A 72,089-nucleotide genomic window follows, 5' to 3' on the forward strand; every position below is an offset into this window, starting at 1 on the left:
AGGATTGGTCATGGATAATATGCTTACGGTGATGGTTCCGCATGCAGTCGATACTCTGTTGAATCGAACGAAAACTCAGCACTTGACGAGTGCGAGGTTATCTGGGTACGAATTGACGCTTTTGGCAAGCCACATTCAGATAAAACGTTGTAATGTCCTAAATCCGGCAACTTTGTTACCGATTAGCTCAGAGTCAGATGAAGTAGCAGAACATGACTGTTACTTGCGGACAGAAGAGGAAACAAAAGGTCGAGTGGACCTTAAAAACACCCCATTGGAAGATCCGGACGGCACTTTGTATGTGGATGGGTCATGTTTTAAGTTGCCGAATGGCGATGTGACTACTGCTTATGCTGTTGTAACATTGAATACTGTTGTTGAGACTGCGAGATTGAATCAGAATTCTGCCCAAGCTGCAGAACTGATTGCTCTCACTAGAGCATGTGTGTTAGCAAAAGGGAAACGTGTGAATGTGTACACCGATAGCCAGTACGCTTTCGGTGTAGCGCATAGTTTTGGACGATTGTGGCGAGAGCGTGGTTTCTTGACGTCGCATGGCACGAAAATCCAGCATGGCCAGCTTGTGAACGATCTTTTGGATGCATTGACTTTGCCTAAACAAGTTGCGATTGTTAAGTGTAGTGCGCATCGTAAAGTGACGGATGATGTTGGTCGTGGTAATGCGTTTGCAGATGAGATTGCTAAGGAGACTGCCCGGAACCTTAGCACTCGAATGTATGTGACGAGTTCGGTTAGGTGGCCTACAGAATCAAGTACGTGTGAAGATACTGTTGAGAGTGTGAAAGCAATTCAGAACGAGGCCACTGAGACTGAAAAGACGAAGTGGAAAGAAAGTACGGGAAAGTTGGATGTGAATGGTTGCTGGATTGATTTGTCGGATCAGAAAAGATGGATGTTGCCTGATGCGTATGTACTGGCCGTTGTGACAATGGCACATGGGTTGGCACATATTAGCGCGAAAGGTATTTGTAAGTTGTTGTCGCCTGTGTGGAAGAATGATGGAATTACAAAATGTGCTGAACGTCTGGTGAAGAATTGTATGGTGTGTATAATGTACAATCCTGGCAAAGGAACCCCAACTCCCCCTGGCAGTTTTGCTCCTCCTTCGTATCCCTTTGAGGTGATCCAATTGGACTTCATCCATATGGAGCGATGCAATAACCTAAAATACGTTTTGGTTGTGGTTTGCGCATTCTCCCGATGGATCGAGGCCTATCCCCTCAAAGATAATACTGCTTTGTCTACTGCGAAAATCCTACTGAAGGAATACTTTCCTCGGTATGGAATGCCTAGAGTCGTGTGGTCAGATAACGGAAGTGAGTTTGTCGGAAGTGTGATGAAGAGCGTGTGTAAGGGCCTTGGAATTAATCAGAAATTCCATAGCGCCAATCATCCCCAGTCAGCTGGATTGGTTGAGGGTTACAATGGTACCCTTAAACTAAAGCTAGCGAAGGTTCAGGCTACGACTGGACTTTCGTGGCCTGATGCTTTGCCTATAGCATTACTGTCTACTAGGGCGACTGTACACTCCCGAATAGGGCTCAGTCCCTATGAGATAGTGTTCGGCCGTCCTGCGAATGTGTGGGGGGTTCCTAGGCCAGGAATATTCTCTGATCTTGAGTATCCGATGTTGATTGACTACTTACATGACTTGACTGCTAAACTGAGGTTAATTCACCAACAGGTTTACGACGCCTTGCCAACGCAGACGGAGGGTCCAGGCCACCAGCTCCAGCCCGGGGATTGGGTGGTTACCCGTAACTTTTCACGCAAGAATAATCTGGACCCCCGATTCACCGGACCTTACCAGATACTACTGGCCACGAGGACTGCCGTTCGTCTCGAGGGGCGGAAAAATTGGGTACATGCTACCCATTGTAAGCGAGTCCCTATTCCTCTGCCGGCAGACCCGTGGGTAAGGAAAGGCATTGCGTCAACAGAAACGGAAACATTGCCGGCGTTTGTACCTTTTAGCGACGCACAGCTTGTTGGAGAACCCTCAGCGCAGCAGAAAGCCACTGTTGAACATTTGTCAGCAAAAGACTCAAGACCAGATCAACGAACTGATCAGCAGGACGCTGTCTCTTCAACGGATCCTTTGTTCGACGAGCAGACACGTCCCGGGAAACATCGATATTCTTTGCGATCTCACACTAAGGACAAATAAAATTTCCTTGTTTTGTTGAAATTGATAACTGCAATATTATCGTTTCCCATGATCAACTCTGAACATTCGTATCATTGAAAATTTTCTGTACATATAGCAAGCTTCTTCCTTGTATCTTTTTCCTTCCACAGCTGAGAAATATTGTGCTAATATATATACATATTGTGTATTGAAGGCCGTAGGGCCGCGCGCGTACTTCTTTCTGGACAGTGGGTCTTGACGCTAGGTTAAAGGCCGTCGGTTCCTAGGAACTCCTGGGGATTGACTATTGCTGCACAGAACGAAGTGCGTCAAGAAACGTTGCGGACGGTCGTAGGGAATGGCATTCTCGAAGCTAAATGATTTGGAAGGAGCTCAAGTCTATAGATTCAAGCTGCAGCAACTCAGTCGTACCAAATGTTTTATATTTCAATTGTTTATGTTATTTCTGACTGCTTCTGCATTTTTGACAGGTGGGGTGTATTACACTATGTCTTACTTCTTACCTGCTACCCCTACTCCTACTCCTCACCCTAATCTTACCACTACTGCTTCTCCCCATTCCTTTCACATTTTACCGGAACACGAGCAGGCTAGACGTGTAGAATTCCGCAACAATTCCTTTATTCAGCTCCTCCATCAGCATCAGTTAGTGGTTAACACTACTAATTGTTGGGTGTGTGGGTTGATGCCACATACTACGGGTAAGGGAATTCCGTATCTGGTGTTACCGTATAGTTCCCAAGGGTCAGCTCGAGCATTCCAAACAATGTTTCGAAGCGCACTGGGTTTCCACCCCAATCGAGAACCACGTTCCCCCAACTCTGGTCCTACCTCGTATCAGAAGCTGTTGTCAATGGCAATAGAGGATATGGAGGATGAGATCCATGATCCTTTTCTTATCCCTGAAGAAGAGGTACGAGCTTATAAGGTCCTAAGTAGAGGGGAATACAGTTTGTTCACTAGTGAAAAGCAGCTTAAAAGCTCGCCTCCAATATGGGTCGTACCCCACACTGGTAATTTGTGTCTCATGGGTCGTGGCCAAGGTCCGCAAGCCCGATTTGGAGACAGTGCTTGCACTGAAACCTACGTTGTGCCAATGACCCCGTCCCCTGTGTTTCTGGCTGCCAAGGGTACTTACTTTATCTGTAATGATCGTGCATACACATGGTTGCCCGCAGACTTTATGGGCACATGTTTCATTGCAAATCTGTTGCCTCCGACGTTCACTGTAGATGCCGATTATCATAAGACTAGAGTTGTACGAGGCATAATTAGCGAAGAAGATACTGCCGGTCAAGAGGCAGGAGACTTTTTCAAGGGTTTCCTCCCGTTTTGGGGACCTATGGTTAATAGTAGGAACCTGAGACAGTTGACTCGAGTGGTAGAATCGACAGCTAATGTTACTGCCAGTGCCCTTGGTAATATCACCACAGAACTTCAGGCGGAGAGGCTTATGACGTTACAAAACCGTATGGTTTTAGATGTCGTCTTAGCAGATCGCGGTGGGGTATGTAAGGTGATCCATTCGAGCTGCTGCATTTTCATCCCAGATAATGCTCCTACTGTCTATCAAGCCATCTCGAAGTTGCATAAGATCTCTGAATCCATACACGTGGATGTAGGGGATTGGACGCTGCTTGGATGGTTTTGGGGCCTGATGTCGACTTGGGGTTGGAAGATTCTGATGATCATCGGAGTTGTGGTAGTGTTCCTGTTCACGTGTTGCCTTTGTGTGCAGTGTGGTCCTGCCTTATGTGGCCTCTATGCTACAACGTGTATGAGACAACCATCTGTTACCAAGGGGACTCGGTTGGACAGAGCTATGCTACAACAACATCTCGATGGTCTGATGAATATCGAATATGATTCCGACTAGTGCTTGCCTACATGAGGGCAAAAGGAGCGTCTGAGGTTCCGTGACAATTGTAAGTGGTGTTTTCGACTCGCATGAATATGGTCGAGTCTGGTATCTATGAACCGCAAATGACGAGTTTAGTAAGTGTGCGCAGTTTCGCTGTGCTAACTTAAACCGTTCGTTTGTTATGTGGGTTTTTCATCTGTACCCACGGGTTCCATCTTAGATACGGCATCCATTTTGTCTCTTGCCCTCAAGTAGCCAGCGAACGGACGCTGTCCGCTTCGCGACCCTGGGACTCCCAAGATATTTGCGGAAGACACATGTTCTTTGTAAGTGTCTTTATGACGAGGGGGTTGCTGCTGTAAGGCAGGTGGCGCCGCTCGAGGCTCATCTTGCCGCACAGACTTATTGTCTCAGCCGTGCATCTCATTAGGCACGTCCCTTTGATGCCTGTATCTCGTGCTTTCCGATACCTCCCCTTTTACACCCTTTCCGATCTCCCCACTGTCTCCGTCTTCCTCTGCACCTGTCTTTGTTCCTATTTCGATCTACTTTACTGCTGATTGGAATTCGTTAATGGTGGGAAGATGGGTTTTTACAGTTGGGAACCGCCAAATGTTTCCGCACTTATGTTCCGGACCTTATGTGTTTCTAAGTGACCAAAGCGACCCCACCGGGAGTTAAATGTGGGAACCGGGTTGTAAACTTTTGTGTTCAATGTTATCCTATGGGTAAAAACTGTATAAAAGGAGCGATCCACAGAACCAATTTGAAGCAGTCTCCCCGAACTACACTCGATGTACTTCCTGTGACTTCTGTGTTCCCTGCAGCTAATAAACCTTGAATCTTTGACGTCGAAGGAAGTGTCCCGTGTCTCTGTGACTTGTACGCCGGAGCAGGTTACCCACGAAGGTTTCAGGTGTTGTGCCCTGGCACCGCTGGGTCCAAAGGAACCCAGTCCTTCAGAACCTGTGATGGGAAGGGGGATATGGGCGATTTTGGGGTCCTTTATAGTATCAAGAATGTGTTGTCAGTTCAGTCCCACCAAAACACACTTTATTATTTTATTTTATAGGGGTATATCTAAAGCACGAAGCGGCATGGGGGGCAGTCGAGCCTCTCACATAGAACAGGAAGTTCTACCTAGGCAACCTTCAAAGACAGCATGCCAAGGCGTTTATAATTATGGCCCTCCTTTCCCCTTGCTGTGCACAGGACATTACAAAAATATTTAACTGCTCAATTCAATCGAGTAGTATCCCCACTATCTGGAAAGAAGCCTTGTTTGCCCGATCCTAAAGAAAGCAACCGAAGACCTCCAGGTGCTCACTAACTACAGACCTATATCACTGCTTACCCTTCACGGTAAGCTCCTAGAAACCACAGTAAATAGACAACTCAGTTTTTATCTGGAAACAAATGGGATTCTTCATCCATCTCAATCTGGGTTTCGCCCGGGGTTTAGCACAGAGACAGCAATCCTTGCTGTAACAGATTCTCTAAGACAGTCTATTGATGCAGGTGATTCTGTGGTTCTGATCCTCCTCGATCTCTCCGCAGCATTTGATACTGTCTCCCACAATATGCTTGCAGAGAGATTACATGCCTGCGGGATACGAGGAAAGGCCTTAAAATGGCTCAACGACTTTCTGACTGACCGCTGGCAAACCATCATGTTAGGGCTCTATCGGTCAAAAATAAATCGGTTGAACAAGGGGGTACCCCAGGGGTCTTTCTTAAGCCCCACGCTGTTCAAAATTTATATGGCCCCACTGGCTTCTATCATCGAACCTTTAGGGTTCAAAATTATTTAATACGCTGACGACATGCAGCTACTGTTCCCTATCGGTCCAAACCAGAAGAGGAGAAAGTGCGTTTCTCAGAGGGTATACTTGCCATCTCCCAATGGATGACCGAAACACGCTTACAGCTGAACCCTGAGAAAACAGAACTAATGCTAATGGGCAAAGCAGCGTCCTTCTGGAATGAGAAATGGTGGCCAGACCTTTTAGGAAAGTCCCCTGTTCCGTCATCTTCAGTAAAAAATCTGGGCCTAAAATTAGACCAAGCCCTCACCATGAAGGACCACATCTCAGCCACAGTTAGCTCCTGTTACTACAGCTTACGTCTTCTGCGTAGAATTATACCTTTTCTACCAGATTGCCATCGTAGAACCGTGGTACAGGCACTAGTTATCAGCCGCCTCGATAACGCTAACGCCTTATTGGCGGAAGTGGGTGTAACCTCACTGGCTAGACTTCAAGTCATTCAGAACAGGGCCAACAGGATGACTTTAAACTGCCCCCCTGGCTCTCCATCACTCCCCCTACTGAAGAAACTCCATTGGCTGCCAATAAAGAAACGCTCGTTCTTTAAAATCTGCTGTCTGATGTTCAAAGCCTTGGAACGCAGGGGTCCTAAATACCTTCAAAAGCTGCTTGTCCATCAGACCTTGGATCGAAATCTGAGATCTAATTCCCTAGCACTACTGAAAACCCCCCGTATTCGTCTGGCCCGCACTGGTGGCAGAGCTTTTTCTTATTTTGCTCCTAAATATTGGAATCAGCTCCCCTTAACCCTACGAAAATGTACCTCCTATCTGATTTTCAGAAAACTCCTGAAAACGTTCCTGTTTTAACTGCTCCCGACTCCATGACTTCATAATCACTTTCCTGCCTCACTATACCTGTTAGGTTGAAGCGCCGAGATGCCCCCTTGTGATTCATGCGCTATATAAGAACTCTTAACAATAACAATAACAATAACATTCCATTCTACCTCAACCAGAAGTAACTCTGTATAAAAACGTCGAAAGCCGAGACACGTTACAAAACCTATGTACATGAAGTACAAGGCCTTGTTTAGCACACTGCCCGCAACGGAGGCCCTGTCGATCTATCTTCATGAGCCAACAGCAATGGAGCAGAAAGGCCCTTTGGCCCCACAGCCTCAAGATCAGCCAAGGGGCCGATTCCCCAAATCATTTATGAGTACAGGGGGCCACAGTACTACAGACAGGAGGGCTCTTACGTTCTCATACATGCCTTTGTGAATAGGCGAATGCCCTATTAGTAAAAGCGAAAAGAGGGCCTAATCCTTTCAAATTGTACAAACAGCATATAAATATCTCATTTTTATTCTCATTTTAGACGTTTAAGGGGCAAATCTAAATGGCTGAGCGTCAGGAGCACTCGTACCTACTCTTACACACATGTGACTCGCCCTCCTACATGCAAGCCTACTGCATCGGCAGGAGGACATATTGACAGTGGTAAGATTGTAGACTTAGGAGCCATTTTTCAAATTGTGTGACCTTTGTAATTTCATTAGATCATCTCTTCTTGTTCCTGGAGTGGACAAAATCGGGAGCGCCAAGAGGCAATTCTCTGTGTGTTCAGTGGTCGAGATTGTCCCGGCAGCTTCGAAATTGAAAGTGCACACATCGCGCTGAATGTAAACAAAGCACGTCGTCCTGCCAGAAGTAGGACAAACTCAATAAAGAAAATAGTGTTTACAACACAAAAAATAACATGTACCATGTAAGAACTGAAGTAAAGGGGCAAGTAACTATGGGAGGTTACAAATGACCACACAGTGGTAATAAGGAGGGACTAACAAGCCTCTTTACAAATTAGAAGCCTGCATTCATGAAGGACAAACACCCCAGCCAATAAAAAATATGGGCGGGGGTGTGGGCTGGGCTTCTTGCAGTCCTGTACCAAAACAGATCATCGCCAGAGCATTGCTTGCTGGCTCAGGCGCGACCTAAAAATGCAGGTCAATGGTTAATGGATGGCATGCCACAATAAACAACCGCAGTTTCTGTTCCTTGCAATTGTTCCAGAAAATAAAATCCAGTATTTCTGACAAGCCCTTGTATTATGAGGGCTGTAAATATGTCGACACTTCTGCCTTCTCTCAAAATGAAGAGCTGATATTCAAGTAAAGGATTGTGCCGCGAACAGATCATGAAGACGCAAGATGCTATCCTGCTCTCCAGGTCTTGTGCACTGATACCGGACAATGAGGATGAGATTGACCAGTTGATGGAGGAGGTTGACCCTGGCACCTCTAATAAAATAAAAAGCGGAGATATTACAGGAAATTAGTGTGAGGCTGATACAGCTCTATTAAGATAGCTCTTCCCAGCTGTCTTAATTTCCTTAGGGCATATGTAAGGTGTACTTTTGCATGGTTTATATGTGTTAGTAGGCTATTTGCATTTGGAAAACAATTGAATACCGCTAGGCTCAATAATTTTAATTGTTGCTAAGACTTCTGGAAAAAATATAGAAATTGTATCAAAGCTGCTTTTCCGATGTTGTGGTGTTTTGATTGTCTGATATTAACGTATACAAATGGATCAAATGGATGTGATGTATGGAAATGTAACTTGCAATGATTAAGTGCCAGAATGTCTAAATCGACTGTTGCAGATGACCAAGAAGAGAAGTTAAAGGATGGCAGGAGCGGTTAACTGTAGCACGTGCAACCAGGCCCTAGGACGAGTTTCATGCACTGCAGCCCAAGGTATGTAAGGCCACTGTGGTGGTAGATGAATTAGGGCCCTGGGGACCCACTTAGTGAACCAACAAATAAGGGCTTGAATTGTAACAAGCCAGGGAATTGGCTCAATGATTGCACAGGATTACAAACTGGGCTTAGATGGAGCCCAGTACGAATGGGTGAGGTAGCCGCTCCCTATGCTGCTAATGTATTTGACGCTTTTCGCTGGCAATACTTCATCCCCAGATCTCAGCTGTCCTTACACCACTGAATCATGTGCACATTGAATATATCATTGAAAATTGAATTATTAGGCTTTTTTCATCTTTTACTTATTTCTTTGGTTGTATTATTTATGTTTTTTTAATCCATTCTCTGCGGGGTGTTTTCCCCCGCTGTGCGGGGCGGAGGAGGGCCGTGTGCGGCGCCGCTGTGCTTGTGACGAGCTCAGCTCGTCATGAGACACAGTGGAGCTGCACTCATGACGAGCAGAGCTCGTCACAGCCACACCCGTTTTCGAACGTTCAGCACAGCAGGGTAATTATCCCCGCGTGCGAACGTTCCAACGGACGTGACGAGCTCAGCTCGTCATGAGTGCAGCTCAACCTTGCCTCATGACGAGCTCAGCTCGTCATTAGCACTCAATGGGTTAAGAAGGTGTGTGGTACCTTAGAGAGTGATAAATCACCCATATGTGTGCAAAACCCCAGATAGTGATGCAATGTCCTCCTAATAGGCATGATTACGAAAAGGCACAGTTAGAAATGTGACAAGCATGATCTTCCCTCCTGCCCTCTGCCTCTCACAGTACACAAGAGAATAACCACACAAGACCATGAGATTACAGCCAAGACTGGTAGCCCAAGCCACTGCCCTGCCAATTCCTATAATAGGGGATGTCCGAGTTTCACAACACCATGATCGGTCAATGGGTGACTGTGCACTGTTACATCTCACACTAGTAATGCTTCTCGCAACCCAAGCCCGCTAAAACTGTGGAGTCCTTGGGTGCAGTTGGCAACATTAGGCAGGAAGTAAGTGAGAGAAAAGGGGAACTGTTGGAAGAAGTTAGGTGGGTGATGGAGCAACGAGAAGATCTTACCGCAAATAAATACAGTTGCACTTTAATTTGTGGCAGCACATATTGTACTAAAAAAATGTGTTTGTGCATGACAAACACTGAATAATGAGAACTATAATATTGACTAACTTCATTGCTTTCTTTACATAAGGCTTCTCCAATGCGTAGCTCGTGATCTTCTCCTGGGTCTACACAGCTACCTGTAAGTAGGTCTCATTTGTGCTACCCAGTTCACTGAATTAGCCTAATAGCCTTCTTCATAACATTAATATATGTATCTATAAGTGAAACTGTTTATTTGACATGAAAATGAGTGAATTTTCAGGTCTTATAATTTTGAAAACATATTTGAAGACGCAATTTGAGTGATAAATCGTGCAGTGTTGAGGAGACATATTACTGATATTATAACCTAGGTGCCAAAACTGTGGCTATTATGTGTTACCCATGAGGAGGCATTGTGTTAGATCTGACAGCCTTTGGTGTGCCTTCTCCCCTTCTCTTTGCTAAAATGTGTTGGCCTTAGGACTCTGTGCACTTTGCCCCTTCTAATCAGTGCTAAAGTGCTTGTGCTCACTCCTTAAAACATGATCCCTCCCAATTGGCACATTTAATATACATGTACATCCCTAATAACGTGGTACTACATGTACCCAGGGACTGATAATTAAATGCTATTAGTGGGCCTGCAGCATTCATTGCACCACCACTTAAAGAGCCCTTAAACAAACCTTCTTGCCATTCTTAAACCTCCCTTTTTAATATATACAAAAGTTACCCCTAAAGTAGGCCCTAAATGCACAGTGTGAATTGTATTTAAAAATGTGGACATTAACATTTACGTTTTACATGTCCTGGTAAAGAAAATCCCCTAAATTTGTTGTTCACTACTGTGCAATGTACCTCTCCCAATGGATAACATTGGGTTACCTTATACATTTAATAAGTGTTAACGTTTTATTGTGAGCAGGTCGGAATGTATTGTTTTTTCTCAAATGAGTTGTTATTTGAAATCCTCCTTAATAGTAAAGTAGGATTTCAAGTCACAATTCTGAAAATGCCACTTTTAGAAAGTTAGTACACAACAGGGGTCCACTGTGGACTCATTTCTAAAGAATAACACTCATACAGAACTGTGGTTTCATACAAGCTCCACAATAGTGCGTTATTCACAGAGATATATCAAAGATATATCATTTTGTTCTCTGACCTTCACGATTCATTAATTATTTTCAAAAACCAGCCATAAGCTATTTATATTTAATTCAGGTTATTTGCAAAATCAGTAATAACCAAAAATAGTCATGTGAAATAATGAGCTTAAAATTGTGTACAAGTGGGCATGTGAATAAGACGGGATGAGGTGCATCAAAACAATGACAATTGACTCCCTAATTGATTTGTATAAATGGGTCAAAGTAGAAGTGACCCTTTATGATGGTCAATAACAAACCATATCACAAAACATCCAAGAGGCAATTCTTTTTGTGGCATATGGCACATAAATGATCATATTTTCTCATTTCATTATTACAGCCTATTCTTCATGCACTAAACAATGGCACCATCTCGGAATTGCTTCTATAATGAAAAACTTCTTTGACGCTCAAATTGAAAAAGCTAATTATATTGATGCAGATGTGAATGAACCATGCACCAACTATCAGTTACAGTATAAATAATACACATATTTATTTCTTTGCTGGTGAAATATTTTTCTTCGTTGAAAAACGATTACATTACAAAATGTGGATGCTAATGTTTTGAAATGTTTAGGTCGTATATCCCAAATGAGAGATGTAGACAGTCTCCCTGGGCCAGTGAAAACACATCTCTGTATTGTAAGTAAAGCAGAAAGTGAATAGCCCTTTCATACCATTACATTTTCTTCCTTTGCTATGCACCATTGCTTACATATGAAGTCCAGGTCAATTGATCACTTAGCAGAAGAATAGTTAGGTATCTGCACAACTGCTTTTTTGTCTGTCTTCTTGCCACATATTAAAAGGAATAGTATAGGCAGTGGATGTCAGTAGTCAATCATGGATGTGTTTCTCCCGCCAAAGAATTATGTTTTACTCACCTTTGGATTCCAATGAGCCTTTTCCTGTGAGAGTATGGGCGTGGCTGGTAGCACCAAGACACCTAGATTATGTCGTGTTAGTATTGCCTAGTTTCTTGCTACTTTTGCCTTGGAAGAAGACCCTTGAATAGTTTTTGCAGGAAACCCTCAAGGTCTAAACCATGCTGGCAATACACCATGAATTAGGTGTGCGATGAAGCAGTTGGCAAAATTCAGCCACCTTTGATCTGGCTGACAGTTTCAACTGCAGTGCAAAAGGTGCGGCAGGTGGAAAGAGCTTTTTGCTTCTGCTGCATGTGCTGCGGCCCAGGAAGAGGGCAGCAGCACAAGCCACAATGGTAAAAAGCACTTTGTGTAAAATCATGCACCATGTGCCAGGCGCCATGTGGGGCCTGGCACATGGTGCATTGCTGTGTGGGGGGCACTAAATCTGCCCCCCAAGCCACTTAGCAGTGGCCCACGGGGGAGAGAGGCCCTGCTTGGGGCCCTCAAAGTCTCTTTCCTTCTGTGGGAAAACCATGAAAAGGCAGTCGAAAAAGGACATCCTAATCCCTACGGCGGTGCATACGCAGGCACTGCCCCCATTGTAAGGATAGGATTCCAACGGCTGCCCCCTGAAGGGATCTTAGATCCTGTCGGAGGCGGCAGTCTCTCCTCCCGACCTCTGCGCTCCAACGCCGGTATTGTAATTAATCTGCGCTCGGGCCAATGGCCTGGATGTCAAATAGACCGCCACAATGGCCTCTCAGTGTCGGTCCGCCCAACATCGTAATGAGGCTCCTAGTTTGTGAAACAGTAAGGAAAGTGTTGGATTATGGAGCGGTAAAATTTACACTTCAGTCAGTGCAATAATAAGGAAAGTACTGGATTGTGGTGGAGTACGATTGACTATTCCCATACCAGCCAGTGCAACAGTAGGGAAAGTGTTGGATTGCAGAAGGGTTAAAATGTACTAATCCCACTTCAGCCAGTGCAAGATTAGGGAATTGTTGGATTGCTGGGGCGGGGGGGGGCTAGAATTTACTATTCCCACTCCAGTCAGTGCAACAGTAGGAAAAGTGCTGGATCGGGGAGGGGTAAAATGTGCTTCTCCCACTCCAAATAACAAACAGTGTATTAAGGGTCTAAGGGATGTTTATAGACCTGCCCGGGTTACAATCACCAAATAGTAATATTCACCGCAAAGAAAGCCAGGGGTCTAAAATGGAGCTGTATGCATATGAAAAAAGAGAGAGGCTGTATGCTTATGAAAAAAGAGAGAGCTACAAGAATTCAGATAGCCCAAGGGAAATGCACAGAGTCACAGAGGAGTAACGAAACGCCACCCTTACCTGTCCGTCATTGCCTCGGACTGGAATCTGAGTCAGGTGGAGGCAACGAACGGAGCAGAGAGGGCTTGTTTGTAGGTGGCTCACAGCCTCTCTCTTTTTTGATATGCATACAGCTTCTAACGTAACAATGACATGGCATAGCAAGAGTTTTTAATACAATAATTTAGTTCCTTAAAACTCGGCAACCTTTGGTGTTTCCAAGTGTGGGTTGAGCCGGTTTTAGCACTGTGAGCAAGATTAATGGGTAGATCTGGAAGTAGGGATAAGTTTTGTGATCAATGTATGATACAAGACAGATAATAAGCGCATAGATTATTCTGTTTGTATTAGGCTCATGATTCCATACCTCCACAGAGTGGCCTCATATAATCCTGAGCCTGGTCCAGGAGTGATGAGGTCTAGTCCCCGGTCAATCTGGGTGAGTGAACACTTTTGATTCTTTTTGACTATAGACTTATGTAGCTTGAGTAGGACAGCCTTAACAGAACATTGTGTCCAATATGTGTTGTTTGTTATGTTTACTTTTAGATGAAATACACACCACTTTGACACGGAGGAACAGTAACACGTTCCGGTTAAATATATCCTTTGAAAGCAATTTGTATTGTTTGTACAACAGCACTTGCAGTAGCATTATTATTTAGAACAGAGGCCCTGAAGAAAGCCGGAGGTCATTATCCTTGAAGGCTGAAACATGTTGGCCTACTTGCGGTTATTTGTTTTAAACAGCGTATTTTTGCACTTTTCTCGTTTTTAATTAGGAAAAGGGCAAGCTTAAATAAAATTCTTTTCTTTTTGACCCTGTATCCTATTTTAATCTCACCACTTATGATTTTCTTGCACTGCACTTGGTCCCACTTCCATCTTGATCACATGGTCTACGAGTGACTGAGGGTTGATACCCAACTCTACCAATGGGAAGGGCATTTCGTCTCAATGATCTAGAGACATACCCTCCCAGTTGGATAACCAAATGATATAATTGATCATCACAAGAGTTTGATGGGAATCCAAGAGATATTTTTGGGTTCCACCCACTTTCACTGTTGGTCCTGTGTTCTGTGATCCATGTTCTACTCTGATTAGGATACTATCATACTACTCTGTCTTTTGGTTTTCGAGGCACTTAGGTAGGCACGTATACCATTGGTTGAGGTTTCTTGGCATCCTCCATTTTAGACCCATGGGTTTCTTTGTGGTGAATATTAATATTTGGGGATTGTAACCCGGGCAGGTCTGTAAACATCCCTTACTACACTGTTTGTTATTTGGTTATTAGAGCAGCTATCGGCTGCGGGTCTTTCTGTGTGATTGCATGATAAGAGGCAGTCTAATACTACTTACGTGTTAGAAGTAGTTTAAACCCGTTTTTCATTGCGCACTAGTTCAGATCGGTTCCTCACCTTAGGGACCCCTTTCTGGGAGCTACATTTTTTCGAGATTGCTGAACGAAGCGGTCTGGCATATGACGATTCAGTTTTCCAATCAATCCTTGACAATATGCCGAGCATCCTTGAGACACTCCCAGTTCCAGCTGTGGGAGTAATAGATGACTGGACTAAAGTCCTCACTCTTAAGAAATCGCATTCCAGAACACAGGTGCATGGCATCGCGATGGCAGAATATATGAGAGCAAGCTGTGCACCACCTGGGCTCATTGTTACTAATGCCCCTCGTCTTTTTCTTAACGACAGATCCTTCCTCAAGGATTGGTCGCTGATTGCCTGGCGGTGTACCCGCGATTGGTTAATTTTGATAATTAGCACCGCCAAAAGGGTGGCAGATGCTATTCTTATTGAAATTCAAACATTGGAGGCACAGATTAAAGCTACCTTTACCCCAATTATTTAAAAAAACCAATAAGATGAATCTGATAAGAATAATAAAGATTTCAAAGACTCAATATTACAGATCAAGATAGACAAATTCAAGAAAGATCTGGCTAAGTTTAAACTTGATAATGGATATCCATATACTAGCGACTCCTATAAAGCACCCGACTTTAGTAAAAGCGGAAGGAGATATGGGTCCAACTACTCTGGATCCAGCTCTGACACTGGCAGTGATTCAGACAGCACAAATCCTCTATCCTTCATGGGTAGAGGTCGGGGAAGGGCTGCTAGATACCAAAATTACAGAGGACAACAAATGTCCCAGGTACAACCATGGTGGCCACCAGCCCCGTGGAACCATCCGGGCAATTTCCAGCACCCTTTTCAACCACCTATGGGACCCTTTTCTGGCTATCAAAATTACAACAATCAGCCTTTTTTAGGCTTTGGCCCCCGGAGGTCACGGGGGGCAAAAAGAAGAACCTCCCAAGCGCAGGTCCACTGGGAAGATTCGACAGGACCACACGCAGGCACTCACAGCCACATGAGAAGGAATGCCCAGCAATCGGTGACCTATCCGAACAGAGCCTTGTAATCAATTTGAGTAAGAAAACGCTAACAGCTATTGAAGAAATTGTTTTGAATTAAGGCTTGGGCTATGTTATCACCGATAATGGGGATCCATTTCAGCTACAAATAGAACTAGCTCTGTTCTTTCGTAAATTAAGGCTGCACTACTTTTTCAAAGATAAAGACATGTCAACGGATGATCAAGAGACTAAGAACAAAGGCCTCCGTAATAAATCCAATTTTGTACCACCAGCCCATGCTGTACCTCCACAGGTAGCTACCTTTGAAAAGGCAGTAAGGGATGAAATTGAGAAAATCTGGGTCCCACAAAAACATGGCTTCAGTAATCTATCTAAAGAAGAAAGAATATCACTGAAAACCCTAGCACAGGAATCTTCAATAACTATAAAACCTGCAGACAAGGGGGGGGGGTCTATAGTGATACAAGACACTGAGACATATAGAAAGGAATGTCTACGCCAATTGGGGGATAGGTCTTCTTACTTACCATTATCTGAGGACCCTTCACCTAGACTAATGAATGAGATCAGAAGTCTGGTGGAAGAAGCCCTGGCTGAGGGGTGGATTACGCCACTTGAAGCACAGTTTTTACAGGCACAACATCCCATTATGCCTTACTTTTACACTTTGCCTAAAGTGCATAAGGCCCAGAGACCACCACCTTGCAAACCCATAATATTGGGTCAAGGCTCGATTTTGGAGCCCTTCTCTGCATTTGTAGACCACTTTTTGAGACCGATAGTGCAAACTATGCCAACTTACTTGAAAGATACGAAAGATGTTCTACGGGTGATTCCAGAGATAGTATTCAATCAGGAGACAGATCACTTGGTCTCTTTTGACGTCGAATCTCTATACACCTCCATTCCCCAGGATGAGACTTTAGATACCATCAGGTCCATCCTGGGTCAGACTGACCTAGATTCAATAACCCCTGTATCATTCATCATGGCCTTAGCCAAGATCGCCATGAAAGACAACTACTTGAAATATGAGGATACCATCTACCTCCAGACCTCGGGGACCAGTATGGGCAGTATTTTTGCGTCAATAATATGATGGAAGCACTATATTGACGATGTCCTAGTTGTGTGGCGAGGTGATAAGGAATCTATCCTTTTATTCCACCAGTGGCTAAATATTCAAAACAGATACTTACGTTTCACTGTGGAGGTCAGCAAAGAAAGGCTCGCCTTCTTGGACCTGTCGATTTATGTCACTCCGACTTGTCTAGAGAGTGAGTTATTTCGCAAACCTATGGCGAGGAACTCACTTCTACTGTATGAAAGTCAGCATTCCAAGTCACTTCGGGACAATTTGCCTTACAGGCAGTTCCTCCGTGTCCGGCGGAACTGCTCGACATCTGATACCTTTAATAAACATGCTGCCAACCTTTCTAATCAACTGCAAGGTAGACATTATCCTAAGAAGCTTGTTAAACGTTCTCTTAAATGTGCTCAAAACAACCATCGCGAGGCCCTTCTGGCACCTCCTATAGAGAAGCAACCACTCAATCGCCTCACGTTTGTCAGTACTTTTAATGCAAAGTCTAATTGCATTCAACGCATTGTGAGATGACATTGGCGCATTCTGAGCTGCAGCAATGACAAAATTGAACCTCCTCTTTTTGCATTCAAGCGTTCAAGCAGTTTGCGAGATCGTTTAATACACACTCGCCCAAAGGAGAATCCTAAAAGAAAAATTGGGACCTTATGGGAATCACCACCTGTTACTGGACACCACCCATGTGGTGGATGTTCTGTCTGCCCACAGACTTCCAATGTTTCCCATGTAGACATAGGCACAGATCGCCCTTGGGAATTGAAACAGTTCACAAACTGTAATACTGCACATGTGGTTTACCAGCTCACTTGTCCCTGTAATGAGAGATACAGTGGGATGACGACTAGAAAGGTCCGTATACGGATGTTGGAGCATAAGAGCTCTTTCAGATGTAAAAAGAACGTCTCCAAATTGACTAAACACTTCTTGGACCACAACCATAATGAATCTGATTTTAAATGGACGGTCTTGGAAAAGCCATATATCCCTTCCCATGTCGGTGATGTATCCAAATTTCTATTTACTAAAGAACAAAAGTGGATATATAATTATCCACAGACAGTCGTGGGCTTAATGACGAAATACCATGGACCAATCTGGGGCATCGCTGATACTGGTTCGTAGATGTGTCCCCGTAACTCCACAAATATAATATATGACAACAATTCAATATATTATAGAAACACAGTGAATGAGTTTATACAGTTCCAGTTAGCCTCTGGTCCTTCCCCTTTCCCTGGTCTGAGCGAGGGCAGTTGAGTTCATTGTTTGGTTCACCAACCCAATAGAATTGTGTTTGCATGTGTTGACAACATTTCAGTTGCCTGACGGTGCCTGTGCATAAGAATTTAGGTCCTGAAGTATAGACTTGGGCATCTTGGCATCATACACTCACTCCTCTTTCAATCGACATAAGTATTCCTGGCTATGTTGATCAATGTGAGAATTATTTCTCTGTGAGTTATTGACGTCAATCTGCAGTCCTTGTACTTGCATTTTATATTCATGTGATGACATGCAGTGACACTGGTTTAGTGCCCTCCTGCGACCTTGTTACTTTTCATTTCATAAAGTTTAGCTAAGGTTGCTCGTTTGTCTGACTGGGGAGTTTGCATAAAGTTAGTTGACAGACCCGCTGAAGACTTAGTTGTAGAAGCCTTTTATGCATTGAAATAAGCGATGATATAATATATAGGATCCTAACCATCGAGGACTTTTCCTTCTGTATTTTTAATACTATTAAAGTGTTGAGGGAATGAGTATTACGGACATCTGCTCCTTTGCCGAGCACACGGGGAACTACTCGTCCTCGGGACATGATGTCATCCTGTAGTGTTGGGTAATCACGCGAGATCATTTGAATGAGTTTGTCGTGTGTTGTTAGATTGCTACGTTCTATAACTTGAACCAATGATCTAAGCTTTCCAAGGCGTTCTGACAGCCTTTAAGATATTACTTTTTCAGACTTTTTCAGTTTTGTACAGTTTCTCTTGCCCTGTACACGGGGAATGACTTTGTTCCCGGTACATGATGTCATTCAGTAGTCCTGAGCTAATCTCGTGAGATTACGAGAATAATATTCTTCGTCTGTTAGTAGACTGCTTCGTCTCTTTACTGAGCTGATGATTTAAAAACGAAGTTTCCCAAGGTACTTTGGTATTCTTTAACTGAACAAGATCCTTTTATATATTTATATTGTTTCCCATAGATTAACAGTTCTAGCCCAACGATTGGCTTAGACATGAGTGAGCCACCTACAAACAAGCCGTCCCTGCTCCGTTCGTTGCCTCCCCCTGACTCAGATTCCAGTCCGAGGCAACGACGGACAGGTAAGGGTGGCGTTTCGTTACTCCTCTGTGACTCTGTGCATTTCCCTTGGGCTATCTGAATTCTTGTAGCTCTCTCTTTTTTCATAAGCATACAGCCTCTCTCTTTTTTCATATGCATACAGCTTCTAACGTAACAATGACATGGCATAGCAAGAGTTTTTAATACAATAATTTAGTTCCTTAAAACTCGGCAACCTTTGGGGTTCCCAAGTGTGGGTTGAGCCGGTTTTAGCACTGTGAGCAAGATTAATGGGTAGATCTGGAAGTAGGGATAAGTTTTGTGAGCAATGTATGATACAAGAAGGATAATAAATTGCAAAAACAACAAGTGATGGACCGAATGTGGATCAATGTCACACATTCCCCCAGTCAAAAGATCTGGGCCCAAATCCATCGTTTTTTTTGCACTCCACACCACCCTGGGTTAGACAATGGCGATATGCAAATCAGCTCTGACCCTGTTGCCCCATGGGAACAGTCCAGTCCGAACTACAAAAGCCATGTCCTTCCCAGAACGGAATCAAGCATCCGAGGACCGGACCGGTTTCGAGGTAACACCTCTCATCAGCCCGGCTAGCTTGACTCCAAGTGGTGTGGAGTGCCTGGGACCCACGTCTGGGCATCCCCAGCGCACTTAGGGCGGCAATTGCAAAAACAACAAGTGATGGACCGAATGTGGATCAATGTCACACATTCCCCAAGTCAAAAGATCTGGGCCCAAATCCATCGTTTTTTTGCACTCCACACCACCCTGGGTTAGACAATGGCGATATGCAAATCAGCTCTGACCCTGTTGCCCCATGGGAACAGTCCAGTCCGAACTACAAAAGCCATGTCCTTCCCAGAACGGAATCAAGCATCCGAGGACCGGACCGGTTTCGAGGTAACACCTCTCATCAGCCCGGCTAGCTTGACTCCAAGTGGTGTGGAGTGCCTGGGACCCACGTCTGGGCATCCCCAGCGCACTTAGGGCGGCAATTGCAAAAACAACAAGTGATGGACCGAATGTGGATCAATGTCACACATTCCCCCAGTCAAAAGATCTGGGCCCAAATCCATCGTTTTTTTGCACTCCACACCACCCTGGGTTAGACAATGGCGATATGCAAATCAGCTCTGACCCTGTTGCCCCATGGGAAGGACATGGCTTTTGTAGTTCGGACTGGACTGTTCCCATGGGGCAACAGGGTCAGAGCTGATTTGCATATCGCCATTGTCTAACCCAGGGTGGTGTGGAGTGCAAAAAAACGATGGATTTGGGCCCAGATCTTTTGACTGGGGGAATGTGTGACATTGATCCACATTCGGTCCATCACTTGTTGTTTTTGCAATTGCCGCCCTAAGTGCGCTGGGGATGCCCAGACGTGGGTCCCAGGCACTCCACACCATTTGGAGTCAAGCTAGCCGGGCTGATGAGAGGTGTTACCTCGAAACCGGTCCGGTCCTCGGATGCTTGATTCCGTTCTGGGAAGGACATGGCTTTTGTAGTTCGGACTGGACTGTTCCCATGGGGCAACAGGGTCAGAGCTGATTTGCATATCGCCATTGTCTAACCCAGGGTGGTGTGGAGTGCAAAAAAACGATGGATTTGGGCCCAGATCTTTTGACTGGGAGAATGTGTGACATTGATCCACATTCGGTCCATCACTTGTTGTTTTTGCAATTGCCGCCCTAAGTGCGCTGGGGATGCCCAGACGTGGGTCCCAGACACTCCACACCATTTGGAGTCAAGCTAGCCGGGCTGATGAGAGGTGTTACCTCGAAACCGGTCCGGTCCTCGGATGCTTGATTCCGTTCTGGGAAGGACATGGCTTTTGTAGTTCGGACTGGACTGTTCCCATGGGGCAACAGGGTCAGAGCTGATTTGCATATCGCCATTGTCTAACCCAGGGTGGTGTGGAGTGCAAAAAAACGATGGATTTGGGCCCAGATCTTTTGACTGGGGGAATGTGTGACATTGATCCACATTCGGTCCATCACTTGTTGTTTTTGCAATTGCCGCCCTAAGTGCGCTGGGGATGCCCAGACGTGGGTCCCAGGCACTCCACACCATTTGGAGTCAAGCTAGCCGGGCTGATGAGAGGTGTTACCTCGAAACCGGTCCGGTCCTCGGATGCTTGATTCCGTTCTGGGAAGGACATGGCTTTTGTAGTTCGGACTGGACTGTTCCCATGGGGCAACAGGGTCAGAGCTGATTTGCATATCGCCATTGTCTAACCCAGGGTGGTGTGGAGTGCAAAAAAACGATGGATTTGGGCCCAGATCTTTTGACTGGGGGAATGTGTGACATTGATCCACATTCGGTCCATCACTTGTTGTTTTTGCAATTGCCGCCCTAAGTGCGCTGGGGATGCCCAGACGTGGGTCCCAGGCACTCCACACCATTTGGAGTCAAGCTAGCCGGGCTGATGAGAGGTGTTACCTCGAAACCGGTCCGGTCCTCGGATGCTTGATTCCTTTCTGGGAAGGACATGGCTTTTGTAGTTCGGACTAGACTGTTCCCATGGGGCAACAGGGTCAGAGCTGATTTGCATATCGCCATTGTCTAACCCAGGGTGGTGTGGAGTGCAAAAAAACGATGGATTTGGGCCCAGATCTTTTGACTGGGGGAATGTGTGACATTGATCCACATTCGGTCTATCACTTGTTGTTTTTGCAATTGCCGCCCTAAGTGCGCTGGGGATGCCCAGACGTGGGTCCCAGGCACTCCACACCATTTGGAGTCAAGCTAGCCGGGCTGATGAGAGGTGTTACCTCGAAACCGGTCCGGTCCTCGGATGCTTGATTCCGTTCTGGGAAGGACATGGCTTTTGTAGTTCGGACTGGACTGTTCCCATGGGGCAACAGGGTCAGAGCTGATTTGCATATCGCCATTGTCTAACCCAGGGTGGTGTGGAGTGCAAAAAAACGATGGATTTGGGCCCAGATCTTTTGACTGGGGGAATGTGTGACATTGATCCACATTCCGTCCATCACTTGTTGTTTTTGCAATTGCCGCCCTAAGTGCGCTGGGGATGCCCAGACGTGGGTCCCAGGCACTCCACACCATTTGGAGTCAAGCTAGCCGGGCTGATGAGAGGTGTTACCTCGAAACCGGTCCGGTCCTCGGATGCTTGATTCCGTTCTGGGAAGGACATGGCTTTTGTAGTTCGGACTGGACTGTTCCCATGGGGCAACAGGGTCAGAGCTGATTTGCATATCGCCATTGTCTAACCCAGGGTGGTGTGGAGTGCAAAAAAACGATGGATTTGGGCCCAGATCTTTTGACTGGGGGAATGTGTGACATTGATCCACATTCGGTCCATCACTTGTTGTTTTTGCAATTGCCGCCCTAAGTGCGCTGGGGATGCCCAGACGTGGGTCCCAGGCACTCCACACCATTTGGAGTCAAGCTAGCCGGGCTGATGAGAGGTGTTACCTCGAAACCGGTCCGGTCCTCGGATGCTTGATTCCGTTCTGGGAAGGACATGGCTTTTGTAGTTCGGACTGGACTGTTCCCATGGGGCAACAGGGTCAGAGCTGATTTGCATATCGCCATTGTCTAACCCAGGGTGGTGTGGAGTGCAAAAAAACGATGGATTTGGGCCCAGATCTTTTGACTGGGGGAATGTGTGACATTGATACACATTCGGTCCATCACTTGTTGTTTTTGCAATTGCCGCCCTAAGTGCGCTGGGGATGCACTCCACACCATTTGGAGTCAAGCTAGCCGGGCTGATGAGAGGTGTTACCTCGAAACCGGTCCGGTCCTCGGATGCTTGATTCCGTTCTGGGAAGGACATAGCTTTTGTAGTTCGGACTAGACTGTTCCCATGGGGCAACAGGGTCAGAGCTGATTTGCATATCGCCATTGTCTAACCCAGGGTGGTGTGGAGTGCAAAAAAACGATGGATTTGGGCCCAGATCTTTTGACTGGGGGAATGTGTGACATTGATCCACATTCGGTCCATCATTTGTTGTTTTTGCAATTGCCGCCCTAAGTGCGCTGGGGATGCCCAGACGTGGGTCCCAGGCACTCCACACCATTTGGAGTCAAGCTAGCCGGGCTGATGAGAGGTGTTACCTCGAAACCGGTCCGGTCCTCGGATGCTTGATTCCGTTCTGGGAAGGACATGGCTTTTGTAGTTCGGACTGGACTGTTCCCATGGGGCAACAGGGTCAGAGCTGATTTGCATATCGCCATTGTCTAACCCAGGGTGGTGTGGAGTGCAAAAAAACGATGGATTTGGGCCCAGATCTTTTGACTGGGGGAATGTGTGACATTGATCCACATTCGGTCCATCACTTGTTGTTTTTGCAATTGCCGCCCTAAGTGCGCTGGGGATGCCCAGACGTGGGTCCCAGGCACTCCACACCATTTGGAGTCAAGCTAGCCGGGCTGATGAGAGGTGTTACCTCGAAACCGGTCCGGTCCTCGGATGCTTGATTCCGTTCTGGGAAGGACATGGCTTTTGTAGTTCGGACTGGACTGTTCCCATGGGGCAACAGGGTCAGAGCTGATTTGCATATCGCCATTGTCTAACCCAGGGTGGTGTGGAGTGCAAAAAAACGATGGATTTGGGCCCAGATCTTTTGACTGGGGGAATGTGTGACATTGATCCACATTCGGTCCATCACTTGTTGTTTTTGCAATTGCCGCCCTAAGTGCGCTGGGGATGCCCAGACGTGGGTCCCAGGCACTCCACACCATTTGGAGTCAAGCTAGCCGGGCTGATGAGAGGTGTTACCTCGAAACCGGTCCGGTCCTCGGATGCTTGATTCCGTTCTGGGAAGGACATGGCTTTTGTAGTTCGGACTGGACTGTTCCCATGGGGCAACAGGGTCAGAGCTGATTTGCATATCGCCATTGTCTAACCCAGGGTGGTGTGGAGTGCAAAAAAACGATGGATTTGGGCCCAGATCTTTTGACTGGGGGAATGTGTGACATTGATCCACATTCGGTCCATCACTTGTTGTTTTTGCAATTGCCGCCCTAAGTGCGCTGGGGATGCCCAGCCGTGGGTCCCAGGCACTCCACACCATTTGGAGTCAAGCTAGCCGGGCTGATGAGAGGTGTTACCTCGACCCGGTCCGGTCCTCGGATGCTTGATTCCGTTCTGGGAAGGACATGGCTTTTGTAGTTCGGACTGGACTGTTCCCATGGGGCAGCAGGGTCAGAGCTGATTTGCATATCGCCATTGTCTAACCCAGGGTGGTGTGGAGTGCAAAAAAACGATGGATTTGGGCCCAGATCTTTTGACTGGGGGAATGTGTGACATTGATCCACATTCGGTCCATCACTTGTTGTTTTTGCAATTGCCGCCCTAAGTGCGCTGGGGATGCCCAGACGTGGGTCCCAGGCACTCCACACCATTTGGAGTCAAGCTAGCCGGGCTGATGAGAGGTGTTACCTCGAAACCGGTCCGGTCCTCGGATGCTTGATTCCGTTCTGGGAAGGACATGGCTTTTGTAGTTCGGACTGGACTGTTCCCATGGGGCAACAGGGTCAGAGCTGATTTGCATATCGCCATTGTCTAACCCAGGGTGGTGTGGAGTGCAAAAAATCGATGGATTTGGGCCCAGATCTTTTGACTGGGGGAATGTGTGACATTGATCCACATTCGGTCCATCACTTGTTGTTTTTGCAATTGCTGCCCTAAGTGCGCTGGGGATGCCCAGACGTGGGTCCCAGGCACTCCACACCATTTGGAGTCAAGCTAGCCGGGCTGATGAGAGGTGTTACCTCGAAACCGGTCCGGTCCTCGGATGCTTGATTCCGTTCTGGGAAGGACATGGCTTTTGTAGTTCGGACTGGACTGTTCCCATGGGGCAACAGGGTCAGAGCTGATTTGCATATCGCCATTGTCTAACCCAGGGTGGTGTGGAGTGCAAAAAAAACGATGGATTTGGGCCCAGATCTTTTGACTGGGGGAATGTGTGACATTGATCCACATTCGGTCCATCACTTGTTGTTTTTGCAATTGCCGCCCTAGGTGCGCTGGGGATGCCCAGACGTGGGTCCCAGGCACTCCACACCATTTGGAGTCAAGCTAGCCGGGCTGATGAGAGGTGTTACCTCGAAACCGGTCCGGTCCTCGGATGCTTGATTCCGTTCTGGGAAGGACATGGCTTCTGTAGTTCGGACTGGACTGTTCCCATGGGGCAACAGGGTTAGAGCTGATTTGCATATCGCCATTGTCTAACCCAGGGTGGTGTGGTGTGCAAAAAAACGATGGATTTGGGCCCAGATCTTTTGACTGGGGGAATGTGTGACATTGATCCACATTCGGTCCATCACTTGTCGTTTTTGCAATTGCCGCCCTAAGTGCGCTGGGGATGCCCAGACGTGGGTCCCAGGCACTCCACACCATTTGGAGTCAAGCTAGCCGGGCTGATGAGAGGTGTTACCTCGAAACCGGTCCGGTCTTCGGATGCTTGATTCCGTTCTGGGAAGGACATGGCTTTTGTAGTTCGGACTGGACTGTACCCATGGGGCAACAGGGTCAGAGCTGATTTGCATATCGCCATTGTCTAACCCAGGGTGGTGTGGAGTGCAAAAAAACGATGGATTTGGGCCCAGATCTTTTGACTGGGGGAATGTGTGACATTGATCCACATTCGGTCCATCACTTGTTGTTTTTGCAACTGCCGCCCTAAGTGCCCTGGGGATGCCCAGACGTGGGTCCCAGGCACTCCACACCATTTGGAGTCAAGCTAGCCGGGCTGATGAGAGGTGTTACCTCGAAACCGGTCCGGTCCTCGGATGCTTGATTCCGTTCTGGGAAGGACATGGCTTTTGTAGTTCGGACTGGACTGTTCCCATGGGGCAACAGGGTCAGAGCTGATTTGCATATCGCCAATGTCTAACCCAGGGTGGTGTGGAGTGCAAAAAAACGATGGATTTGGGCCCAGATCTTTTGACTGGGGGAATGTGTGAAATTGATCCACATTCGGTCCATCACTTGTTGTTTTTGCAATTGCCGCCCTAAGTGCACTGGGGATGCCCAGACGTGGGTCCCAGGCACTCCACACCATTTGGAGTCAAGCTAGCCGGGCTGATGAGAGGTGTTACCTCGAAACCGGTCCGGTCCTCGGATGCTTGATTCCGTTCTGGGAAGGACATGGCTTTTGTAGTTCGGACTGGACTGTTCCCATGGGGCAACAGGGTCAGAGCTGATTTGCATATCGCCATTGTCTAACCCAGGGTGGTGTGGAGTGCAAAAAAACGATGGATTTGGGCCCAGATCTTTTGACTGGGGGAATGTGTGACATTGATCCACATTCGGTCCATCACTTGTTGTTTTTGAAATTGCCGCCCTAAGTGCGCTGGGGATGCCCAGACGTGGGTCCCAGGCACTCCACACCATTTGGAGTCAAGCTAGCCGTGCTGATGAGAGGTGTTACCTCGAAACCGGTCCGGTCCTCGGATGCTTGATTCCGTTCTGGGAAGGACATGGCTTTTGTAGTTCGGACTGGACTGTTCCCATGGGGCAGCAGGGTCAGAGCTGATTTGCATATCGCCATTGTCTAACCCAGGGTGGTGTGGAGTGCAAAAAAACGATGGATTTGGGCCCAGATCTTTTGACTGGGGGAATGTGTGACATTGATCCACATTCGGTCCATCACTTGTTGTTTTTGCAATTGCCGCCCTAAGTGCACTGGGGATGCCCAGACGTGGGTCCCAGGCACTCCACACCATTTGGAGTCAAGCTAGCCGGGCTGATGAGAGGTGTTACCTCGAAACCGGTCCGGTCCTCGGATGCTTGATTCCGTTCTGGGAAGGACATGGCTTTTGTAGTTCGGACTGGACTGTTCCCATGGGGCAACAGGGTGAATGTGTGACATTGATCCACATTCGGTCCATCACTTGTTGTTTTTACAAGAAGGATAATAAGCGCATAGAATATTATGTTTGTATTAGGCTCATGAGATGAGTGAACACTTTTGATTCTTTTTGACTATAGACTTATGTAGCTTGAGTAGGACAGTCTTAAAAGAACATTGTGTCCAATATGTGTTATTTGTTATGTTTACTTTTAGATGAAATACACACCACGTTGACACGGAGGAACAATAACACATTCCGGTTAAATATATCCTTTGAAAGCAATTTGTATTGTTTGTACAACAGCACTTGCAGTAGCATTAATATTTAGAACAGAGGCCCTGAAGAAAGCCAGAGGTCATTATCTTTGAGGGCTGAAACATGTTGGCCTACCTGCGGTTATTTTTTTTAAACCGCGTATTTTTGCAGTGTTCTCATTTTTAATTAGGAAAAGTGCAAGCTTAAATAAAATTATTTTCTTTTTGACCCTGTATCCTATTTTAATCTCACCACTTATGATTTTCTTGCACTGCACTTGGTCCCACTTCCATCTTGATCACATGGTCTACAGGTGACTGAGGGTTGATACCCAACTCTACCAATGGGAAGGGCATTTCGTCTCAATGATCTAGAGACATACCCTCCCAGTTGGATAACCAAATGATAAAAATGATCATCACAAGAGTTTGATGGCAATCCAAGAGATATTTTTGGGTTCCACCCACTTTCACTGTTGGTCCTGTGTTCTGTGATCCATGTTCTACTCTGATTAGGAGACTACTCTGTCTTTTGGTTTTCGAGGCACTTAGGTAGGCACGTTATACCATTGGTTGAGGTTTCTTGGCATCCTCCATTTGAGACCCCTGGGTTTTTTCTCCCACTCCAGTCATTGCAACATTACAAACAGACTAATTAACTTGAACAAAATAAAGAAATAAAAAAAACATATATTTGTAAATGTAAAAAAATCTAAATACTTAAAAAAAATTAAATACCTTAAATGTTTAATACATATCTTAAATTACTACAAATATTATTATAATTAAAGTACAAAACTATGATGCAGATTACGATGGCAGTCCATTGTATTGGGGATGGGACCGCCCGACAAGCTTTTGGCAATTCAGCGTCCTATATTATGATGTGACCGCCTTCAAGGCGGTCGCAAAGTGTATTTTTTGTATTACAGTTTGTGCTGCAGTCCAAAATACACACATTGTGCATATCCCTTCAAAGTGTGGCAGGCACAAACCGGCCTTCCACATGGTGCGGGGATATGGTGCCCCCCCAGGACCCGTGTCTGGGGGCCAGGGAATAAAGGGGGCCCGCTACGGCCCCCAAATGTCCCTCTCCATCAGCCTTTTCATCTTTTCATCTTTACTGCGATGGCGGTGAGACCGCCACTGCGACGGGCTGTTGGTGGTGATCCCACCACCATAGTAATTAGCCCCTGTATAATCAAAATATTAATAACTAATAAATATAGCGTTATTTACATTTCAAAAGCACAACACAATCAACATATACAATAATAAACAATATAATTATAAAACATGAATTAACTATTTTTAAATGTATTATTGCTTGAATAACTTTCTACCCTATATTTCTACAAGTACACAACACATATCTAAAATCATCTCTTCAAATGATATTATTTACACATTTTACATAATTAAATATTTAATAAAACCCTAATATATAAATTAAAAAATCTATATATGTACATCATTTTCATAATTGTAAATGAAACAATTCTTATTAATAGTTACATATAAAAAAATAATTACCTTCCTTCTACTCTTACAAATGCCACAACTCACACCTCATATATAAGGTAACTAATATCTTAAGCACATTATTTTACATAAGTAGTTATCATTTCAATAAATAATATAAATTAACATTATTAATTACATTCATAATTCATTTCCTACAAACCCTTTACCTGTACAAAAACAACATACACCCCAAAAAGTATTGTATTACACAATTTACATAATTATCTATTCCATTAATTATATTAATTTAAAAATAATTATTAATTAATTATAAATAATTTACTTCCCAACCTAGAACCCTACAAAACATACAAAATGCACCTGAAAAGTAATAAAAAATATTATTATACAATGAACATAATCAATTATCAATTGAATAAATAATATCAATTAAAAATATTTAATAATTAATTATCATTAATTTACTTCCCACCCTGTACTCCTACAAAACACACAGCCTGCACCGGAAAGTTAATTAAAAGAATACACACAAACTGCACCTGAAAAGTAATAAAAAATAGTATTATACAATTAACATAAATAATTATCACTTAAATACACAAATATTAATTAAAAATTAATTATTCATTCATTATAATTCTCACCCTAGACCCCTACAAAAACACATAACCTGCACCGGGAACGTAATTAAAAATACATTATTACACAATTAACATAAATGCTTATCATTTAAAAATAATTACTTCCCACCCTGTTCCCCTAAAAACCCCACAAACCTGAAAAACAAATTACTTTTCAAAACAGCTAACAATTAATAAACTATACTATACTATACTAAACACATTAACAATAAGTAAACAAGCATTTTATAACATATACAATTAAAATACATAAAAATTATTTTAAATAGATATTCTCAACAACATTTTTGTAAACTGTATTAATGATTATGATATTTGTGAAAATAGATTCTACGTACCTTACAATCAATGTTCTTGACAAAGATATTCTTGTGCACAATATTTTTGTGTGATCATATTTCAGAGTCGAGATTTCTGACTGAGGATATTTTAATTCCAATATTTGGTCTAAACACCTATTTTGCCTGGTTACAATTTGCTGATAATTTTACATGGATAACTGTGTGTTGCCAGGGCTGGGCTAATCATTCAGTCATTCTATCATTTTTCAAGTCGTTTATGAGTTAAGGGTTTTCTTTTTGAGCTGCATGGACTATTATGATTTGGTCCTGGAAGCAATCAGTCAGTGTATATGAAAAAGGGGCTGTATTTTGCACTGTTGATATCTATTTTGTATAAAATTTTCTGTTAGGGCAGAAACCCCCTCTTTAACCCAAACTCAATAAAGAGGTTCGGGCTCACTTGCAGCACTCATTCGTATGGGTTTGGTTTCCTGTCCAGGTCTGTATACAGTCCTACTGTAGATCATCTTGTGTCTCAATTGTTTGTATTTTTGATACGTCGCAAGGACGGTGCTGCACTTTAAAATTCCAGTGTTGTGCTCTATTATTAAATATGATAGACCTCTGTTGATCCCAATAGTTCCTGTCTTTCATACAAGAAATACAAGTTTCTCTAGCCAGAGATGCTAGAATAATTTACATAGCACACAAATTACACATGTTGAACCTTTTAGTGGTATTTGATTCACTTGCTGCCACATTGATATTTCTATTATTTGGAGTTTATCATATTATTTATTGATGTACCATTATACAATTAAAAGTCAAGCTGATATCAACATATTACAGAATGAAAATGCCTCATGTTGGCTACTGAATAGATATATCTTGACAAAAAGCGATAATTTTGTCACCTCAGTATATCAAGCAGACCCCATTCAGGGACACATAGAGCAAACACACTATGGGGCCGATTCCGATCCTGGATAAAAAACGTCCGTACGATTTTCATCCAGAGCCATCGCCGTACGATACGTACCCGTCCGTCCCAGCCGCGTAGTACGATCCGTATTCTGTCAATCCGTCCGAATCGTCGCGATCGTACGTATTGCAAGGCTGAAACAGTGAACCGTATGACTCGTACACATGCCGTACGACCCAACGAGCATGATCCGGACCGAGGTATGAGGACGCAATTCGTATGGTCCACGTCAGGTAAGGGCGATTCGTACGGAAAAGCACACAATCACTTACACACCGTACGGTGCCTACACCCCGTGATTGCAGGGGTATGGTGCGGACCCCTGCGATCATGGGATGTATGCACCGTACCCGGGGGGGGGGGCGTTCCGTACCTGTTTTGGGGCAAACTCTGCTTTTACGGTTGTTTTCCGCTCCCGTAGAAAAAGGGTCATACGGTGCGTACCCGACACAAATCGTACTTGCTGGGTCGGAAAAAGCAGCAGCGAACCATACAGATGTTGCGTACAGCGGGTTCCGAGGGAGATTCGTACGGGGATTTGATTCGTATGGTCTCTGTACGATTCGTACGGAGTCCAGCTCCTGATACGAATCATACTTCGTCGTATGTACGGGGGATGTTGCAGGGTAAGATTCGTATGGGAAAAACGCTCCGAACGGCTATTCGGGCGGTTTTCCCCGAATCGGAATCGACCCCTATATATACCTAGTCAGAAAAAAGTAAAAGAATTTCCATCCTGTCAAAAATCTGGGAAATTCAACCAATTTGTCATGTATTACCATTTCACAATGTAGACTTTTGTTCATCGCAGGGATATTCTTCTCTCCAGAGGGTAGATGGTGTAAATAGTTTTGAAGGCTGCATATCTTTTAGTTACGATCTTTCACCTCTAGAAAATGGTCTGTTACTCACATTTAAATAGCTACTTAACTTATTCAGGACCTAGGTTTTGTACAACATTGGGTACATTCCATTCTCTTCCCTTCTCTGCAAATGAAGTTCCTGGGATTTCTAGTGGATTCCAAGTCAGAAACAGTGCAATTTCCATAATCTAAGTTGACATTAAACAAGAAAGAATTAAAGCTGATGTAATATTTAAATTTTTTATGCTGTGAATCAAATAGAACCGATGACCCATCCCCACATCTAGGGCTCCTGGGACTGGTACAAGACACTGTGCCATAAAAGACGAAAGTTGCATGCCCTCCTATTACTGTATGCTAGGCGACAGATTGCTGTTAAGTGGGGTTGGAAAAACTGCCAAATTTACTGCCTGGTTATCCGATGTCACTTACGGTCATAAGCAGGTGGGTGTCTACTGGGAGCTGATGCCTTCTGCGTCTAGGCCCCGGGACATATGGGAGCCTTTTATACAATGGTCACAATCAAGGGTGGACTCTCCCACGGCTGATACTGAGATGATCCAGACAGGAGATCCGGAATAGTTGACTGGTTGTACTGTTATCTGATTTATATGTATTCAAGCCTACCATCATAAATCTATGGAATATTTCACCGTTTGAAATGCATACTGGATATGTCACTGCTTATTTATTTGCCTCACATGCCCTATTCTGCCATCTTCCTCCCATAAACTGTTAATATGTATGTAACCCTGCAAAGTGTCAACTCTTCGCTACTCATTTAGCTGTTGCATACACTGCCTACTGGTGCCCTGGACTGGGAACGAAATATTAATCCTATTAATCTACTGATCACATATACTGACCGATATCTATTTTCTTAGTTGTGATTTCTTTCTTTCTTCTATACCACTTTATTTCTTGCTTTTTAACTCATGTTTTTAGTTTTTGCATTTATCATATGGAATATGGAAGATACAACGATGTCACATAGGATTTAATTATACTGTATGTTATGCTTTTTTCCTTTGTAAAATCTCAATAAACAAAGCTATAAAAAAAGCTGATGTAATATTTACATTTTCTGATAAAAATACCCTCATTGCATTCGATATATTTCCGATATTAATTTGAGTGCACATTTCTCATTGCTCGCATGTTGCTTTTGTTGTTGTCTGCACATCTGTACAATATAACATTTGCTTTATTATAGTTCGATACTTAAGCAATAATTCATACAGGTTTTCACATTATTTAGAATGCTTTATAGATTTAAGTCTATACGATTGTCCTCCTTTTAATACGATCTCCAGATGCCTGGCCCAAATCTACAGGCACAAGGCATGGGTGTCTCTTGTTGTCCTGTTATAGAAGACACAACCCTGCTTCCCTTCTCTTTTGGAGTTATCCACAGAAATCCCAACCCTTCTTCGATGTGATATTGTTGAATACTTGGGATCATATTCAAAAAGTGGTATTGTCGGGAAGCCTATGAAGGATGGCCTAGAAATTTTCAGGGTTACTAGAGCTCTCCAAAGTCTTTTTAATGCTGCTGCTCACCTCATACAGCTAGTTTGGGCTCAGGGACATCCAAGGCCTATATGTCAGACTGTGTGTCTTGGCCTGCTGGTGCACTAAAATGGTGTAGATTCCGTCTTAGCAGATAAAACAGTAGTCGCGATTATCTAGGTTCCTTAGCTTGCCGACAAAAGATTTTTCACACCATCGGTGTCTATAGATCAGCTTTTTCAGCAGGTCATAAGTGAGTATATGGAAAACGGATAGATGTACATCCTTTCCAGATTGCTTAAAGCAATCCAAGACACTAACCCCCTGAAACCACATTACTCATTAATGTGTGATGTATATTTAGTTCTCCAACTTTTTAAAATATGACTTGATAATAATGCTCTTTCTTTAAAGATGCTGTCTTCAAAGATAACTCGGTTGTTCTGTATTCTCATTTAAATGGGTGTCTAATGTTAGACCATTGATGTCTCCACAATACATTATTGTCTTATGCGGGCCCATTTTACCATTTCATGATGGACAGATAATGCTTCATTTTCAGTTGAGTACCATTATGTTACTCTACACTCAAAGTTGTGTATTGAATTCTATAACAAGCAGTGTATGAAAAAACAGTGACCCTAATAACTCCTTTTCCTCAGTTGCTGACATCTTTCTGAAAACCTTCTGCGCTGGATTTCTCCCTTACTTTAAAACAAGTGTGTTCAATGGGTAATGTCACTAGCAGGGACAGATACAAATTTCCTTGGAGTATATTCGATGAGAGGAGCTAAGGCCTCCAAGGCATTCCAGGAAGAGCAAGATTAGAAGATATGTTTAGGTCTGCTGGTTGGTTCAGGGTTTCTACAATCAATACAATATATTGTAACCCAGTGGACAGTGCTTCATTTTCAGTGATTTAATCAATTTAATAAAAAGCCTATTGTCTTGTAACAGAATGCACATGTTGCTAACTATGTAGTGAAGAAAACGACAGATTTTATTAAAGACATGAAGGTGATTGGCATCCTTCATTTGTCTATTTCAGTACTGTTGCTTTTACTCTCCCACATGAAAGTTAAGTGACTCTACAATTGTTTTCTCCTTCCTTCAGTCCTGGTTTCCACTACACCAGTAAATTCTTAAGAAGACATTGGAAGAACCAGGAGACTCATCTGTAGATAGGACAGAGATCGCAGATAATGAAGTGGTCGTATTTCTTTGTGTTGGGGTTTGGATGTCATTTGCATTTTTTCATTTCATGCATGACTCATTTGCATCCAGAAAGAGGCCATAAATAATGAGGTGCATCCTCCTATGATCCATGCAGGGACTATATTGGGGCATATTATCAAGGGGGTTTATCTCCGCTTTTTTGGCTTTAAAAGCCAAGAAAGCGGAGATAAAATTATCTCCCTATTACCTAGCTGTCGCTAACACCAGTTAGCGACAGCTAGTAGGAGATAGCGACCATCTTGGGCCCCACTTTGCATGTCAGTGATATTTATCACTAATGACATGCAAAGTGGGCGTGCCAAGATGTTAGCGACTGAAAACCGTCGCTAACATCGCTATCTCCTATTACCAACTTTTGGAGATATTCGCACTAAGCGCGAATATCTCCAAAAGCTAACACCTGCCCTGAGCAGTTCTTAGCCATGTTATCCAATGGGAGGTGGATAACATGGCTAAGAGCATTAGCTCGGTAATGCATGAATATCGCGGACTTTTCAGCGATATTCATGCATTGCGGCGATTTTTATCGCATTTGCGATAAACCTTGGTAATTTCAAGGTTTATTTGCGGTAAAAATCGCCGCAGCTCAGAGGTAAATTTTTGTCTCTAACCAAGCAATAGCGATAATTATCGCTATTGCTTGGTAATATGCCCCTATATTCTTGTTTTCTTTCCTGCAAGGAAATGGCAAGGCTTATGGTTGAGGAAGTGTTAGTTACTTTGAACTTATGTTGCTACTGTTCAAATAAAACAGTACAAAAGGGATGCATAATATTTGCCTTTATCTCTTTAATAAAACAAGGGCTTTACTTCACTCCTTAGGGTTTTATTTAGTGTTTTCTGGACTGAGAAATAGGCTCAGCAGCTACATTAAACACAATAGCCATTCAGAAAACTTGCATTGTCTTCAATAGAGAAGCCCTGGCACCAGCTTCTCTGTAGGCATAGTGGTTTTCACCAGCCAGACAGAGACCTCTTAATATATAATATAACATGTGGTTATTTGCCGTTTTGATGAAGATTATGACTTCCCCCACCTTGATGACTTGGTGGCTTCCCACCATACTCTAAATATCTTCCATACTTATGGAAAATCTACGAACCTGAAGCATGACTCTGATAGCTCAATGAATCACAAAGCCAACTGTTCCACATGCAAGAGAAAAAGGTTAAAGCACATATAGCAACAGTTACAAAAGAAATCATGAAGTCTATAATATGCATGTAGTTCAGTTCATCAATGTCAATTTATTTTTTCTTCATCACAGGTGGTCAGACTTATGAGCTGGTTGTGGAAGAAAAATTGATGACATAAAATAATCTAACACATGTTTTGTACTGTGGAACTTTATAAAAGCTGCAATACAACCGATTGAAAAAAGGATAAATTATACTTTACTCATTCGTTTCTAAAGTCAAAATATATCTTAATTTTGCGCATGCCATCAAATCAGTGTTAACATATCAAGAGGGGCTGTGCTCCCTGTATTTGGATCCATAGTTCCAAAGTGATAAAAGGAAGCTGAAGCCATGAGTGAACTGGGCTCCAGATGAAAAGGAAGACAAGAATGTCAATTAACTTGATGAAGACATGTGGTAAACAAATATATACAATTGCCATCACCAAGTAATAGTGGTTGAATGAGAACAAATGGTAGACTGAAAACCAAGTAAAATAACAGTTCTTATTTGTTCATTTTATAACTTGTTATAGCCATTGTTTATATGTTGTCAATTTAATGGCTGTAGATACCAGAATGAGGACGGATAGAAATAAAAAAATGAGAAGTGATTTTAGTTATTGTGTCTCCGGGCCATTTTAATAGTATAATAGTTGGAAAAACATTTGAGACCATTTAATATACTTACAATGGTACAAAATTAAATATTTCGACTCCCAAGTGGAAGTGCATTCTAGAGTAGAGAAGATGAAAGTAGTATGACTGAAAGCACTACAGTCCAAAGGCTGTAGGTTCAGTAAATAGCTGATGATCAATACAGTGTCAGACCATGATAAGCCATACAAATATCTGGGGCCAGATGTAGGAGTCCTAATACCGGTCGGTAACAGCCGAATTCGTCCGTTACCGACCGGTATTAGGGTTTCCAGATGTAGGGGGCCTATATTTTACCGATTCTGTAAAGTTACCGAATCGGTAAATTTACAGAATCGGTAAAATACCGAATCGGTATATTTACCGTTTTGGAAAAACCACATGTAGGTGGCACTCCTAAGAGTGCCACAGGCCCTTAAAAATCTGTATTTTACCACCCAATCCTATTGGGTGGTAAAATACCGAATTCAGGTGTGCATGCACATCTGTGCATGCACACCTGTGCAATGTGACACACAGACATGCCCTTAGGGCATGTCTGTGTGCCACATTGCACACAAGTCCAGAATTGGGGTGCTAGAGGGTGTCAAAGTGACACCCCCTGCACCCTTGCAGGATTCGGTATTTACCGATTCTGTAAATACCGAATCTGTATTTCACATTGATTCCTATGGGCTTCAAGGCCCATAGGAATCAATGGGAAATACAGATTCGGTATTTACAGAATCGGTAAATACCGACTCTTACAGATTCGGTAATTTTTTACCTACATCTGCCTCCTTCCAATTTACCGACTTTTAAATACTGAATCGGTATGACTCAGTATTTAAAAGTCGGTAAATCGGATTTACCTACATCTGGCCCCTGGTGTCTAGGAAAAGGATACAGGACTCATCTCAGAAAACCCTTTGAAAACACAAGACACTTGTGATATTGCTTGAATAGTAAATCTAAAAGCTTGCAAAATGCCATGATGTTTAAGCAGTTTTATTTGGGAAGAGTAAAACAGCCCAAACGATAGGTTTTGAGAGTGAGTTAAGGGTCACTAATCCATGGAAACGAAAAAATAATAGCAAATTTAGTGAGTCCTAACTAATAGTAACAAGGACATAGGTAATTGTGTCCTTCTAGGGCTGTTAACTATGTATGGGGAAGGTAAGTGTGGATAACTATATGCATAGGGCAGCAAGTACAACTCTACCAGCATACGGGTTAATGCCCAAGGTGGTAGTGTATCTGAGGTTGAACAAAGTGATACATGCCCCAAAACACAAGGAAGTTGCATGACCACAAAAGTTCAGACTAAAACAAAATGCAAGGTCTATCTTTGTGGTAGGCTAGAAAACAAGGGATACATTAATAGTAACGATAAAAGGCACATCTTACACATGGTTCAGGAGCGCAGCATCATGTGTGGAAAGTGCTAGTGTTGTTGCAACAGGCCAGTTAAAAAGAAATGGAACTAAATAGGACACCCAGCGCCGGCCCCACAAAGTAGACTGGAGCATAAACATACTGTTGACATATTGGAAGTGGCACAAGGGCGTCAAAGCATGCATAGGTGGGCATAGCTCATGTACTTTCATGTATGTAGAATTCAACTATATTATGTGAAATTACGCGAGATGAGTAATTCAGCATTTAGCAATTTCTCTTAGCTCAAAAATGTCCCTTCATAACCAAAACGAGTGAAAGGATGCATTTTGAAATAGTGCTAAATGCAACAGAACATAAATAGCGAGTGCAAGCAGCTGCTCGCGCCCACTAAGTGTTCTCTTGAGGTAGGAGTTTTTTTACCCAAAATTTACTCTTAGTTACGCTAGCAGAGAAATCACATTATTATCTTTATTTCTGTGTCAATGAGTAGTAGGGAATTACTGAAATTATTCTGATTACTCCAGCGTAATTGAAATTCCCATCCAGGCTCAAGTTATAAGAACATCCATGAGTGGTGGGCATGAAAGAAAATAGAAAATGTTACAAAAAAATCAGATGAAATTTGGAATTAAAAAAATATGAAAAAGGGGGTCTAGAGACAAAAAGCGACAAATGAATAGCACTGAATAAGGGAGAAGAAAAGGAAGAACAATTAGAGTAAAGCAATGTGAATGATGTGAGTAATCTTAGTTATGAAATAATTAAGTACGTTTTTTGATACTGCCTGTAGCAAATATTGTTTGTAGCAAAATCAGCAAAATCACGTATACCCACAGCAACCTTATTTATGTCCTGTGTACCTAAACCATATTTGGGAGCTTTCTTGACCTCATCAAACTCATAGTGGGATGAAAATTCAATCATTGTGACAAGTAAAAGGGAAAGACCATAGTACTGCAGGAATACAATAAGTAGACTCGTAGAATCGATAACATGAGAAAGTGACTACTGTGCATCTCATTGGAATGAGAGCTTCGAGAGTACAAAATATAACCATATGTTTTACATAGTTTAGGGATTCTTGCACATAAATAGGCATCATTAAGGTAGTTGTTACAAGCAATATAGGAATGTGGAAAAAAAGAAAGCTGAACATAATGACAAACATAGAAAAACTGTTATCTCATTCAATGAGGAAGGTAAGCAGTTCTCGACCTTGGGTCTGTCCCATGTCAACTGACCTAAGTATAATGATCCAGCCGGCCTCCAGTTTACGCAAATGAAGGATTCTGGGGCTTATTTACTAGCCCATTGTGCCGCTAGTGTGTCACTTTTGTTTTATGCACCAACGGCTCTATGGGCTTGTCCATATTTACAAAGCTACTCAAAGTCACCTTGCGTGACTTTTCATGGCCTTGTAAATATGGGCCCCTTTCACACATGACAAGGGCGCTCCAAGGGCCACATCTACAAGAAAGTGGCCAAATCCCGCCCGCCATATTACAAGAATGGGCAGTGTGAGTGGCGGACGGAAAGTCTGTTCGCCACGGGTCCAACAGCAGCATTCGTTAGGATTACCTGTCGGACAGTAGCCCATCAGTAGAATGGTGGTGGTACCCCCCATGGTACCCCCATACATTTCCCTACACCAGGTGGCAGGCACCCCGTGGTGTCTGCCACGTAGTGCAGGGACATGCAAACAGTGCATTTCAAACTTTGCAGCGGGTGCTGCAGCCAGCAGTCCCACCGCAATGTTAGAGATACACTATGCGACTGCCACGGTGGTGGTTGCATTGTGATCTCATGTGTGGGACCGCAACAATGGCGGACGGACTGAAGTCCATCTGCCATCGCACTGAGCCCTTATGTTTCGACTGAAGTCTACTTATCCATTTCTCCACAGTCTCTGCTCTGATCCGCATAAACAAACCTAATCTAACATATGTACAGAACATGTGCAAGAGTGCGTATTATAGTGCGTATTATATCAACATTTGCCATTTTATTCCTTTGTCCGTTTAACAATTCATTAAAGGAAAACACGTGTTATAGTGTTCAGAATTAAAAAAATACTCAAAATATAAATATAATGCTTCGAAATAAATTGCGTTGGTGCTTCTAGTGAATAATCAATCTATGGATGCGCTGAAACTTTGGTACTAGAAAACTGCCAAATCAGAAGTAGCACTCCCAAAATTGCCATGTGGCCTTATATCTTTGAAGTCCCCCTACTCGCTTTGCATAGGCCTCTTAAAACTTCATTTAAAAAATATGTGTAAGCAGCCCCTTTTGACTAATTGTTGGCACCGAAAGCAGTTATTTGAAACTGCTGGATACATTTTGTGGAGAATTTCCGGAGTATAATATGCTAGCCATCTTGACAGAAAAGCCATTCTTTTATAGTTGGCTGCCCGTAAAGATTTATCACCTATCTCTGCCATTAGTTTCCACTCACTCACTGATAGCTGGCCTTGAGTTTTTTCAAGCACCCTTGAAAAAAAGACTGCTAGGTCTATATTTCTGGAAGCCTCCATTAAAGTTCTATACCAGTTACCAATTCCTTGTAATTTGCCTATGTTAAGTAAACTGTTAATTGATTGAAGCTATTGTGTCTGATTTTTGTAGTGAATCTGCAAGAGATGCATCATCTTGTTACAACTTAAAAAGTGTTGCTCACACTGAGAACACCATCCTTGCAATTAGATCTACCCATAAGATAGATTTTCCCTTTCCCATAAAGTCCCCAAATGTTTTGAAGCCTGAAGAGTTCCAAAATCTAATCTCATGAGCTGACAGGGAAAGCCCCAGGTAGTTACCCTCCTCCATTTCTAGTGATAGTCCATCGAAAGAAGACGTATATACTTTACCCAAGTCACACATCTGACTTTATATATCACCTAAAAACATATATCTAGTTTTTTTTAACGCTTTTCTTTTTTTTAAAAAAACACTGGCACACTTACATCTGATTCCTGAATCATCTTTGTGATGTAAAAATTATCTAATCCTCCTGTACTATTCATCTATCAAGAGAGAACATCCAGTAAAGTTGACTGATAGTAGACACATGAGTTAGGAGATGCCAAACCTCCTTATTCTTTCTCCAATTGAAGCACCTCCAACTTCACCCTAGCCATCTTTTTATTCCAGATAAAACTCCTGAACACTGAATCAAATTCCTGAGAAAACTTTTAGGAATTTTTATTGACCCGTTTGAAAATAAGAATATTAACAGAGGGAGGATAGAAACTTTGATAATGGAAACATAACCTATGAAACCTGGCACCATCTTTCTAATAGTCTCTTAATTTTACCTATCATCTTTTCATAATTTAAATAAAAGAAACTATAAAAATTGTTTGTGACCCAGATGCCCAGATATCTAATTGGCGGCACTATCTAAGCTTGCAGCTGTTTAGAAGAAGGAAGGTCTTCCACAGACATGTTAAAAAGTAACAATTCTGTTTTGCTTTAATTCATCTTGTATCCTCTGATCTTAGTAAAATCCTCCTTTATCACCTGTACAGTTGATTTATATTGTCTTCCTCTGGCTGGAGATATAATATTGTATCATCCGCGAACAATTTAAGCTTCGTAATGCCTTCTATGGGTGCCCTAATATTGTTATCATTACAAAGTTGAATTGTCAGCGGTTTGATGAAGAATGTGAACAGAATGGCTGAAAGGAGACACCCTTGACAAGTGCCTTTTTTAATCGCAACCGATCCTGCCATTTTGGAGTTTTCCGACAAATTTGCTTGAGCTCCCTTATATGAATTGGATAACATCAACAACCATTGGGCGGGAAAACCAAACCTCTGGAGACAATAAAATAAGGCATCCCAATTCACCAGATCGAATGCCTTTTCGGCATCGACCATAATGACTAGGGCTTTGCTATGATTCATTGAAAAATAATCTTTGGCCTGAATTAGAAATTGGGTGTTAGATGCTATTATTCGGCCTGCTATAAAGCCACTTTGATCTAAATATATTGGCTGTTGTGCAGCAGGCATTATGCGAATCGCTCAGATCTTCGTAAACAATTTATAGTTTGAAATAATATTCGTGCTGTAAGAATGAGAAGTTGTTGGATTTTTGTCCTTCTTAAGGAAAGAAGCTATAGTTGCTTCTTGGAATGTGGGAGGGATCTCATTCTTGCCCCCTCCTTTGATAAAATTATCGAAATCTGTTAAAAGTGCCCCAAGCTCACTGACTTTTCAAAAATAAAATTCTGTGGCAAAACCATAATTTCCACATGCTTTGGCATTGGCATTTGCTTTAACGCCTCCCATGCTCATGACGAGCTCAGCTCGTCATGAGCCATGGTGGCCGTGTGCTCATGACGAGCTCAGCTCATCATAACGGCCATAACGCTCGCACGCGGGGCTAATTTCCCCACTGTGCTGAACGTTCCACAGAAATGGGTGTGGCCGTGACGAGCAGAGATCGTCATAAGCACAGCGCCACAGCGAGCACGGGGGCGATGTGCGCCCCCACCCTCCCCCCAGCACAGCGGGATAATCAGCCCGGCAGGCAAGGGGTTAAAGCGTATTCAATCTTGGTGGATGTTATGGGCTCCAGGATTAGCTGGAAGAGTGATTCAGATAAATGAGGAAGAGGCATATTCTCATAATACAGTTGAATATGACTCAATGGCACAGGGTATTGAGTCTGATATCTGAATAATGCTGTAAAAAGAGTTTTGATATCTCTTTCTGATTGTGGACTAAATGTCCTGTTAAAGGACTCACTAAAGACTTAAATATTGCCTTTTTGTTCTTAACTTTTGTGGACCAGGCCAGGAACTTGCTAATGTGCTCATTTTCCTCATATTTTCTGTTGGTGGCTATTAGAATTATTTATTTATTTTAGAATAAAATAATCTGTAAGATTTTGGTTTGACGTTTCTACTTGAAAAACCTCAGGCTCGATCCCTCTACTTTGTTCCCTGGCAACAATGGCATTATCTAATTCTAATTGGAGACTAGCTATCTGCTGAGAATGGGAAATTTAATATTAAGATGAATTATTGAATCTAATTAAAAAATAGCTAGTTTAGTTGCTGCAATAACAGGAGAGATATTACTAAATTTGGTAGAAAGGCTTCTACCATGAATCCATAAACAAGTTTTTTAATTAAAAAAAGCAATGTGACAATAATCGAAAACAGGAAATCCTGTATCTTATGCTTCTTGATGCTCTGGAATGCCTTTCCTCGCATTGGCCCCAGCTCTATTTTGCTTCTTCTTTCGTGAGGGCCCGTAACGGTTCAGCCAGGATTGCGAGATCTGGAATGAACCTCTGGCAGTAGGTGGCCATGCCAAGGAACCTCTGCACTTCGGAGGGTGTGCTGGGGGCAGCTGTGCTTCGGATTGCTTGTGATTTGCAAGGTCCACTTTGATGCCTTCCTGATTGAATATATGTCCGAAGAACTCTAGTGAGAGCTGAAAGAATGAGCACTTGTCGTATCACCCTATGTTCACTGAGGCACCTAAGAGTGTCTTTTAGCTGCCTGTGGTGTTCCGCTGGTGTGTCAGAGTGGATCAGTATGTCGTGCCTGATGTTCAGGCACCGTGTAGGCCGGAGAGCATCTCTCGAATGGTGTTCTGGAAGACTTTGGCTGCCGATGATATTCCGAAGTTAAGGCACTTGTACCACCATAGCCCCATGTGCGTACTGAATGTCGCGATATACCTGCTTTCCTCTGCCAGGGGTAGTTGGTGGTACCCAGCTTTGAGATCCAACTTGGAGAACCATCTGGATCAGTTGATGTCCGCAATTATGTTGTCCATGGTTGGTGCTTGATGGCGCAGTTGGATGTTCTCATGTTGATGCACAGCCGTATGGTCTCTGGCTGTTTTGGCTTCTCGGTGATTGCCATGGGCGACACCCACGGTGTCGGGCCTGAGACTTTTTCAACCATGCCTTGGTTTTCTACTTTTGCAAGCTCCTTCTCGACCAGTAGCTGGAGGTAGAAGGGGATGCGTCAGTGTCTTAGCGCTACTGGAGCCACCCTGTTATCGAATTGTAGCTGGATGGGTGCACACTTGAGGCTGCCTAGCCCCTGGAATAGCTCAGGAAACTGGTCCAGGATGTCATCAACCTGGTGTGTCCGGATGCTCCTGGCAAAGGACACCAGCACTAGATCCTCGGTGAAGTGGCTGCCGATCAGGTTGTCTGCTTCACGGTCTATGACGTGGATCGTTGTTATAACTTCCTACTCTTCTGAATTAACTGGTAATGACATCCTCCCTCTTAAGGGTAGCGGAGATTGGCTCCCATGTATCAAGATTTTGGTCTGTGACAGTGTGAGAGGCGGCCTGGGCTGGAGACAGTGGTACTGCAGGATGCCTATCACATTGACCGACGCTCCTGTGTCGGTAATGGCTTTGACTTCGGATCTGGCTATCTTGAAGACTCATGTGGGTTGAGGCCTCCTGCGGCGCTTGAGTTCCCGCATGAAAGAGATGAGGAAGGTTTTTTACTTGTCTTCATTGGGGGATAAGTCTTCCAGCCTCTGGTACATATGACCAGCTCCTTTTGGTTCTTCGCGTTGTGATACGGTCATGATGGCACCTGACACACCACCTTGGATAGCGGGGTCTGCCCTCTGGTGTCCTTTCCCCGGGTTTTCTTCCTGCAGACTGTTGTGAAGTGGTTGGGAATCCCGCAGTTGGCACAGGTCCGGCCTTGCGCAGGGCACTCACCAGCTGTATGTTCGTCGCACCGACAGTAGCTACACTTCACCTTGATCGTTTGGGTCTTTTGTTTCCTGCATGCGTCGCTCCTCGCTCTCATGCCGAGTGCGTTGGTTCATTTGGTCTAGACGCTTGCAGGCCTCTCTTTTACTCTTGTTAGTGCTTGGTCCATCTCGCTGGCCCATGCAGTGGACAGGTCGAGACTTCTCTCCGGTTGGCGCAGGTTGAGGCCTCTGAGTACTTTATCCCGGCACCCATGTATGATCTGGCTTCTGCTCTCCTTCGGCTGGTCATCTGCCGTACAGGTGCTAGCCAACTTGTGCAGCCGGTCATAGAATGCGTCAATAGATTTGCGTTCACGTTGACGCGCCTGGCGCAGTTTGAACCTCTCAAAGGTTGGATTGAGCTGTGGGTTGAAGTGAGCATCCAGTACTTTTTAGCGTGGCATCAAAGTCTGTGGCAATGTCTGTTTTGGGTAGATGCGTAAATAGCTTTAAGATTTCATCTCTGGCATAGTGAAGGAATAATGACCTCTTGACGGCTCCGTCCATCTCCCTTGTTGCGACAAAGTAGTTGGTTAGCCTTTCAATCCAGATTTTCCACCATGGAAAGGCTGTCGCACGGTCTTCTAGCTCGATGAGCGGCAGCAGTATCACTGTGAGGGCATTCTGTACTGGGACCCTCTGCTAGGGCAGGGCTTGGAATTCGTCGGCCATGTGGAATCGTATGTGGCCACTTCTCTACTTTTCTTTGTTCTTTTTTGTTAACTTTATGTGTCCCCTATGCTGTTGGCGCTGATCAGCCGTGTTTTCTTCTCCTTCATTTGAGAATTTTCCTTTTCTTTTCCTTTCTGGTGCCCATTCACTGCTGCTCTGTTACTGTGCCTGACTGTACATTTAATGTTTGATTTTGCAGTCGCACTAAGTGGGGCAGGCGCCACTCATTGCTCTTACGCAGCAGATTCCGCGTACCTAATGCCGGGTATCAGGACGCTACTCTCCTCAACAATGTGCACGGCATCATGGTCGCAGGAGCAGACTCTGCCGGGAAGGGGTCGATGTGCTGAGACACCAGGGCAGAACAACGGGGTGCTGGTCGTGACCCCCTCGTCGCCAGTCTTGTGCACTCAGCGTGGTAAGGCCTATACTTTTATTGGGGCACACAGGAATGACACCACACATACTGTGCAAGCTCTGGAGATGAATCTCGTGCGGTTCCTCCCCTTTTATTTAACCCAGCGGGCCACACCTGGACTGTGGATGACTTGCCATACAGACATCCGGTTCCGGCACAGGATAACAGGAATGCTGACCTGTTACTGTTTTTTTCAGGTGTACTTCATTTTAGCAATTCAACCAGAATCAGAAAACGTGAAAGTGGGTGCACTGTCACCATCCAATTGTACAAATTTACCAAATATGGACGTTTTGCCAATCAAACAGCAGAAAGACTGCCATAGTTGTGGATTTGCTCAAATTGTTCGTGTATTTTGTGGTTGGAAATTTTCCACAAATTATGATTTAGTGACAATTAACAATTAACTTGTGTCATCCAAAATCTGTGAATGTCGGTTACCGATTGTATAATTTTTCTAACTCATATTTTTTGTCATATAACTTCTTTGTATTTACATTTTGGAATGTTATTTAAATTAAATATTTTTGAGGAAATATTTTCACCAATAAAACATAATCAATTGTGCTACTAGTAAAGAAAAGCTTTGACAATTCTGACAAGAAATTAAATTACGTTTCAGGAAGGCATTCAAAACATTTGTGGATAAGTACTTAGATGTCAAAAATGTTATTTTCATAAACTGTATCCAGTGGAAACCATTTATAACTGTCAACTATAATAAGGAGAACGGAACTAATGCAATTGTGCAGTCACATTGTTTTTTGCAAATTATCTATTTACAACATGTACCAGATATCATTTAATCTTACCAATAATATACAGATTTCAACCAAAAAATGGTTCTAGTTTAATTAGAATCAATTGTTAGTTTAAAAAAGTGCCTAATCAGGTGCAATGCAGTTCCCTGACAATTTGCAATGGTTCAAGGATAACCGGTCACGCTTTAGTTGTTGATTGCTGTATTCAGGTATTAAAACTGATAGCAATGAGGTGAAACATTTATCCAGACAGTATTAATGTTCCTAGTTAATGGACTGGGGAATGGATTTAGCTACAACATGAAACATATTCTAGTATATTGAAATGTAATTCACAAAGTGTAAAACAAGTGTCTGTTTATATGTATTCTGCTTCATTATTCATTCATTCATTCATTATTCATGTAGATCTATGTTATATCGCAAACACTGTTCCCAAATGAAGCAGTAATTTCAAGAATTCACTCGGGGGAAGGAATAATACCAAACCCTTTACTTCTATTTACAATGTCTGATGCTTTGAATCTTACAGTGCTGCCTGACACTTACATCATAAATATGTAACAGAAGGGCATATTAGCTAGAACTTTGTTAAATTGCAGGACATCTAACCTGGGCTTCTATTGGAATTCTGTAACGCATATTAGCAAGCCAATTATCGCCGTTTTAGCGGCGCTTTCCTGCCGCTAAAACTGCGATAATTTTAACGAGGTTCTTGCTAATATGCCCCACAATGTTTTGAGCGTCATCTTTCCAAAACGAAGACAGGCGAGCACTCAAGGGTGTATTCAATCCGTTTATTTCGAGGTGTAGCCATCAACACATCTCAGCTCTACATACGAGCCTTTATCAAGACAAAAATAATATTCTACCAGGCTGCTGAGTAGGGGAGAAGGTGTTTCGAAACTCCCATATTGTGGACAAACAGTAAAACCAAGACTGAAGACCACTCCTTAAACACAAGTGAGATACACTGAATAAAAGATGTAAACCTTTTACCACATATGTGTGGACATAAGTGTGGTGTTTTCTGAACTTCGTACAATTGTATGTTTTAAACTAACTCTTTTAATGTAGCAAACAAATGCACACACATTTTGTTCCCTTGATTCATGCAAGGTAAATGCATTATTTGTTGGTGAAGGACATTTTCAAGAAGATCTGGTGAATGCATACACTGTTCTTTCATACGAAGATCTGGATTTTACAAATCACTTGTAACCTTTTCTTGCCTTTTCTTGTCACATGATTTAGTCATGCCAGTTGCCTATTTGGTCCTCCATTAATGCATAATTCCACTTACTCTGACTATAATTTCCAACAGGGGTTCTCATTTATTCTATTTCCAGATGTTGTTTTTGTGTCCATAACGAAGAATCTTTCTTGAGTTCTTTCTATGTGTTTACTACTACATTTTTAATTTAACACTCATTCTTTCTCATTTGCTTTTGGTTTTTAAAATGCAACATCATGATGCTATGGGTTCTAAAGACACATATTTAATGCTTTACCTGATATGGTCCAGCATCCTAGATTTGTAGCATTATAAATACATAAATACAACAACAAAATCCTAATGTCTAGTCACAAAAAACTCTGCAGAGCAGACAATATGAAATAGAAGGAGCACAGTAAGGAGAACTGCTTTAAAGGAAAAATCAGCCAAACATCAGGCTCCTGTGCAGAATTCACAGTGCATTTCTAAAGTGTGGGTGTTTCTTCCTCATAAGCCTACTTTGGACCAATATTCTCTTTCTATAGCGGATTCCTTTAATATATCTGAGCTGTGCTGCAGCTGAAAAGGTCAGATATTGATGTGGTAACTGGCCCATTTCCAGTTGAATGCAGTCCAAAAGGTTAGAATTCACGGTCGGTTAAACTGAAAGCATCAGGTAGTAAAAAAAGAAAGATAAAAGTTTATAACAAAAAGGGTAGTCATACATTTATGTAGTCTGGAGCCATTACAGAATCTGAAATGCTCAAAACAATGTGCAAACATTTAAGTAAAAGAAATGTGGGATGGCATTTTTTCTTAAACGCTATACAGTGGGTCGGTTATAAATGTACCCTTTTAACCTGTCAGATGTTTGTTTCAGAATAAAGCTGCGGTTTGTGTACTTATAGTTCTAGCTCCATCCTGTGTGAACAAGTCACTGCCATTATCATGGTTAGTTTTCACAGATATAAGACATGCTAACACAGGGAGTAAGTAACACTGCACATAATGATAACAACAAATGCACACAGGGTATGGAGCAAAAGCGACTGCACCTATCCCCTAAATTGGGTACAGTGATTGGTTCGGGTGCCAGGGACCTGAGACGCAATACCCTTCCGTCTCCTATGGAACACTCCACAAAACAATAGCTTAACAAACAATGATCCGGCATTCAATATTAAGAATATTTGTAAAGAAACAGGTTTTCAGAAACAGAAGGAGCAGGTCGTAATATAACTTCTTTATTCAAGATTCTTCTTTTTAAAAGAACATAAGGTAGCCAATGCGTTTTGTCCTTACGGACTTCTTCAGGGCCAGTTTATTCTTGATGCGTTCTTTTCAATCACTAGGTAGGATAATTTTCTTAAAGTAAAAAACGTTGAATGTATCAATTGTTTCCAATAGCTTCCTTGGTAGAAAAGATGAAATAACAAATGTTGTGAACAATGATGATAGCTTCATAGGTCGCATCCGTTAAGTTTAGCTGTGCTGTATTTATATGTTTCAAAACCTGTAAATCCGCACCATTACGGTCCAAGGTTTTCAGCGTTACGGCGGCGTTTCGCATACTAGAATGCAGCGCTGACACAAAGAAGAAGTAAGGAGGAAAAATAAAGATATTTCTCCTGGTTATGCTGAGGTCGGGGAGGTGTACCATTTTGGCATAATCCCATGTTTACATACCTTTGTATGTCTGGGATTGTGTCAAAAACCATGGGTAAATGCGTGAGAACGCCCACTCGCCACCCATGGAATGCCTCCCTGTCCAAGGTAAGGAAAGAAAGCGAAATGCGCTGTCCTGTGTTACTTTGGACTTACTAAGCCATCCATTGCCTTGCAAGGTGGCTTTGGATGGCTTAGCAAATCCCAGTTAAGGGCTTGCATTGTCTTGCGCCGCCTTGCGTGGCGCAAGGACAACGCAAGGCCTTAGTAAATCTTGACTCTGCTTGACTATTGCAATGTGCCCTATTTGGGGTTCTCCAAAGGAAGACTGGGAATGCCTCAAAGAGTACAAAATGCAGCTGCCCAGTTGTTACTATGAATTCCGAAATGGCTTACCATTAGTCCGGGTACAACTGATTTACATTGGCTCCCCATTAAGCACCGAGACTCTTTCAAAGCACTCTGCTTTGTGCATAGGATACTGATTCAGAGGGGTCCTAGTTACCCCTTTCCTCTGATTAAGGCATATATCCCCTCTAGACAGCTCAGATCCGGAGAAGCCGCTCTGGCAGTGATCCCGAGAGTCCATAGAATGCGATTAGGGGGCAGCTCCTTCAGGTCACGGGCAGCCAAGCTGTGGACCTCAATGCCACTGAACCTGAGATTAGAACCCTCAGACGCGAGGCTCTGCAAAAACCTCAAGACCTGGCTCTTTAGGCAGAGCTAGTTTAACGACTGGGCCTTAACTGCTTCTGACTCTATCCGACCACGATATGGTGATACTGCCTAGTGTGGGGACACTCCTTGGAGTAACCAGGCGCTCTACAAATCCTTTAAATGAATAAATAAATAAATCTGCCACGAGTTCTTTACCAGTATATTACATATTATTAGTATGCCATCTCTTTATGCAACTGTCGGTGATATGTAAAAACAGCAAACATTAGTGATAGAATTTTCACTTTGTGCACAAATGCGAATTTCTATTTTTCTGTTGCGCAAAGAACTGTAAAACATCACAACTATTTATTGTGTGTTCTACGGTAGCTCCGTGCAAATCAACATCACCAGAGTAGCTTTTCTGGAATATGATTAGGTGCCCAGATTCCAGTCCATGACTGAGCAATTTAGATCCGCCGTCCAGACAGTGCAGAAACTTATTTTTCAACTGTAGCAACTGTCATTCCTACACTGATTGGTCAGTTCAGACGTAAATATACGCTGGTTGGCAGCTGAAAAATTTGGTGCAAATGTATAGGTCTCACAGTGCAAAACTGCACAGTCAGCGGTGTAACGCATATAATACCACCTCATTGTAAATTATCCAGGGCTTAATATGAGCCGGTGGATTCTGGTGCTCGGCACCTGCACTCATTTGTCAACACCGGCGCCAGTGACAGTCTGCCACAAGGTGGCGCTGTCTATCTAATTTGAAGCTGGCCACAACAACAGTCAATTATTAATTCAATATACATTCAAAATGACTATTACCTGCTGCCCAAGCCAATTCATTGCTCTGGGGACCTTGAATAGTTGAAATTGTCGCACTTGTAGGAGTGTGATGGTTAAAAGTTATGTTGTTAATATCATTTTCCAGCATGGCTGGGGCAATATGTGGTGCAAGCTGCAGTGGCCTCCTAATGAGAACCCTGGCACGTATTTAATCACAAATTAAGCACTGAAATTATCCCGTTGAAGTTAATGTATCAGAGCTCCTAAACATTAGCCTTTTTTTCTACTGGCACTGTAAGGAAATGATCAAGAAATATGTCTTAGAAAAATGTGTACATACACGAGATAATGTTTACTTGTCCGCACTCAGGTGCACCATGCGAACATCCACTTGCATTTTATTTCCAATCTTTTCTCTCAGTGTACATAGAAACAGCAGCTGACGTGCAGAAACTGCCTTTGTTTCCATCCTACTACCTGCTCAAACCAGTCGCTTGAAGTATGTGATAATTGTGCACAGCAGAGTGTCTGAATGTGCGAGTATCGAGAGGCTCGGGGCCGGTTTCACATTCCTATAAACAACTCCTTCCAGTAAAGCCTAAGACCTGCAATCGTTACTGGGGGGCACACTTCTCTCTCACCTGCTCTGTTTGCATGATTTCAACTGGCACAGGTGCATCTGAATTCTTTTCTCCTGCAGTTGTGGTGAACAAGATTTTTAAGTGCTGTCTTTTTCGGTAGATTATGATAATATGTCTTATTGAGTCAAAAAAGGCTTACCCAATTAGAAGTGGCATTTTGAAATTACATCCATTATTTGTGTTTACTATCTCCAGGTTCCAATGTGCGATGTGGTGCATCCGCAGGGGCATTCTAAAGGAAAAGAACTTAATCGTGCACACCCATTAATTATGTTGCTCAGCCATGTTTGCACAATCTTAGAAATACTGTTTTGACATTTTCCCCTTTTGGGCTGCTCTATCTACTTATTCCTCTTTTTAATGCTCATATCTTAATTGTTTTTTAATGTCTTTTAAAATTGTGCTTATGGATTATCAGATTATCAGTCAAAGATAGATATCTTATAGATATCTTATTTTATATGCTGAGTCAGAAAATATTGTAAAATTTGCATTTGTATTTCTACCCTTGGCCACATGACGATATTTTTTTTATTATCCTGTGTATATGTCGTTTGTATTATATGTAATCGTATCATTTTATGTGCTTGTATGGCTGTACAGCTGAAATAAAGTTATTTGACTTACTGAAATTACTTTGCCATAATCTTAATCAAGATATTGTGTTGCATAAAATTTCTAATGGGTTAATCGCCTGGTGCTTGTGAGTGCTGGCATGTAGGCCCACGAATTGCATTTGTACAGATATACATCCCTTACGCGTTTGTGCGTACAGGGATATTATTGTATGAGATAGGAAGGGGCATATTTACATATTCTGGCGCATCTCTGCAAATCAGCAGGGATGCGCCAGAACAGATGCGTCATGCAATCCCCTCCTTGCGCCACCACAGATGCGCGGCTTTTAAAATGCGGCGCACCATGATGCAAGGAAGAGAAGATGCGTGACGCATCTTGTGGCGTATGGGCGGCGCATTGCTGGAGTCGCGTCGCAAGCACAACGCAACTCCTGCAATGCACAGGGGCCACCAATACATACCATGGTGCGTCACTCCTTACGCCTGCTTCAAGCTGGCGTAAGGATTTGACGCAGCAGCGTCGTGAAACTGACTCAGTGAAAACTTGTAGATTTCACTGTTCAGTTTTACGGGGCTTTGATACGAGCGAACGCCCACCCTGCGACAGAACGCCCACATGAAACCTGACACAGGTTTCATGTGGCGCAGGGCTTTACAACGTGACACATCTGCCTAGATGCGTCACGTTGTAAATAAGTCACACGTGGCGCATTGTTTACGCCGCCGATGCATCAGAAAAGTGACGCAACGGCGGCGTAAAAGTGTTGCAAGGGGCTTGTAAATCTGCCCCGAAGTGCTTAGAAGTTTAGGTTGGGTCAGCGCAGCACCAACATTGTTTGAACTGAGCACTGCACAATACAGTTAAGAAGTTACAGCAGCTGAATCTACAGTGACTGAGGTGTTATCTGAATGCTTCTAGCGTTGATGCATTTCAGTTCCAATGCTATTGGAGAGAAACCTTCATCAGTGCTGTGATGGGAAACAAACTTTCTCACTCAATGGTGCTGAGCACTTAGAAACATTTTTAGTGTTCAATAGTATCAAAAAACTGTGCAGGAATAGACAAATGAGATCAGTTGTGGAGAATATGAAGGAAGCCTTTTTGGTTGTACATTTGTGATAGTACTTGCCACCTTGGAGAAGGTTTATTATTTCATGTTAGTTATGAATTTTGATGTATTTTCCTTCTTTGCAAACATTTTCAATGCAAAATGTGTTACTTTTGTCCCTGGGAAGGATGGCGAGTCCTGCTTCCCCTAATGGTGGGCTAAAAGATCAATGAATGAATGAATGGAAAAAATTATAAAGCACAACGATTGCCCGGAGGCGTCTTGGCGCTGTGCAAAATACGGAAAAAAGTGAAGCCTCAACTAACACCTACTGTACTAAAAGTCTGGTTTTTATTGACTTGCTGAATGCTGAAAGTGAGATGTCATCCTTTAGACTTTGAGGGAGGCGATTCCAATGTAACGCTGTGCATCTGACGAAACACCTGCCACCCAGGAAGACCGTTTAAAAGATGCCGCCAATAAGTGCATGGCCACACTAGAATGAAGGGTCCTGCCAGGCACACACCATCTCAGATTCTTCCAACAGTAGATGGGACCCTGCCCATAAAGAGTCTTACAAGCCATACAGAAGGCTTTGAAAATGTTTTGTTTCTTCACCGGCAACAAGTATAGATTGCTGATGGCTACCGTCGCAGAATGAAATTCAGGAATTTTCTAAAGAAAAAGCGCAGCCAATTTTTAAAGGGTTTGTAATTTATTTAAAGAGCCTTTAGGCAGATCTAAGTGAAGACTATTGCAGTGATCCAATCTGGCCAAGACCAGTGCGATGACCACGGGTTTTAAAAGGGCAAAAGGTATCAATTGTTCAAGTTTCTTGATTACTCTAAGTACATGAAAAGAAGACAAAGTAACCTAACTGACTTGATTATTATATTTCAGTTCGTCATCTATCAACATTCCAAGATTTTTGACCTTCGAAACTGGTGGTGGAAGCGAACCCAGTTCCTTAGGCCACCATGCAGGGGACCAAAAAGAAGTATTATTCATAAAAGAATTAACTATGTCTTGTATGAATTCATCTTTAGGCAGTTGCTGTACATCCATTTGCTGACTGTGCTCATACTGTTCCTAAATAGATCTCTTGAGTGAGCATTATTTTTTTAAAGTGAAACTACTATTTGTCTATTATCTGCATAAGACGCTAATGAAAAACCAAAAGATTTTATCAGAACAGCTACAGGTGTTACATAAAGGTTGAACGCAAAAGGAACAAATGATGGACGGAATGCTGAACAATGCAAACATTGGCCTCAGTCACAAACATCTGTGTTTAATCCATCCTTCTTTTGCTCACCTTGCCACCCCAGTTTGGACCCAACCATATGCAAATCAGTCTTGACCCTGTGCCTCATGGGAACAGTCCGCCTGAACTGCCAAGCCAGGTCCTCCCTGGACTGGAAACAAGCATCCTGGGACCGGTTTCGGGGCATAAACCCTTATCATCAAGGCTACTTTGAATCCAGTAGTGTGGTAAGCAAGGGACCCACATCTGGGCATACCCTTCCCACTTAGTGCGACAAAAGCAAAAGGAACAAAGAATGGATGAATTCTGAACAATGCAGACATTCAACCCCAGTCACCAAGATTTGGGTTTAATCTAACCCTGGTCAGAGAAATCCGCTCCACCAGTGGAGTTTTCCTACTCTGCACTCTGTTGAGAACACAAAGTTCTGGCAAATCTCGGACTCCCTAGTTGAGCGGAGGTAGCAGGCTCCTCCACCCTCCCTAATTTAGATATGAAAAAAACTACACTTACCTGTTGTCGCGTATCTGGGCTGCCTTCTCCTCGCCATGGTCACTCTCTCCTCCTCATCCATGGAAATCCCTACATTATATGTCGACTAGTAGGCGAGGAGGAGAGAGAGACCATGGTGAGGAGGACGCAGCCCAGAGACGCAACAGCTGGTAAGTGCTTTTTTATATAATTAAATTAGGGAGGGTGGAGGGGAGCGGAGCGGAGCTGAGTTCTACAGAGTTTTTTCCAAATCCGTGGAACTTGGAGTCCCATGCTCTCCACACAACTGGAGTCAAGCTATCCTGGCTGAAGACGGCTGATAGCCAGAAACCGGTCCTAGGATGCTTGATTCCGGTCCAGGAAAGACATGGCTTGGCAGTTCGGGCTGGACTGTTCCCATGAGGCACAGGGTCAAGGCTGATTTGCATAGTGCCATGTCTGAACTGGGGTGGTGTGGAGTGCAAAAAACGATGGATTTAGGCCCAGATCTCTGTACTGGGGTGAATGTATGACATTGTTCTGCATTCTGTCCATCAACTGTTGTTTTTGCATTTGTCACTCCGAGTGGGATGGGTATGCTCAGACGTGAGTCCCATGCTCTCCACACCACTGGAGTCAAGCTATCCTGGCTGAAGATGACTGATAGCCAGAAACCGGTCCTAGGATGCTTGATTCCGGTCCAGGAAAGACATGGCTTGGCAGTTCGGGCTGGACTGTTCCCATGAGGCACAGGGTCAGAGCTGATTTGCATATAGCCAGTGTCTAACCCAGGGTGGTGTGGAGTGCAAAAAACGATGGATTTAGGCCCAGATCTCTGCACTGGGGTGAATGTATGACATTGTTCTGCAGTCTGTCCATCAACTGTTGTTTTTGCAGTGTTTAACTGATCTACTGTGGGAGCCTCAAATTTCTGTAGGCCCACATTTCCAGAAATCAGCTCAGATGACGGATAATTGTTATGGCACTTAGACCCACTAGCAGCTACTTACTAATTGTCAGGTCAAACTTTTTATTGACTGAAAAAGTGTTTTATTCGAATCACTAGTTGATTTTATTTCCTCTGAATAGTAAGTTGATTTGGCAATCAAAGAAAGCTTTTTGTATTCTGCAATGCATAGTTTGTATTTTTCTCTTCCTTTCAACCCATAGGTCCTGTGCCATGTACGCTCCTGCCTCCAACACCTTTGTTTGGATGTCTTAAGTGACTCATCAAACCATGGTTGAGGACTTTTTTACGTTATTAAACCTAACTTTGGCTTGAGCAATAGCCTTAAGTGCAGAATTAATTGGAATAATCCTCCACCATCTGGTGTATGTTGTGTGAAATTTATGGTAGAATGGCAGTTTATAAAGAGTATAATTCAGGGGGTTATACCTTACGTCATGCCCGACCTAAAGGCTTCTTATTAAATCATACAGAAGAAGATTTATTCTGAATGCTCATCTCACAAAGCACCGCATGGTGATCTGACCAAGTCAGTGGAAGGGTATGAGGGTTGTTTGTAAAAATCTCATTTAGAGTGTACCCCGCTCGATGAGTGGGACCACCAACATCTACGAGAGTCCAAAGCAAGACACAGTATCTATCAGATGCCTCAAGCCTAGATCCAACTTGTTTTCCAAATGGAAATTAAAGTCACCCAATAACGAAAATATAGATTTCAAAATCGAGGATTCGTGGAGCATACTAATTTTACCAGAGAACGGTGCTCTGGGCTCCGGAGGGCTATAAATAAAGTGTCCATTAAGCAATTGAGTGTAGGCAAGCTAAATGTTAGAGAACAGAGCCTCAAGCCCATCCACAGAGGCAGGCATAAAAATAGCAGGGAGACGGTCATGATAAACAGCCGCCAATCCTCCACCCCTTTTACATGGTCTATCTCGATGATAGATAGAATAAGTAGAGGGAACTGCTGTGATGTGCTCCGAACCCAAAGTGTCACCAGCCCAGGTTTCAGTGATGAAAACAAGGTCTGCTTTATGCACCTCCAGAAACTCAAAACATTTCAAATGATGTTTAATCCGGGACCTAGTATTCATTTGAATGCATTTAATAGCAGCATTCTCAGGTAAAACTTTGAAACGTTCTTCAAGTAGCGTTTTATCAACCCCTACACCCTTCTCGGGGGGGGGGGGCAGCGATTGATAACTCTGGTGCTACAGGTATGACAAATTCAGGGCTCGAGTCGGGGTACCACATGGGTGGACGGCGTTTCCCCACTTATTTTACCATGTTTTTACAGGGTGGAGACCGTCCCCCCTGCCAAAAAGCTGGACTTCACGCAGGGGAATATGTGATCGGGAGCGGAGAAAACTACAGACACTCAGAGACACCGAGGTTTGCTTCGATCAGCGCTCTGCGAGCAGTGAGATATGCGAGATCGGAGAGCGGAGAAACTACAGATTTTCAGAGGTGCCGAAAGTCTGTCTTGAGCGGCGCTTAGCGTTCTGTGTCAGAGAGCGGAGGAAATTACAGACATTCAAAGCCGGAGAAGTAGAGAAAAGCGGAACGCGGCGAAGCGGAGAGACGCACGATTATATGGGATTACGTGTGTTCAGCCCTCCGGCTGGAAAAAATAAAGAAGATAAATGCTAAGGGCACTTTTACAGCTAAGCAACAATACCTCTCGCACCTCCCGCGTTTGGTTCTACGCGGTAGCCCGACCGGTCACCACGCCGGGAGGCAGAGGGAGAGGGAGAGGCGGAGCTGGTTCACCTCAGTGGACTGCACACCCGTACCTGGAAAAAGCCTTCACAGGTGCACAGCGGCAGCTGCAGCGAGCGGAGGCGGAGGAATCAGGGGGATCGATGTCCGGACGGCAGCGGACTACACGGAGCAAGAAGACCGCCCCAGCTGGCAGACAACTAAACGCAAGTACAATGGCTGCAATCACAGGGATTGCTGGGGTTGTAGCTTTGGGAGGGCCCAATAGCAGTAAAGAGACTCAGTCTGCTCAGTTTGCCCAAGAAAACAACAGTGTGGATAAAAACGGGGGGTCAAAAGCAAAAGAGAATAATAGTATACCGGCTATTGAGACTGTGGGGAAGGTACCAGGGGAAGGGAAAGGCACTTTGGTCAGTGATGAAGGTGTTGAACTTAATTCAGATTCAACGCATGTAACGGCGCTCAAAACTCAAAAACTGAACAACACTGAGAAGGAAGCTGAGAAATCAGGAAACAACAGATCTAATTCAATTATGGTGGTAAACTCGGATGCGGAAACTGTTAAAGAACTCTCCGCTACTGCTAATCTCTCTTGTACAGATATGTCAGAAGCTATTCTGGAGACACAAGTAGCGAACAGAGTGACCACCTCTAACATTGGAAGCTTAACCCTGCAATCAACAGAAGTGGTAGAAGACCCTGAGAGTGTAAAAACTAAAGCTCAACCCCAAGACAAACCAAAAAACAAAGTGGAGCAGTCTATCTCCGCTATCGAAAACACCAATAATGCCCCAGCAGAAATAACCGAATTAAGGGAGAAAGAAAACGGCGCGAGCATAGTGCTGGATCGCACGGCTGCAGCTGACGATGATGACTCGAACTTAGAGTACGAGGAGTTGACAGAAGACGAGGGAGCTGAAGGAGTACTTAAGAACCCAGCAATTAAAAAAACCACCGTCAAGAGAATTAAAATGAAAGCTAGAACTAAACAAAAAAATGTTCTACTTAAAACAGTCAACAAGGAAGCTCTTGGAAATAAGAAAAGTCGCTTAATAGACGATAGCCCTCTGAGAAGGTGGATTGAGGCGAAGGGGGGAGTCAAGAGCATGGCTCTAAGATTGTCAGGTGCCAGCCCAGACGAGGCCCTCAATACTCAGGGGGCTCGCAAAAACAATTTTATAGACATTACTAGTGAACATATTCATGCGCTGGCTTCTCAGATGCAATCGCATCTAAAGGGTGAGCGAGGGGAGACAATGAGCCTGATGGTGCAAGCCACCTTTCTTGACGTCAATTGGTGTCGTGACATCACTTCCGGGGACAATGGGGCATATTACCAACAACTAGCGATAATTTTTGTCTCTAACTTGTTTAGAGACAAAAATTATCGCCGCACATCGGCGATTTTTATCGCAGGTAAACCTTGCTATTAGCAAGGTTTATCGCAAATGCGATAAAAAACGGCCGCAATGCATGAATATCGCTGAAAAGTCAGCGATATTCATGCATTATCGAGCAAATGCTCTTAGCCATGTTATCCACCTCCCATTGGATAACATGGCTGAGAACTGCTCAGGGCAGGTGTTAGCTTTTGGAGATATTCGCGCTTAGCGCGAATATCTCCAAAAGTTGGTAATAGGAGATAGCGATGTTAGGGACTGTTTCCAGTCGCTAACATCTTGGCACGCCCACTTTGCATGTCATTAGTGATAAATATCACTGACATGCAAAGTGGGGCCCAAGATGGTCGCTATCTCCTATTAGCTGTCACTAACTGGTGTTAGCGACAGCTTGGTAATAGGGAGATAATTTTATCTCCGCTTTCTTGGCTTTTAAAGCCAAAAAAGCGGAGATAAACCCCCTTGATAATATGCCCCAATGTCCCCCCACTTCTTTTTTTTAGGAATTGTGTCCTGGATAAATTGAATGGAATGTCTCTATACCAGATGAGGAACCTAATAAAAAAGGACACATGTGAGATTTACATTGCAGCTTAAGCGTTAAAGGGCATCTCTTAAGTATGCTAAAAGCTGCCCCTGCTGTTGGTCCAAACGGCTAGAGAGATGAGTGTTGGGCACAGTCCAGACGCGGACGGGCATGCCAGCAACTCAGATGCGCAATCAGCTGCTCTCAGAAGCCCTTCATGAGAAGGACGTGTCAGGGGGCGTGCCAAGCATTGCACTAGCAGAGCGAGACAAAGAGAAAACAGTGGTGGCAAAATAACTGTGCAAACTGGGGTCTAGCGACCCCTATCATTAAGCAGAGGCTCCTCTGTGAATTACGAATACTGGCGAAAGTAAAAAATCAGGAAACTAAATATTGGAGTGAGAACACATAAAATGATTAAGACAGTTTAAAAGGGGCAAGCCCTCCCTCAAGATGGCGTCAAATACAATGGAGCCAGGTAACTCCAAGAGGGGTCCTAAGTGGCTACAAAGAAACGAAAAGGAGAAGCACCGGCTGTGTCACATTTGTAACAGATCCTAATGCCTATATGATCTTTATCCTTTACCAATCACAGATGCTGTTTCTTGTAGTGGAAATGGAACCAAGATCAAATTATCTGAATTTGTGCTGCTGAGATAAGTATGAATTTGAATGCTAGAGGAAAAATGATCATCACAAATTCTTCCCAACACTGTCCAGATGATGGACAGTCTTCCACACCAATGAGAAAATACATGTTTTGTTAATTCTTGTAATGAAAAGTTAAACACTTCAAATTTGCAGTGCATAGATAATTTAGTATGACAAAATTTGAGTGTATATTCTCCTTTACTATGTTTTGTAAGAAAGTGGATTATTTTTTGGCAGGAATGATAGTCCGGTGCAAGTTATAAAGTCACCAACCTGTTAGGTCCAGCACAAGGTTTCAATAGTTTAAACCTGAACTCACCCCTTGTATCTATGGCACAGAGCAGCCAGGCTTAATTTGGAGAACAAGTGTAAAGTAGTTAGAAGCACCAAAAGAGTCAAAAAGTAAAACGCCAACACAATGAAGAAAATAAAAATCTCATTCCAATTCTTAAAAGTAGAGGATCATGTAATACACAAAATGACACCTACATGACTAAAATCCAATATTAAGAATCAAAGATATGAATTTTTCTAGTTTTACTGCTGGTTATTGTCAAAGTTGTACCAGCAACCATTGTTTTGTATGCCCCAAACTTAGATGAGAGATTGCCGATGGCAGATGCTTCAGACAGAATGGGTCCTGTAATGGATAGGAGAAGCAATCTTTTTCTGAAGTTGAAGGATAAATATTTCAGCCATGGGCTCAAATGTTTAACATTTGTCATAAGACTCTGATAGCAAACTGTATCTCCAATGCTTAATGTGTAAAAGAATAAGTGCCGGAGCCCAAAGGTTTGCTCAGAAGCCAGTGGATGGATGGCACTATGGCAGGTTGGAGTGCTAGCTGCTAAAGTTGCATAGCTGTGATTTTATCTCCTGCCACTTTCACCCACCACCAGACACTTCCTGCCCTTTCATCATACTCATGCAGGTTCCAGCTTTCTCTCGATGTCATTGTTTGTACACATGTAAGATGGCCGACAGGTGAGGAGCTCCAGCTGGGAGCTTCCGGCCAGGGATTGCCTTTTTTGGATTAAATTCCCAGATGCCCTCCTCCTTTCTTGGACCTACTTACTCCCCTGATGTCTTATTTGTCTGAGGTCCTCATTACCCCAATATCCCGCTTGAGGACTCGAGTTTCCTGGTGAACAAAGCAGGATTGATGCTTTCTTCCATTGGAAACTGAGCAATCATGACGTAGACAGCTACAGGGGAGTTTGGCTCTGGTTTTCTTGCCGCGGCCGTCATCTACCCAGCCAGGCATCGGGCACTGCTCTCCTCTCATCTCCGCTGCTTGCAATCCTCCTTCATCTCTTCATTTCCTGTTGCCCCAACCTTCCAACACTGCACCGAATATTTTCCGATGTCAGCTACTAATCTGAGCTCCAGACGCCTGACGGTGTGACCTGGGTGAATATGTAGGGGATGGCTGGGGATTTACCCTCCGGCAGCCTCCTGCCTTTTCCCGGGTTCAAACCGCGGTGGCCAGACCTCCCTACTTCTCCTTCTAGATTAATCAACTGGTACAAGTGAGTTTTTGTTTCCCCTAGCAGGAGTGCAATTAAGAGAGTTCCGCAGGTCTATGATCGACTGCACCAGAGCCTACTTTTATTTCTTGAGTTGGGGTAAGATTGCCCCCTTAGTCACCGCTGCCCTCCTGACCTGAATAATATCTGAAACATGAATGACCATTGCTTGGCATCCATTCCGCCCTTTTTCTGGGGTTGATTTCAACTTTTTTGATTTTTGCTCGGACTTTGGATTTTCCCGCAATCCTACCATCTTGCTTATGAAGTTATCGGGATCCTTTGTCCTGGACCCGCCATGTTGTGGTTTTCGCCAGTCCCCCTGAGTGACTCTTTGCCGCTTTCATTGACTTGTCCATCCGAAATGACCATTGCCCTATGTCGCCAACTTGCTGTTTTCAGCAGTCCCCCTGAATGATTCCTTGCTGCTTTCATTGACTTGTGCAGCCGAAATTACCATTGCACTATGTCGACCTCCACTTGAGTCTGCTACACTCTGATCTTCTTGTTTGACACAGTGATGTACCCTATCACTCCACCTTCACTCCCCTTCCATTTCTGATATGCAATTCGTCTAAGTGAAGAAGTCTGGCACTGATTGTTTTTGGATACCCGGACCCTCGCTGAGTTTCATCTCGCTCATCTGACTTTCTGGTTCCCCCTGAAGTGCTCTCTTCCATATCGAGTCTCACAGACTCGACCTGTATTCAATCATCTGGTTCTTTTGCCCCCTCTTCCATCTATGCCCCTATGACTCGTTTGCTATGTTATCCAAAATGTGCTTTATTAACTGATGTATTCATGTAACACTGTTTTTTTCCGCTATCCTATTTTTTTCTCGAGGAACCCTGTTCCTTTTGTAATGATATTCCTCAGGTAAAACGCTCTGATACCTCCGGGTCTGGCCAGCGCTATATAACACTTTTCAAATAAAAAAAATAAACAAACTGCTTATTCATTTTTCTCTTCCTCCTCTTTTGCCCCTTTTCTGCTTTTCTCTCTCTTGCTCTGGATCAAAGTGTGTTGAGCAGGTCCCCAAAATGAGTGCCCTAACTTCAACCAACTGCTCAAATTAAGCAATGTGTGCCTTTCTTCTAGTGTATACTGCAACAACAGCAATGGGATGGGAGGAATGCTTGAAATAATCCTTAGTCCATTTTTTTCACCCAACATGCCACCTCAGTTTTGACCCAATGTATGCATTGTAGACTTGACCCTGCTCCAGTAGGAACAGTCCAGCCCAAACTACCCTGTTCTCCTTGAACCTGATCCAAGAAACCCAAGACTGGTTTCACCCAGCTTAGGGCTCATCATTCCGATATAATTTGGTTCCTGTGACACAGTGGGCACAGGACCCATGCCTGGGCATACTCCTCATACTTAGGGCATCAATTGCAGCAACAACAACCACCTAATAGATGGAATGCTTGAATTAACTTCAGACACTGGCAATTGCTCCTCACCCATCATACCACCTCAGTTTGGACCCTCCACATGAAAATCAGTCTTGACCCTTTAACACATGTAAGTCATCCCTAAGGTAGGGCCTAAACAGCCCATAGGGAAGGGGGCAGTGCATTTACCAAGTTGGACATGTACTTTTAAGTTTTGCATGTCCTGGTAGTAAACTATGCTTAAATTCACTACAGCAATACTTACCTCTCCCATAGAATATAATTTGGTTACCTTATCAACTTTACAAAGTGATAACCTTTGATCGGTACCAGGGAGAAATGTCAAGGTTTGGTCTGTAAAGAATTGTAATTTAAAACTATTTTTAACAATAAACTCGAATTGTATCCTGCGTCACATGAGTCGGTGTACATGGCAATTGGCCTTTGTGTATTCCTTCCAGACAGCCACACAATAGAGGGCCTGTGTGTTGGAACGATAGACCAGCCAAGGCAAAATTGAGAGGGGGGGGGGGCAAATGGGTGGGGTGGAGTTTTCACCTACCACACTTGCACTTCAAAAGCACTGCTCCAGCACACACACAAACAGCTTCACGCTAGCCTATTTGACTCCCAGACAGACTGGGACATGGGCAGGGAAGCAGGAACTTCCAGACACTTCTTTGGGGGGGATGAGGGACTCCAGAAGCTTCTCCCACTTCAAACGGGCACCAGGTATGAAAATGGGAGTGAGTGCTGACCCTCCAAGTGGTGCCTCTCAACTCCTGGACATGCAGAGGGGAGATTAACCGCATCGCTGCTGCTGCGATTTTTGCGCTGTGCGGCAATTTTAAAATTACCGCGATACATGATGAGCTCAGCTCGTCATCAGCACACGCCACCCGTGGGTGATGACGAGCTCAGCTCGTCATCAGCATCGAAGGGGTTAAAGGTGTTGTTCTAGTCTAACTGAGGGCTCCAGCAAATCTGGCCCGAAACCGTGCAGACCGTACACCAAGGACAAGGTACAATCCTCAGCGGGCCAATATTGCTCCTGTGCCTGGCCTGTGCTCCATCACAGTCGCCCTGAATCTGTGACTTTGTTCGGGTCCAGTGTGACCAGATACCTTCAGTTGGCACCTTTGCGCCTTTTGGTGCTACTTTCATCTATTTAAAATTACATATCCCAGTTCTATGCTTTAGATTGGGTCGTTTTGGTCTCCAATAATTTATTAGACTTTACTCAATTTTTCTAAATTGATGCAGGATTTTTTTCTTGTGATGTGTTTTCATTTTATTACTGTTGGTGTACTGCCAGGGGTGTATTGCAGGCCCCTGTGGCGCTTGGGGGCCCCACGCCTATCAGGGGGCCCAATCCCTTCAGAAGGGCCTCATTCCACTCAAGACCTACAAACATTTGCGTAATATACGAGACTCAGGGGCACGAGTCACATTCTGAAGGGGGCACCATCATTCTATGCTACACCACTGTGGTGCTGCACACATACTTTACACATTGCCTCTAAGTTAAATGTGACTGATTTAGTGCCAAGCTACTAGAGGGTTTAACAGAGGTTGATATAGTGACTTTTGTGGTTCACCCTGACAGGAATTCTGGCTGTGTCTTGAAAAGGTCTCCCACCCCACCTCAACAAACAATCCAATTTCTCACAATATAAATGTAATACCGTAGCTATAAATTCATATTCGGAAGCATAGGCACCTTATTGCACAGAATTAACTCGCCACCACTTAATTTGCCCTGTAATGTATTAAAAAGAAAATAACAGATTTTCATAATGATGGATTTCCCATGTTGTTTTAAATTGCCTGCATGTTTTTATATTTACATAATCTAGTACCATTTGAGCTTGTTTATCCTAAAACTGGTAATTATATGTTGCTCTGGTGACAGGGGATGATTTGTCAAATTGCGCTTCGTGATTTCTCTCATAAACAAATCTCCGGTGAAGCATGCGGTTTCGCAATTACACTCCTATTTATCATGTCATCTCGAGAACAGTGGGAGAAGGCGCGTGAACGGGAGGACGGCGGACGTCGCGGGCGGGAAGGAGGGGGGCCATGATGGATTCTACTTTGCGGATGAATTATACGCGTCTTGACGCAGCCCTTCAGCTGCCACCAGCCCCAGAGTTAACTGATGCTCCTGCAAACATCATTACATTCACCCCGCACATTATTTCAGACGTTGTAAAAAGATGACAAGTGCCAAATCCCATAACGTATGTATGACAACATGAATCCATTACAATAAATTATGCAAAATTAAAAATATGTTTAACTACCTCAGGAAGCTACACGTCAAAACAGAGGCGATTGATAGTCGCGCGTGCTCTTGCCCATGAAGCAACAGCTTTGAATGTTATGTTTATTGAAGAGCAACAGGTTGTCTTACCTCTCAGCTCCTCTAAGAAAGTTGTGGAATGCTTTGCGGTTCAAACAAATGCCATGAGTTACATCTTTGTCTTGTAAAAGTGTGCTGAAACAAACTTAGGGCCAGATTTACTCACCTTTCACGCAACGCATGCTGCGCTGCTTTGCATTGCATTGCGTGAAAGTGAGAGAGCATAAATGAGCTTTATCTACTGCACTTCAGTCAGCCTAGCGCCAACGCAGGCATCCGTGCACCACGGTGCAATATGAGCAGGAATGGATACCTTCCTGCACAAAAACAATCTGTCGAGGCATTTTGCTCTTTTGGGGCTAGATGTAGGTAATTGACATTTACAGATTCGAAAATACCGAATTTTACCGATTCAGTATTTTCGAATCGGTAAATGCTATGTGGGTAATTAATCGGTAAAAAATACCGAATCGTTAAGATTCAGTATTTACCGATTCGGTAAAATTGTGAATAAGTCAAGGGTGGCAGGGGGGCACCCCTGATTAGTGCTTGTGTGAAACATGTGGCACACATACATGCCCTGTATTTCTGTCACATGCACAGGTGTAAATGCACATATTTGCATTTACATAGGAATTCGTTATTTACCAACAACTAATAGTTGGTGGTAAATAACAAATCCTTTAAGCCCAGAACCACTGTTTGAAGTGCTTCCTACATTTCATTTACCGATTCGGTAAATACAGAATCGGTAAATGATGATTGGAGAAATCCTACATTTCATTTACCTATTAGTTTTTTACCGAATCGGTAAATATGCCCTCTACATAGGAAAAGTCTATTACCGGTCGGTAATGGCCGATTTCGGCCATTACCGACCGGTAATAGGCCACCTACATCTGGCCCTAAATGTATGCTGCAGAATTCAGCACACATAGAAAGAGAAAATAACGAGGAGAAAAAAAAGATTTTTCGCGGCATTGCGTCATATATATATATATTGTTACAAAGTCATGCAAGGCAGCGCAAATCCCCACTTGTGAAGCTTTGTAAATATTTACTAGCATCTTGCATCATGGATGCACCACAAAAGTGGTGCAACCGTGACACAAAATGTTAGTAAATCTAACCATTAAAGTGCAAAGCTCAGAACACTGGGTGACAGAGGATCTCACGTACAAAGGCTTTTTGTGTTTGCAAATGCTAAAACCTCTTTTTAAATGTACTAAACCCATTTCAAGATTTGGTAAAGATTTTTCGAATCATTAAATAGGTTTGGGAAACATTAAGAAATCGCTATTTGAAAGAGTATTTTAAGCGCGTCCCTTCCAAATACCAATTCCTTGAGGTATATTTAAAGGTTTTGCAACCAAAATATTATTGCAAAACATCAGTATTTTACCATCAAAACATTTTTATAAGTAGACAGTAGTCCCATGGACCCCTGCCTAATCTTAAAAAAGTTTGTAAACATCTTAATTTTCTTTTTTTAAACACATTGGAAAACAGATTGCAATTTTTTTTTGTTAAGCAATGACAGACATGGAGTTCTTTTTTTAAAATGCAGCCCATTTTCTTTCAGGAAAACGGGATGTGTTTTTAAAAAAAAGAAAAATGTTACTAATATTTTTTAAGAATAGGCAGTGCTCCCTCTTCCAGTTTGCGAATGCTTTACCACTACCTTTCAGTAGTCATATATTATTAATGTTTTGCGACTGGATTTCAGCCCCAAAGCAATAAAACAAATCAATCTGATTTTTTTAACCAAGTCGTTTGATCTGTATCACATTTTGTATTGAAAATGGAGGAAAAAGAGAGCCCACATGTTGGCAAAGCCAGTAGATCTGAATTTGTATAAGTGAAAGTGCTCTGGCCAATCTCAGGATCAGTTTTACTAACCTTTCACGCAACGCAGTGTAGCAACTCAACTTGCTGTGCTGCATTGCATGGAAGGGAGAGAGCATAAATGAGTCATCTCAGCTGGACTATGCCAACGCATTAAACTGAGGTCTCCTGGTGGACCTACTTAAGAGACTCCAGTTGGAGCAGAATGCTGCAGCCCTGTTCCTGTTGGACATCCCAGGTCCATCTAACAGAGTTGCATTGGCTTTCCATACTGGCAAGAGTGAAGTTTAAGGGACTGGTTCTAGCCCATACAACCTTCTATGGACTAGACCCTAAATAAATAACCAAGCGACTTCCTCATTGTCATCCATCCAGAACTCTACGGTCAGCTGATGGTCACCTCTTTCTCTGCGCTAGCTGCCACAAGCGCGCCTAAGGCAAGCCCGTCTGCGCCCGTCCGTGCTAAGTCAGCGCTCAGGGCGAGTCACTCTACCCAGCATGATAGGGGTAGGCACGGCAACAGCTTTATCCACTTAACTAGTGAGGGGCTGACATTTTTTAAATCCCCTTCCTGTCCATCGCACAGAGTTTGGTCCACGGGGCCCTCTAGGGACTTTGCCTGTGTTGATTGTGGCTTCAGATTTGCTTCTGAACCCCTGACAACGGTCATACCTGTGATTACACCTATGGCGGGGCCCATTTGCACCTGCCTTATCAATGCCAGATCAGTGAAGAGGCATTTTGTTGATGTTGCCGACCTTATTATGGACAACGGTCTGGACATGCTGTTCGCCACTGAGACGTGGCTTGATGCCTACTCCAATCCGATAGTAGCACTGGCCACTCCTGATGGTTTCAAAGTCCATCGGTTGGATCGCCAGATGGGCAGAGGTGGTGGCCTCGCCATCTGGCTCAGGGATAGTTGGACCTTGCACAGTGAACCTTCCTCCCTTCTGGGGGACTGTGAAGTTCTAAATTTTAGCATTCAACTTTCCGCCCACTTTATGCTTGGGGGGTCCCTGGTCTACCGTCCGCCTGGACCATCCAAGAACTTTTTGGACTCTTGTGGGGACGCATTGGCAGAGCATGCCTTACGTTTTGCCAGGTTCATGTTTCTCGGCGATGTCAATATCCATTTTGACCACGCGGAGGCGTAGGATTCTTCTGCCCTTTTGGATGCTTTCCACCTAGTGAACCTCTCACAAAGAGTCTTGTTTCCCACTCATCTTGGAGGGCACACCCTAGATATCATCGGGGCCAATTTCCCCATACTGGTGAAGAGACCGAGGCCAGTTGCCTGGTCCGACCATTTACCCGTCTTTTTCTCTTGGGCCTTGAAGAATCCCTCTCGCCCTCTTCATTGCCATCGCCCCCAGCCGTTAGGAGACTGGACTTAGAGGTGCTTGGTGCTTCTTTTGATGCTTCCCGCCCTTCCCTTTTAGGGGACTTGGAGGACAACGTAGCCCAGTTTGCTGAATGGATTACTGGATCTGTCACCTCTCTGTCTGCTCCTTGTCAGTCTAAGCTGAGGAGAGAGTCCCCCTCCAAGCCTTGGTTCTCTTCTAGGCTGAGGACTCTGAAACATGAGTGCAAAATAGCAGAGAGAGCCTGGCGTGCCCGCGGCTACCGTCCTGTTGACAAAAACACTCTCAGAGCCAAACAAAGACTCTACTATACGGCTATAGGAGAAGCCCAAGGACATTATTATGCCACTCGCATTGAGCGAGCCAAAAACAATTCTAAACAGATCTTCTCTATAATTCAAAGTTTTCTGGCCCCCTGTGCACAGGTGGCTGTTACACCTGTCTCAGATACTTGGTGTAACTCCTTGGTGTCATTCTTCAAGGATAAAATAATCAGTATCCAAGTATCGTTATCCATCTCTCCTGAGAATCACAGAGCCGTGCTATCCTTACCTATTAGTAGGGCTGAGCCTCTCTCCACCTTTTCGGGGTTTATTCTGCCAGCTCCCTCAAAATCTTGAAGGCCTTGAAGTCTGGCTCACTCAACGACCCCTGTTCTGCCAGGCTTTTGTCCGACCTGGCTGACACCATTAATACAGAAGTGAATCTCATGATCAATAAATCACTTTGTATGGCTTGTGTGCCTACGGCTTGGAAACATGCCCTGATTCTTCCGTTGCTTACGAAGCCGTCTCTAGACCCTTCTGTGCCAGAGAACTACCGATCTATCTCGCTGTTACCAAGTTTGCCGAAAGTCTGTGAGAAGGCTGCCACCTTCCAACTCACCAATTTCGTAAAGGAGGCAAACAGGCTTCATCCGGCCCAGTCGGGCTTCCGTGCTGCCCACAGCACGGAATCCGCCTTGTTGGAGGTCACTGAGGCAATTCGGGAGTGTCTGGATGCCGGCGGGAGAGCAGCATTGGTTATGCTTGATCTCTCAGCGGCATTCAACACTGTCCCTCATGCCATGCTCCTCAATCGCCTATCTGATATAGGCATTGCGGGCAGGGCTCTGCATTGGATTAGGTCCTTCCTGGAGGGCCGGCAGCAGTAAGTCGGGCTCCCCCTGAGTGCCTCTGCGTCCCTGCCAGTGTCCACGTGGGTGCCACAGGGATCATCACTTAGCCCCCTCCTTTTTAACATCTATGTGACTCCGCTTGTGTATCTTGCGGAATCACTGGGGGCTAAGGTCATGGCATACGCCGATGATACCCAGCTGTTGTTTACTTGGCATAAGGTGGATGACTCAGTTGGGATAGCCCAACACTGCTTATCCTCGGTCTTTCACTGGCTGGCTAATGCCCAGCTAAAATGTAATGAAGGGAAGTCTGAGGTGCTATTGTTTGGCTCCTTTCCATTGGATTTCAGAGAGAGGCTTTGGCCTCCGGGTTTCCCCAGTCCCTCTGAAAGAACTGGCGCCGTCAAAAATCTCGGCGTCTGGTTCGATCAAAATCTGAACTTTGTGATGCATGTGAAGAAACTGGCCGGCACCTGCTTTGGCATACTAAAGAGCTTGAGGAAGTTTATTCCCCTCTTGCCTAGTAATTCCAGAGAAACAGTGGTCCGTGCGTTAATTTTGTCCCGCTTGGACTACGCTAATGTCCTCTTGGTCGGCTGGCCGGGGTTCTTGGTTAAAAAATTGCAGGTGGTGCAAAAGTCTGCGGCCAGACTTCTTGCGGGTCTGTCTCCCAGGGACAGTGTACAGACACATTTGCATGCCCTGCACTGGTTGCCAGTTGAATCGCGCCTGAAATTCAAATGCTGACAATTGCTCATCGGGCCCTGTATGGCATTGGCCCCATATACCTGCAAAAGAGATTCGCCTTCTATGTGCCAGGGCGACTGCTTCGGTCTTCTGCCCACTGGCTCATGCAGACCCCGAGGTTCAAGCACCAGCGTCTTGGTGGCAATTTCTTTGTGCGCAGGGCCGGCTCGGCCTGGAATTTGCTGCCCTGCTGACCACTCAAGACCCATTGGTGTTCAAGAAGAAACTCAAGACTCTGCTCTTTTAATCAGCTGAACGGACATTTCTTTCTTTAGGGAGCTAGCGCCGGGACACTTCCAAGTAGTTGTGCACTTTATAAATTAAATATAACATAACATAACATAACAAGCTGGAATGCTCTTCCCCTGTACCTTAGTGCCACTAAGTGTGAGTTCTTTAAACGTAGCCTGAAAACCAGGCTTTTAAATGATGCCTTTTAGATATGTACCTTTGTGGTGAGGCCAGAGGTTAACAAACCTGTAGCTCCGGGACACTCTACAGAGTAGCCGTGAGCTATACAAGTCCCTTTTGATTTGATTTGATGCCATTTATGGGTGATTTTAAGTGTGTTTGCAGGAGAGTGAATGCATGGGCTATGTTTGTGGGTAGGCCATGAATTTGCAACAATACTTCAGTGATTTGCGTTTATGGATATGTTACTTTACACACAGCATAGGGAGTCCCCTCGGTATGCAAGCATCTTATTTGTTATAATGGAGCCCAACCCTTGCATAATGGTAGATCTGTCTTGGAGTTTGGGCATATTTGGCTTGCAGATGCACACCATTGTCATATTTCTCCCCCTGGCATAAGGGTTCCAATCCAAGTTGGAACGTCATGGGCATCATTCAGAGACTGCCAGGGTCACTTTGGGACCCATGGCTTGCCCCTTGCTGCCCCGCCACTTCCCTTGATACCCCTGGCCTTCAATATCACAGTGCCCACAAAGTGAAAGCTAGCACTGCACTTTGAAAATAGTTAACATTTCATGCTGTTCACTGGTTTTACCTGCCACACATGCATTTTCATTCTACAAACGTTTAAAATAACCATAGAGGGGTGTGTGGAGGCGTGCAATGCTGCACCTTGACAACCCCCTCAGATCCTAGGACACTGGCCTTAATGTTGCCTGGATGGTGAATTTAAAAGTATGCATGTTTTTGCTGACAAATCGACCTTCTGCACATGCGTCCTTTAAAGTCCACGTTAGTATGAAATACTCAGCGGAACATAGAAGGTGCATTGTTCACAAATCTTTGTAGGGTCAGAGAGTAGCTAGGTCCAGTGACAGCCTTTAAGTCCTCATGCTGTTGATTTTACATGTGAGAGCTGTTTTTTTCCTTTTCTGTTTTTTACCTACGCTAACATAAGTTGTGTTAACACCGTCCTCCATTTTGAACCAATGTTGCAATGCACCACGTGATTACTAATATTGTTGTTTCCCTCTTCTAGATAAAGAATTGCAAGCTTTACACTAATAAACTAAGAACATTCCCAGAAACTTCACTCCACTCTGTAGCTAATCAAGGACATCCCAACTGTCTTGGGCTATCATTGTACAAGGTGTCTACTAGCATGTTTGAATTAACCATGAGAGCGACAAAATTAAACGCAATTGTACTGTATTTCGTAGCAATTTTTTTTTCTTGGTTTTTTCCTCAGTAAGGTATAAAAGGCATTGTCTAAAGTCTCATAAAAGGAGGTGTTTTTTTCTGTGCCCTGGAACCAGTATTTTCCACCTTTAGAAGGCGAACCTATGTTGGATTTTATGTAGAACTTTACCAAGTTCTTAGAACTTATGATTTGTATGTTGCAGTGTGAAGCGTGCATACATTTATTATTCATACACTTACTCTAATTTACTCCTCTAACCTTACTGGACCCTTGACGTTCAGACAGCCTAAAGTATTTGCATTAATACAAAGACATTGATCCTCTGACGAATCTTTTTCAGTCGTTAGGAGGGGTGGAAATTAGGGTGACCAAACTCCACGCTAGCTTCAGAATGAGGACCATTAATTGACAGCCTACTCACAGATTAGAAATCAAAATTAAGGTTCAGAATAAAAGAAGTAAAACCTGAAGTTCTGATAGAGCTTGCTGATTCTCCTTACGGCGCACTTAAAACATCAGTACAGTAGCACAGTTTGAATGGAAAATCAACAGGACTCAATAATAGGCTCAGACAGATTTAGATTTTATTTTAGATTGTATTACAGAATCAAAATCCATTAAAATGAGCAGTTTCCCGCACCTACGTACTATGTTCCTGGAGGCGCGGGACGCCGGCATTCTTCCCCTTGACCAGAGGCTGGCCACTATTGTGGTCATCCACAAGGAAGGGAAACCGAGGGATGTGTGTCGGTCATATCGGCCCATTTCCCTCCTGAACGCCGAACCTAAGGTACTCGCTAAATTGCTTGCC

This window comes from Lissotriton vulgaris, chromosome 8, assembly GCF_964263255.1.
Source record: "Lissotriton vulgaris chromosome 8, aLisVul1.2, whole genome shotgun sequence".
NCBI classification, from domain to species: Eukaryota; Metazoa; Chordata; class Amphibia; order Caudata; family Salamandridae; genus Lissotriton; species Lissotriton vulgaris.